The following is a 72,089-nucleotide window of genomic DNA, read 5'->3' on the forward strand; positions in this document are numbered from 1 at the left end:
ACCATTGACTCTCAGCTCTAAGATGTCAATGGCAACATCCAAAAGGCTGGATTCATTGTGAACATCACTTCACATTGTATATCAAATTGAATTGGTCAGTTGTTACATTGGTTCCAATTACTGAAAATTGCTCAGAAAAATCGAAAATCATTTATGGAGACTCCTGAAAACCAATCAATCAGCTTCTCCAGAAGTACTTGTGAGGAATAATACATTCTCATGGAATTCAAGCCAATGAAAGTGGCTAAGGGCCATCACAGTTTAACATTAAAACCAAACTGTTGCTCAGAGGATTGTTTTATAAATGTGTGCCTTTCAGATTTATGTACTTCAAAATCTGGTTATATTATTCCTGATTTCCTCTCTCCCACCTTCTATTCTCAGGATCTATCAGCTCCTAAGCCTTGCTCCTGAAGTGGATCAGGGACATCACATTTTAACATTGCAGCTGTGGTTGAAGCATCCAAACCTGCTAATGATGCTATCCCTGGGATTTATGGATGATGTTGGCGGATAATGCCAACATTAGTGGGACCGAGGCTAACAGGAGTCCAACTGTTTCCTTATTTTACAGAGAAGCAGGAATGTCCAAAAATTCATTTTGTCCTTTATCAATCATTCTGTCAAAAAACTGAAGTTTCTGTGTATTGTGCCTTAGAAATGTTCCACTTTATAGAAAATAACATCTCAAAAGTAAATCCTGCTTTATTCGATATAAAATGCTTTGGACTTTGTTAACTTCCCATTTTGAACTACCATATGTCCTCTATTTTGAGCCTTTTTTTGTATTTCAGCCAGAATTAGCCCAGCTCAGTAATGACAGAGCAAAGGAAGAGGAAACTAGCCTTTGCTGTGGTTTCACAAGAGAAACGTCAAAAATTGCATCATTACGGAGAGACTCTGTTCATTGGTGTTTCTGCACTGGGAACTTTACTGCTTGGTCTTCAGATGTTTTCAATAGAATTGTTGACCCCATAAGGTAAGGAAATCTGACTGAAATCATAATTCTTTATAAAGAAATAACTTAAATGTGGTTTGAGTAACTGATTAAATTGGTCAAAGATCTTGTGCTTCCTGAACATTTACTCTTTCAAGTCAATTTTTACAATACAGTTTCTGGTTAGACTGAACAAGGGCATCTCGTGCTTATCATTCCACCATCTTCAAATGACACAAGGTAGGACATCTCTGACAAACAAATGTTTGCATTCTGCAGTTTTACAGACTTCACTCATTTCTGCTTATTGCTGGGTTGAGGTAATTTTTTATTTGGTTTTTAATTGGTTTTGCCATCTTTGTGTTGCCAAGTCGCATTTTGGCTCTATAGCAGACTTTAGTTCACATTCAAACATCTACCTCTTGTCCAGTCAGCTGTGTGACTAACCCATGATGTCTGGTTTTTTTTCCATAAGCATCTTGGAATGAATTAAGAGATAAAAATCATAAAATACTATATATGAGAAGACAGAATTAAAATGGACAACAGATAATCTTTTCTGTGAGCTTGGCAAACTTTCCTTATTTTCCTCAACTCCTCCAACGTACATGAAACAGTGAAAAGTTAAGATTGTAGTTGTCTTAAGTATTTGTGTGAAGTTTGTTTCCTTCTCTGTTGGCTCAGAAATAACAGCAATGGCACTTAGCAGCTTGATGTTGTCACACTGAGTTATCAAAGGTCCTTGATTCCAGCACAGTGTGTGAGATAGTCTGGTATTTCTACACTTTCAAAATCTCTTCTGAGCTGGAGCAACATATCAGAACCACCACTGTTCAAGTTTTATGTTTGAACACATATAATCAGAAGGACTGTATAGTCATTTGGATCCTAAGAAGTTTGGGAAGCAATAAATTGATCAGCATGTCTAACTGCTGCTCGGTTTGGTCACCCAATTAACATGGAGCAATAGATGAATATTTACTGTTTCAGTTTTAGATGAAACGCTATTTTTGACGTGTGAAGACTACTAAAGGATGTAACTGTTTTTAACCAAAACTGTGATATTGTGATAACCATCTCCTGCATCACATTAGTGCCATAATTGAAGCCAGGGATCATAGAGAAACCAATGGTGATTTTGGGCAATGTTAAAAAGGTGTCAAAAAGTAAATAGTTTAACTTGAGCTTCATATTTTGTGTGATATTTAATATGTGTAATTTCACAACAAAAGTCAATAGATACACATAGCATTCAGACAAGATGTTCAAAATAGAAGCTTCCCCCCAAAGCATTAATCTGGGTCTTTTGTTTATGAGCCCAGCAATATTACCACAACACCCTGTCTTCCACCTGGATGATAAAGACTGTTTGATCATGGGGAAACTGCCATCGTGCAATAACAAAGCCAGTGGGAAGACTGTCACCTTATCAGATGCAGCTCTGGATACAGGAGTTGTAAAGGCAGTGATTAATCATCTTGACAGGAAGTGTCAGAAAGCTCATCCAAACGTACAGTGAGAGCTGGCAGCAAGCTGTCAGGTGCAGGGAGTCTGGGTAGAATGAGGAAAAAGTTGAATGACCTTACACAAGTGTTTCTCACGCTGAATGTCTGCCCCACATGAGCTTCACCCAAATCACACATCAATCCCATAGTAGCACCTGTTCATCTCTGACAGGTAGACGGGTCAATGGGCGAATAAAATATTTTGTGGAGTGATCTTTTCCAACTTCACTTTTTGGTGATTCTTTTCATGGTCAGTTATGATACTTCTCTATTCTTGCCAATTCAATTTGTTTACTTTTAGTTGGAAAGTTTGTGAGGCTGGTGATAAGAGACAGACTACACACATTCCTTCACAGACTAGGATGAACAAAGTTTTAATTTTTCAGGAAAAGGCAGAGTCCCATGGGTAATGAAGTTGATTGCACAATTTATATTTCTAAATTAAAATGATGAGCTGAGAAAAGGATGCTTGTTTGAAGAGCCAGTGCAGACATGAGGGACCGAATGGCCTGCATCTGCACTCTGATAATTCTGTGATCATTCAGCAAGCTGTTTCTCCACAGTTTGGTGACTTCACTCTCTGAAGGATTAAACAAGTTGAAGAAATATATGTCAGTTTCATATCAGAGGTGTTCCGATCTGTCTTAAACTCAGTCCCGACATGTGTATTTCTTACAGGGGAAGGAAATGGATCTGAAATGAGTCTAAATTTCTTCCACAGCACGATGCTGACTGGTTTGCGACTCAATGTCTTTGTTCTTCTACTTTCACCTGTTTTCACAGAAAGTAAGTGGCATATTTTCATTAATTTACATGTTTACTGATCTGGAGGAAAGTAAAAACCCAATCCTTCAATCGTGACAGACAAGAAAGAGAGTTAGATTAAATGATTATTTCTGTCCCCCTCTCCTGTCTATAACACGATTGTTTTTTGCGTTGACTTTCCTTATTTCCTTTCCATTTTGCAAGAAGGAAACAGGTGTCTCTCAAAACCTAATTTTGGAAACTTAATTAAAATAACTTTCAGCAGATTGTTGAGTGTTTCAACAAAGTGTGGTTTATTGGTGTATCCAAAATCCAGGGGAATGTTTTGTGACACACACAACACACACCCTTTATCCAAGCAAGGTTGGAATGTGGAAGAAATTAAGTTACCGATTATAAAATACTGAAAATAAAATCCAGTATGGCAAAACTGTTTTGTAAATGTTAGCATCCAGCAAGTCAATGTCCTATAGTGGGTCCTTCAGTAGGCTTTGCCTAGTTTAGAACTCAGAGACAACCAAATTGCTGATGATGTTGTGGTAAGCTGGGAATTGATTCACTTCACAGGGGAACACGGGCTTGTTTTCTGACATCAGACTGCTGTGTGATATTGAGATCAGGAGCAGGCAGCTATCAGAGCCTAGAGCTACTCATGCTGAAGAACAGGTGTTAAATCTGTTTGGCTAAAGTTGATTTGAACAAGCCAGTAGCTCCAGTTTCAGAATTCTTGGTTTTATCCATTCGGCTGACAAGCTGTTATGTATCCTAGTCAAAACCTGTAATGTTTCGGGATGGATAAATATCAAGTCATTTGGAACAATTCAGTCAAGAATGATTGATGTTGTGCCCCGCTCTGTGTGGTCAATCTGCAGACCTTAAATACAAACTGATGTTTGTGATTCATCTTAGCTCTATCTGTCACGTGCTAATTTTATTATTTAACATTTAACATGTGCTGCATCTTTAACAAATTAGTGCCTCGCTTTTCAATATTTACATTGCTGCTCATGAACCAGGACATTTAGAGACTGTGGCTGAATACAACTCTATTTCATTTCTGCAAAATCCTCAAAGACTTCACGGATGTGCAGACTTGAGTTTCTCAATGTGTTCAAGTCAATCTCATCCAGCAGCGTAATCATGCATAAACGCAATGATAAATATCCTTTTGTGGGGCTCCTTCCAGTCTACCTGTATCTGGACCAAAAGATCCAGAGATGAGTCGTAAAATGTCCAAACAATTTGATTGAAAATTTCAACAACTTTCTTCATTTTGAAGTTAACCACATTGTTAGAAAAGACAGATTATCATGTGAATGGCAAGAAATTAGGAAAGGATGGTATACAATGGTGTCCTTGGTGTCCTTGTATAACAGTCACTGAATTTAAGATTGGGAAGCAGTAAACAGGGAAAAAGGCAAGGGCCCTGCTGACTTTAATAGCAAAAGGATTCACATACAGGAGCAGGGATAATTTGCTGTGAATGTACAGTGCCTTAATAAGACCACACCTGGAGTATTATGTGCAGTTTTGATCTCCTCATCTAAGGAAGGATGTTCTGGCTATGAAGAGATTGCAACAAAGGTTTAGCGGACTGATTCCTGGTGCTGATGTATGATTTAAGGTCAGATGTGAGAAATTTAAAATAGACCTATGAGGCAATTCTTTTTATAAAGAGGGTGTTTTGATGTGGAATGAACTACCTGAGAAAGTGATGGATATGGGTACAATTACTATTATTAAAAAACATTTAGATAGATACATGAATAGGAAAGATATGGAGGGATATGGGCCAGGAGCAGGCAGGCAGGACTAGTTTAATTTGGATTATGTTTGGCATGGACTGGTTGGACCAAAGTGTCTGTTTCAGTGCTGTATGACTCTATGACTCTCAAAGAGAGATTGGATCAATTAAGACTATGTTCACTGGAGTTTATAAAAGTAATGCGGGTGCTCGTTGAAACATATACAATTCCAAGAGGACAAGACAGGGTAAATTCAGGTAGGATACACACAAAGATCAGTGAGTCCAGAAGAGTCACAGTCAAAGGATACGGGGAAGGGAATTTATGATTGAGATGAGGAGAAACTTCTTCATCAGAGGGTAGTGAGCCTGTGGAATTCTCTCACACTGAAAGCAGTTGAGGCCATAGCACCAGATGTTTACAAAATGGAATTAGACATAGTCCTTAAGATTAAAGAGTCCAAGTGTTTGGGAAGAAGGCGGGAACAGGGAGGTGGATGGTCAGCTAAGATTATATGGATGTGGCAGGGCAGAATAAAAAGGCTGAATGGCCAACTTCTGCTCCTCTTTCCTATGTTTCTATCTGTCTTTAATGAGAAAGTGGGATTTAATCTCTGCAAGGGCTGTTTTCATATTCCTCCTGGCTGTTTTGTCATTGATTAATGTATCTGATGCAGGGAGATTGGTGAGGACGATGTTAAATATGTTTCTCCCTTTGTTACTTCCATCATCACGGCCCCGGGCACAGTTTAGCAGCTTTCCCTTTTCAGACTTGGCCAGCTCAGTTGGGAATACTACAACTGAGACACTTTTTATGGTGGAGAGTGAATTTCCCCACCCTGAGTATGTTTGATGAGAAGGGGAGGATTACAGATGCTGGAGAGTCAGAGTTGTAAAGTGTGGCTCTAGAAAAGCAGAGCAGGCCAGACAACTTCCGTGGAGCAGGAGAATCAATGTTTTGGGCGTAAGCCCTTCATCAGGAATGTTGGGGCTTGGGGGAGGAAGGGATGGGGATGGGGCTGAGAGACATATAGGAGGCAGTGGAGGGCTGGGGGGTTAGCTGGGAATATGATACGTTGATGAAGGTGGAGGGTAATGGTGATATGTTGAAGGTTGAAAGGAAGATGGACAAGTAGGACAGTTCAAGATTTGAAGGGTTTGGTCTGGAATAAGATGGGGGTAGGGGAAATGAGGCAACTGGTGAATTCGACGGTGATGCCATGTCGTTGGAGGGTCCCAATTTTGAAGATGGGGTGCTCTTCCTCCAGGCACCGGGTGGCTAGAATTTGCCAGTGGAGGAGGCCCAGTACTTGCATGTTCTTTGCGGAGTTGGAGGGACAGTTGAAGTGGTTGGCCACAGAACCGTGGGGTTGTTTGGTGCATGTGTCCCAGAGATGTTCTCTGAAACATTCCATGAGTTAGCACCCTGTCTCCCCAGTGTAGAGGAAACCACATCAAGAGCAATGGACACAGTTGGTGATTTGTGTGGAAGTACAGATAAATCTCTGTCAGATATGGAGGATCCTTTGGGACCTTGGATGGAAGTGAGGGGGGAGGTGAGGGTACAGGGTTTGCACCTCTTACCGTGGCAAGGGGAGGTGCTGGGAGTGGAGGGTGGGTTGGTGGGGGGGGGGGGGCGGTGGACCTGAAGAGGGAGTCATGGAGGGAATGGTCTCTGCAGAATGCTGATAGGGGAGGGAAATATATCTCTAGTGATTGGGTCTGTGGTGGTGGAAATGGCAGAGGATGATAAACTGTGTCTGGAGGTTGGTGGAGTGGACCGTGAGAAGCAGCTGGGTTCTGTCCTGTTGTGATTGAAGGGATGGGATTCAAGGGTGGAGGTGCGAGACATGGAGAAAATGTACTGGAGGGCATTGTGGTCTTGAAGTGGGTTGCCATCTGGGGGATGTTTTGGAGTTGATTTGCTCCTCCTGGGAGCAGATACGCCAGAGGCAGAAGAATTGTGAATAAGGGGGAGCGTTTTTACAGGATTGGCTGTTGGAGGAGGTGTAGTACGGGTAGCTGTCAGAGTCGATGGATTTGAAGTAGATGTCCGTGGTGAGTCGGTTGCCAGAAATATAGATGGAGAGGTCAAAGAAGGGTAGGGAAGTGTCCAACATGGTTCAGGTGAACTTGATGTCAAGGTGGAAACTGTTAGTGAAGTTGATGAACTGTTCAACCTCCTCATGGGAGCCTGAGGTGGCAACATTACAGTAATGAATGTACCAGAGGGAAAGGTGGAGAATACTGCCAGTGTAACTGTGGGATATGTACTGTTTCACGTACCTGATGAAGAAGCACCATAGCTGGGGCCCATGCAGGTGCCATGGCTATCCCTTTGCTCTGAAGGATGTGGGACGATTTGATGGAGAAGTTGTTGAAGGTGAGGACCAGTTCAGCCGATCAAATGAGTATGTTGATGGAAGGGTACAGGCTGGGTCAGCAGGAGAAGAAGAAACAGAGTACTTGGAAGCCTTTGCCATAACAAATGGATGTGTGCAGGGATTGGATGTCCAGGGTGAAGATGGGGTGTTGGCTACCGGGGAAACAAAAGTCATGGAGGAGATGGAGGGTGTGGGTGGTATCCTGAATATGTGTGGCAAGTCCCTGGACCAAAGGGCACAGGACACTGTCAAGATATGAGAAAGTAAGTTCAGTGAAACAGGAGCAGGAGAACACAATGTGTGTTGATCGGGTTTGTGTCAGATTTGTGAATTTTGGGTAAAAGGAAGGAGTTGTATTACTTCGATTACTTACAGTGTGAATGGGGCAGTCAGGTTTGTCTGATATCTTGTCATCATGATTGAGTCCTCCCCCAGCTGAGCAGGGGCGTGGGGTGAGAGGTGATAGTCAGTCTGAGTTTCATTACCCATGCTGACCTGATACCATGTGAGTTCATGGGGTCAAGAGTCATTGTTCTGGACTTCCAGGACAACTCCCTCTTGATACTGTTTTACTGCAACACCATCTCTCATGAGACTGTCAAAATGGTCAGATGGTGGTGGTATCTGGAATATTGTCTGTAAGTTGAGAATGACTATGTCAGACTCAACACATTGCAACTGAAATGGGAGGATTGCGCGGTCTTTCTCTCATCTCACTCTCCACAGATCGCTACATAAGTGTAAAAATAGTTTATCCAAGTCTTGATACCTGACACCTTTTCCATAAAAGACATCACGCTACATAGTCTTAGGTTTCCTGCTTTCTGTCTCCATTGCTTCTTGAGAGGTGAGGACATGTTTGTTTCATTCCAGTCTAATGGAAACTTTCCTGCATTGAGGGAACTTTGGGAAATTAACACCAATGCATTGATGACCTCATCAGCAACCTCTTTGAAAAGCTGAGGATGAAATCCAGCTCGATCCAAAACCTGTCAACCTACACCTCCACCAGTTTGTTCAATACCTCTTCAGTTGTCATTGCAATAGTTCACAGCTCCTCTTTCCTTTCCACTGTCTAAGTGATAGCTATTATTAGAATGTTTTTTGTATCCTCTAAATTGACAAAAGAAAAAAAATAATCAATCATTTAATCTGCGATTGCCTTATTGTCCACAATTTACTCTCCATTCTGACTCTATTAAGGACCAACAGTCACTTTACTTAAACTTGCCTTTAAATATTTCTGGAATCTCTTGATACCCATTGTTCAATACCGAGCTAGCTTCCTCTTGTACTCTAATGTTTCCTCCTCGTTAACCTTTTTGTCATTTTCTGCTGTTCATTTTCTAATCTGCCATTTATGTTTGTACATTCCGGTGTTTTTTTTTCCTTAAGTTAAATACTTTCCCTAACATATTTAATGAAGCACAAATGATTGGTCCTCCACTTAGAATGTTTCTTTATCATAACATTATCATTATTCTGAGTATTCTGAAATATCCTGAACTGATCAAAAAGTTAAAATTCTAAATTGGAGCAAAGCCAATTTTGATGTTACTCGACAGGAACTTTCAAATATTGTTTGGGTTAGGCTATTTGCAGGTAAAGGGATGGTTGGGAAGAGGGGGGCTTTTAGGAATGATATAACAAGAGTTCAGAGATGTTCCTGTTAGTGTGAAGGGCAAGGCTGTTCACGTTAGGGAATGCTGGATGACTAGAGAAATTGAGGCTTTGGTCAAGAAAAAGAAGGAGGCAAATATCAGGGAGAGATAGCTGGGATCGAGTGAAAGCATAGAGGATTATAAGCAGAGCATGAGTACACTTAACGGGGAAATCAGAAGGGCAAAAAGGGACATGAGATTACTTTGGTAAATAGAGTTAAGGAGAACTCAAACAGATTCTATCACTACATTAAAGGAAAAAGCATAACTGGGGGGAGATTAGGGCCTCATAAAGATCAACATTGCCATCTACGTGTGGAATCACAGGAGACCAGGGAGGTAGGAAGCAAATTCTTTGATCAATATTTACTGTAGAGATAGACATTGAAGCTAGGGAATTTGGAGAAATAAATTGTGATATTGTGAAAGGAATTCATATTACAGAAGAGGAGATGTGTAACGATAAGTAAATCCCCAGGATCTGATCAGGTATTTCCCAGAACTTTGTGGGAAGCGAGGAAAGACATTGCTTGGCCACTTGCTGAGTTATGTGTGTTATCAACAGCCATGAGTGAGGTGCCAGAAGACTGGAGGTTGGCTAACGTGGTTCCATTATTTTAAAAATGTGACAATGGAAAGCCAAAGAACTACAGAATGGTAAGCCTTACCTTATGGTGCATAAGTTGTCGGAGGGGATTCTGAGGGACTGGATTTGCATATAGTCGGAAAAGTCTCAACTGATTAGGAATACTCATCATGGCTTTGTGTGTGGGAAATCATGTCTCACTAACATGATTGAGGTTTTTGAAGATGTGACAAAGAATATTGATGAAGACAAGCAGGAGACATTATCCACCTGGACTTCAGACATATGCTTTTGTCACACCCTGAGATCCACACAGTGCCAAGTGCTGCGATATGCACACTCCTGAACTCTCTCTCCAACAGTATTGCCTCATGCTACTTCAGAGCTGCCCTGCCTCCTAGTTCCACATCATTCTCCAGTTCACTCAGTGTTCTATCAAGAAATATTTCCTGTTCTTTTCAGGCATTAGGGAATGGAAACTGGAACAACTCAGAGATACTCGCACCCATCTGGAAGCTTCCTCTCCTCCCCTTCTTTCTGAATCCACTCTTTCTTTTAACCTTACCTCTTGTTTCAGAAGAGTCACGGATTCAAAACATGAACCCTGCTTTCTCTTCACTGACTTTCCCAGATCTGCTCATTTTTCCCAGTTATTTCTCATTTTTAAATCAAATATCGCTGTGTGCTACTTTTTTCCACCAATGTTGGACTTTGTTTAGCCAGTGCTCATGTCGTTACACGTAAAGGAAACATTTCTTGGACCTTCTCATGTAACTGCTGTTTCCTTGCCTCACTTGGCCTTTCTGTGACTATTGGAGAAGCTACAATTTACTCCTGCCAAATCATTCCCTTGGAGTAAGTCAACTCTGTCCATGGATGAACTATGGTCAACCCCAGCAGTTACTGTTCCAGACATTAGGTCACACTCAAGCTTCTCTCTATATAAAGGATTCTCAAACACAAAGCAAAAATAGTTTCAATCAGTTTTCCAAGACAATTTGTTGCAGATTCAAATTCATCAGATTAACTCTTTCAGTTTTGACTAATCTGTAGACTCTTTGCTGTGGACTGTGGAGACAATTTATTGAGCCAGTTACAAATCTGCTGACACGAACTTGCCACAAATTTGAAAGCCTAATATTTTTCAGTTTGACTACTTTGCAGGACAAGATCTCTTGGTTTGGAAACTAAATAATTGAGAAGATGTTGATGTGCAGGTGTTGGACTGGGGTGGACAGAGTTAAAAATCACACAACACCAGATTATCGTCCAACAGGTGTACCTGCATTTGGAAGCACTAGCTTTCACAGCACTGCTCCTTCATCAGGTTGCTGTGCAGCAAGATCCTAAGACACAGAATTTATAGCAAAGTCTTACAGTCTCATGCAACACAACTGATATATTGAACAAACCTAGATTGCTGTTAAGTCTTTCATCTATTAGAATGGGTTACGGGATTTGATTCATTAATATGTAAATCCCAGAAGTATTTTATGTCACATTCTCGCGATAAGTTAAGGTTTTAAAAAAAAAGGTACCATCTCAGCTCAGACAATGCATTAAAAGTGTCAGGTTAGAGTCTGTCTGTATCCCAATCTTGAATCAGATTGGTTCTATTTCCAAAGGCAGTCAATCCATGTAATATTGACTTAAAAGAAATTCCGGGATTTACATATTAATGAACTGAAACCTGCAACCCATTCTAAATGATGAAAGACTAAACAGCAATCTAGGTTTGTACAGTATATCATCTCAGTTCCATGACACTGAAATCTTTTGCTATAAATTCTATGTCTTAGGGTCCTGTTCCATAGCTACCTGATGAAAGAGCAGCACTCCAAAAGCTAGATCTTCCAAATTAACCTGTTGGTCTATAACCTGGTGTGTGATTTTTAAGTGAACAATTGATTTGAGTGATTTGCTGAATTGGTTTGATATCCTTCTGAGTTGTTTCTGAACTCAATCCTGTTCTTTCCTGAACTTCATTTTTGTCAGAAAAGTCTTGTTCAATCTAAATTCTTCTGAATAGAAAACAAAGCTAATGGCCTTCATTATCTGATACTATCTGTCATAAACCCAACAGTATTATCCCTTTACTCCACAGAGTCACCTCTTTCTGAAAAAAAATGAATTCAGGTCATTGATCTTTCAGGATTCTCTGATCTTGATTATTATTTTAGAAGAAATATATCACCTGACTGCTTCAAATCATTGTGAATGTGTAGGGAACTAAATAATGGAGGAGATCTGAGTTCATTATAATCCACTTGTTCAGACATGTTGTAACACACCTCTGAGCAGGTGGGGCTTGAACTCAGACCTTGCCTCTTGCCTCAACCTCTCATCACTAGAGCCTTTGGTACCAGGCTCCCACTCTTGATGAGCTTGCAGTAGAGGAGGCTTTTTTTTCCTGTGTTTGTCAAAGTCCCATCTCCAATGCAATCATTGTTCCCTTGACAGTAACTCCCCATTCCATCCAGACCTTTTATTTGCAGTTCTCCTTCACATATTTGCAGATAATGATTTGAATGTGTCCGGTAAATGATCAGAGTGAACTTCAGACTTAAGATGTGACTGAAGTCGCCAATGGTCAACAGGAAGTTTCTGAATGTATTGAAACAGGTTGTCACCTTTCACCAAAAAGGACTTGCTTCTGAAGATGATTCACTGGGAGTGAGTTTAGAGATTGTATTTGCCTCTATTGCATTAAAGACTGGGGGAGAGTGCACCCAGGAAATGCTTATTTGCCTGCCAACTCAGAAACACTATTACAGGGAAAACAAATTGGAAACCTGTTGTCGGTGCATTTTTACAAATTTCTCTCCCACTCAAATAAATTGATGATATTAATCGTGACATAAATTAGATGAAACCATTGTGATTTTATATTTAACGCTACTATTGTTCCTCTTTCTAACAGGAAACCCAAATTATATTTATTTTGTGGATGGACAAGATGATATTTCATTAAAAGGACCAGACAATCCTAGAGAGGATACTTTTGTCTGGGAATGGGAACCACACTCAGGGCAAGAAAAACAGCAGCTGATTACTTTTCAGAAAACAAGCTCAAGTTGGTTCAATGTAGAAAGGAGTGAATACTATAAAGACAATAACTTGCACTGGTCGCTGTACTACAATCACCATTCCCTTGATCTGAGACTTAAAAAGCCCAAATTTGAGCTTGCAGGATTATACACCCTGTTTCAGACACAGCCGAATAAAGTCATCCTGAAAAAGTACAACATCTTTGGGATCAAAGGTGAGTGAAATATCATTTGGAAAGATTCAATAAACTGACTGTCTGTAAATAATTGGACATGTGATAATGGGATTGTATGAGCTTTAGTCATGCAGTGCACAAAGTGCATGAAACACAAGGGGAAACATTCTGTTCATTATTCCTTTTGAAATTGTCAAAATGAGCAAAAGTATCTTGACAATTTCAACATTAGCAACAACTGGATCAATCTATATAACAGTGAGTTTGTATAACAAATGTGTGTTCTGACAGTTCAGTGAGAAACCGTCACGTGAAACCAATCTAAAAGATGTTACTGTGTAGTTTTCTTTCAGGACCCAAAAGGGCCTGGGCCTTTGTTGTTTGGGCCTCTTATTGTTGTTTGGCTTAGTGGCAGTTTTATCGATTTGTGTGGAGGTTTTCTCACTTTCAGACCAAGTGTGATCTTTTGCTGTATCTTACTCAACTCATCAAAATAAGTACCTCACTCATGCTATGAAGCACCCCTCTGCCCTGATTCTAAACCATTCCTATCACCTTCCCTTGCTGAATGAACTCACCACACACCAGATATCTGCCAAATGCCTGCATACATCGCGACTATCCCACAGTTGAATGATGGCATAAAGGTGGGGATGTCCAGAGGAGGCTTGTCCTTTTCCTGGGGAACGTGCTGAGGAGGTCATGGTATCAGAGCCTGGCAGCATGGTCGAGGTTGCTACCCAGAACTCTGCTGTATCCACAGACAAGAATGGCCAGCAGTACTACAAAAAGGTCAATGGCCCTCTCTGCTCAGCCAAGGTAAGTGCCACCATCTTCTCTCTGCTCCTCATACGTAAACTCTACTCCTGCCCCCAACTCCAAACACGGCCCATGCCCTGTCACTCTCATTATTGCATACAACCTCCCCCACCCCATTACACATTCAGTGGCAACCCCTTCCCAAGTGTCATTCACTCCCTCTTACCCTTACACCTTTGCACTCACTGATCAAGGGTGGATGTCTGTGTGTCTAGGGGAAGCAGGCACACTTTGCAGTAGTTTATTACTGTGTCCACTCCAAGATCCTGTGTGATCCCTGGCCTTTCAGGGAATGATAGTCTTTCCAAGCCCAGTTTTATCAGTGGTGCATTGATCCTGCACAAGAGAGGCAGGGACGTCATGTGAAAATCACCCTCTCACAAGATTTATATATTCCTTGCATATGTAATGAGCTGACATCTACATAACTGTGTGAGAAAACTTGCTCCACCCCAAGCTGAAAAAATGCTCACTTCTTGCATGGCCCCAAACTTGATCTCCAAATTAGAACATTATGTTCAGTATGTCCTTATTTTAATTGTTGTTACATTGAGGTGAATTGGACCTTCTCTCCCAGATCAATGATCTAACACTGCCTCATCCAGGTCAGACTTCATACACTAGGACCAGTGATCAGAGCCCCGTCCCAGAGTATCACATGGCTCACGGGGTTGAGGCACCAGAGTGTTTGGAATTTGGGAGCTAATGGATGCTACTGTTTACAAAGACTCTTTTGAAGATCTAATCATTACTGGCCATTTGTCAAGTGGAACTGCATGTGAGGGAGAGCAGTTTTAGAACAAGCCTCTCCTGAAGGGCCATTCATCATGGAGGCAAATACTTGGAACCATGCTCAGAAGCATTTTGGGAGGCCACTGATTGAAGTTTCCAGTGGGGCTGTGATGACCCTGATGTCTTGTGGATCATTGTGCAGGAACCCAGCGCCTATGTAGACTTGTTTATTCAGCACCGAATGGAACGTGAGCCTTCTCAATGTCTTATGATGTTGTGCTACCTTTCAATCACTTCACTGTCAATGGTGGTCTTGACATCCCCAAATACCATCCAAATGACGGAACCATATTCTGACCCGACATCCTCCAACAAGTTCATAGATAAAGTGTATTATTACCTCTGCTCTCTCTCTCACGGTTAGAGCAGGACTCAAGTTGTTTGTCTTATTCTCCTAGTAAGATGCTCTGTGTGTAATTTGTTCTTAATTGTTTCTGCAGAAAGGAGCAAGTGCTCAGGAAGGGCACATGAGCAAGTCAGTTCGATCCTTGTCACTGAATTGTACCTGGCACTGATTACATTAATCATTCCTTCTGTGTTTTCCACAGTTGAATCAAGCGCTCAGAACTCTTACCCCAGGGTGGGCAGCGATGTTACCCTCAACTGTGCTATCTCCAAACTCTCGGATACAGTCTGTCTCCAATGGAAACGGAGAGATTTATCTCGGCAGAATGATGGGAAAACCGATCAGATTCGAGTGAATAACACAGTCTATCTGATGGTCAAACACGTTACCGTGGAGGATCAGAAGCTGTATGTGTGTGAAGTACAGGAAAATGGATCCATGGTTCTCAAAGTGAAACAAGATATTTCCGTTTCTGAGTGTAAGTGCAGTTTCCTCATTGTGAATATTAAAGTATTACTGTTATGAAACTGTTACATATAATGTGATCACATGAAGCTGTACCTTCAACTGAGAACTCCAAGAACCCAAACTTGCAGCAAACACCTAACTCCATGTCTCACAGATTCATATTGTATTTCTGTTTTTCTTCAAACCACATTTGTTGTTTATAATTTATATTATAGACTTATTTGTTGAAGTCCAGATATTTTGGTTTCCATCTCACTTTAAGGTGATAGGGAATAAGAAACATAAACATGCCCCTTGCTCCCATTACTATCTGTTTACAGCTGGTGAAATGCTGGCATATTCAGTCATCTCTATTTTTAGATTACTGACTGACAATGTGGAAACAGGACCTTTGGCCCAACAAGTCCACACCGACCCGCCAAAGCGCAACCCACCCAGACCCATGGGTCCTTCACCTAACACTACGGGCAATTAAGCATAGCCAATTCACCTAACCTGCACATTTTTGTACTGTGGGAGGAAACCGGTGCACCTGGAGGAAACCCACGCAGACACAGGGAGAATGTGCAAACTCCACACAGTTAGTCGCCTGAGACGGGAAATGAACCTGGGTCTCTGGCGCTGTGAGGCAGCAGTGCTAACCACTGTGCCACCGTGCTGCCCTCCATTTCTTCTCCATTTCATACAAATTTAGGTCAAGGTGAAATTGCCATAATCCTACTCACTCATTCGAAAGAGATGACTGCAAATTCTTAACCTGAGTGTCACCATGTTTTAAATTCAGGGTTGAGTTGAGAAGATGGAGATTTTGTGGTAACCTCAGCCAATGCAGGAACTGTACCTTCTAGGTTTGTATCCCTGTGCAATGTATATCAGCTGGTCAACCAGCTGAGCTAACCAGCCTCCATTATAAATGCTTACTGTCTACTCCAAAATACTACATTGAGCTTTTATCCTCTTCTTCACTCAAAGCCCACCCTCAGCTTCTGCCATATCCATCTGTCCACATTCCCTACTCTATATACACAACATTGGTCTCATGGTCATCATTGCACTCGTAATTCCTGATCTTGATTTGAATTCAAATTTCACCATTTACTATGGTAAGATTTGAATCCGGTTCATTATTTAAGTTCATTATTTCACTATTAAGTCTAGTGATATTACCACTCAACCATCATCTGCCCAATCTTTCCCTTTTAACCCCTAACTCTTGTCACTCCTTCTCCTTAGCTATCCAGCCAGAATGCCAAAATGTGCACTTGTGATAATTGTCTTACGAGAATGGAGTAATTAATTAATATATTTGCCTCCATTACTGCATTGAGTCCTCTGTATCTGTGACAGCATGAGCTTGAAATCAGGACTCACTGTGAAGGCACGAGTCCATACGATCTTGTTGGAATATGATGGATTGAATCCTGTTGTTGTGCTGGCAATGTAACAACTGAGGATAGATGAACATGGCTCTACATGCACTGGGCTCCTGACTGTTCGCGTCCCATTCCATTGGCAGAAAAATACACATTGTAATTCTGTCCCCCAAAACTAAATGCCCTCTGACTTTGGCTGTAACTCTTTTCAACTTGATAGAGAATTGAGAAGTTCATTTGAAGAACACATGGGGAGATTGAGATAGTTCTTTGGGCTAATTGAGTACCTCCTGCTTCCACCCACCCAATTTCCTCAATTCAGCTCCTCCTTCATTTTGCGTCCCTGCATTCCTCTAACCATTATTGTGGAAGCCATCATTGTCACAGCTGATGTCCCCAAACTGGCCAAAGCCCCTCTCTGTCAATGTGTTACAAACCCCATGCTGAGCCTTAACTTTCCCTGATCGAGGCAAATTGCTCAAAAGCCCACATGGTTTCAAACCATATCTTACAACTCCTAGCCTACAACACTCTCCCAGTGACCATTTCCTCCATGCCATCCAACACTCCCATACATGAATTGCCCTCTGTAGAGGCAATGCCCTGGATGGCACAAGCAGCATGGTGGCTCAGTGGTTAGCACTGCTCCTCACAGCACCAGAGACCTGGGTTCAATTCCTGCCTCAGATGACTATCTGTGTGAAGTTTGCACTTACTGCAGACCATGAACCAAACTTTGGATGGGATAATGCACACCTCCTTGACAAAGTTCAAAATACACAAGGACAATAGTCTGAAAGTCCTCAAATTGCTAGGGAGATAGCACCCTAAGGGATTTTGACCAATCAGAGAAAGGTACCCCCCCATAAATCGAATGGAGGGATATGGTAAAGTCCTGCAACTCCAACCACACGTAATTTTTCCACCTTGTTTATTGATAAACTTGTTACTGAACCTATCAGCAGCCAATGTGAGTGAGAAACAGCTTGTGGTTTGAGGCATGGTGAGCAGCGAGGACATTCAGTACAGGCAGTAAGGAAGATGACAAAGGAGCCTTTTCTGAGAGGCCAAGAGCTGACAGCTGAGATCCTGGGGTTGGAGGCTGAGGGGGTGAGAGATGGAATATGTGGACGGTGGAGTTTTCCAAAATCTGACTTGAGGCAGAACAGAGGTTTAGCCTTTTGCTGAGGCTGGAAGGGGCTTTCTCCAGATCTTGGAATTCTATCTGCTAGATCTGGGATGACGAAACTGTCAGAGGATGGCAAAAGTTGAGCACATCAATCAGTGGACAGGATTGGTTGAAGGCTGTGGAGAGCAGGTTTGTGATAACAGGCACAGGAGGGCAGGTCTGAGGTATCAGACAGAGGAGGGCAGGCTTGTGGGAGACAGGCAGTGGATGGTCAGATTGTGGCATTCGGGCAGCGGGAATGTTGTTCATAGCATCAAGCGGTTGAGGAGAAGGTTGGAGTGCAACCAAAGGAGGGTAAGGTTTTAGGACGGGCTCCAGGCTGCAATATGCGGTTGCGCTTTGAATGAAATGCCAATAAACACCTCGACATCTGCAGGTGAGATAGTAAACCCACCACCCATGGAGTGAGAACTTCATCGCTGAAATTTAGCTCAATGGTGAGAATCTGGTGATTTTACCTGCTACTCAATTAATTCCACCCTGTCTGATAATTCTCTCACCATTTCCGAGACAGGCATATCCTATTGCACCTTCCAGCAATCCCAATATCACAGTTTAACTGCAGCTACCACTCACAGCAGGAATATATGTTGTTGCTCAGTGTCAGGAATTTGATGTTTTAGAACAAACAGCAAAGAACAGAACAGCACAGGAACAGGCCCCTCAGCCCACTGAGGCTATACTGATACAGGATGCCTTTCACTGCGAAAAACCTTTTGCCTCTATTCAGTCTAAACCCCCTGTTCTCTTCCTGTTCATATATCTGTGAAGATGCGTCTTAAATCCCAATATCATTCAAAGAGAAACATCATATTAAAGTGAGAAAAGATTTCCCATTTCTACATATCGATCTCACATAAATTCACTATGTTTAAGTAGTTGTTTTGAGAAAAATATGATGATATACTGTTTTGATGATCAACACAAATATTTTAATGCAGTAATAATCAATGATTATTTTGCCTTTTTCCTGTTCTTGCACAAACATAATGTCCTAGCATGTGGTTCTCTGTCTCTCTTTTCTAGATTTATATGGAGAGAATTACATCCTTTATCGCTCAGGCACAGATCACAATGAACTCAATCTGGTTTGTCATTATGCTGGTTCTAATTTTGAAACTGCTGAGTGGAGGTGGAGGTCAGATCCTCAACATCAGGACAACATCATAACATCTGCTTCGAGATCTCAAGCCATCAATATAAATCACATTCACTTTGGGAATCGACTGGTCCCCACATCATCAACGTTTAATGGTACAAACTTCAGTGTGAGGATTGTCCCTGTCCTGTTTGAAGATGCAGGAGTTTATACATGTTCCCTGGAATCATATAAAATGGTGACCATTACAGTAATCACAGTTAAAGGTAGGGGACAGAATGTTGATGCTGCTTTCAATGATCAAGCAATTGTTTAAAATCTAAATGATTTTCTGGTTTACACAGTCACAGCGGAACCCTCTGATGCAGAGACTGAGGAAGACTCCATTACCCTGACCTGCTCTGTCTCTGATGTCACTGAATCAATCAGACTTGTTTGGATCAATAGTGATGATAAAATTGTTAAAGAAAAGGCATTGACTGAGACGAATAGGGAAGAGAAATCATTGAGACTGATTATTCGGAGAGCTGACAGAGTCAAAGGGAAGTGGACATGTATTTTGTTTCATCAAAACATGCCTCAGATTTCAGTCCCGTACTATATGGAACACAGTGGTAAGTGATTCAGGGCTTGGTCTTATACATATAATCCAAAGGAAATATTGTTACTACTTATTGCTCTACTACTTACTACTTACTACTGACTGGCAGCAGTAACCCATCCTTTATATCTTGTGTGTGACCTCTACAATGGTGCAGTCTATCAGAAATTTTCCCTGAGATAACACTTTACTGTCTGCGTGACAAATTGTATAATCAGTCATTTATCACATTCAGGTGAATTGGAAAATGGATGACCATTTGTCAGAGAGTGTTCAATGTTCATACCTAATGTTTCATCAAGTTTGCAGTGAAAGCTGACAATCTGCATGAGAAGGTAAAATCGTAAGCGAAGATTACATTTGAACCAGTTTACGTATGCAAATCTTGAGAGATGAACAAATATCCTTCTCTTTAACTCATAGTGTCAGAATCATGTGTAAGAAGGGGAGAGGATATTGGAAAATAGGCAGAGATCACACTGATTTTAAACAAAATAGTTCAGAAGTGTATTTAATCGTTATCAAGCATCATAACAGAGGCATAGAAAGGAGGTCTGATGACTAGGCAAGTGCTTGAGGAGAGGTTCCAGTGACCTAGACTGACCGTGGAATGGTCAGGACAGATTGCCCTTTGGTAATGGACTGAAATTTTCTCAAATGGTCCCCTAACCGTATGGAGAGTGACAAAGTCTAACTTGATTTTTTTTCTCTGTCCTGCTCACACATAGAACAGAGGCCTCTCAGAGCAGATATCAATTTTTCTGGAGAAAACATTTAACAGGTGAATTATTAAAAGCGTGCCTTGTGTCCAAGTGTTGGTTTTACTTCTTTTCGCAAAATCTCCTAAAATCTTTATCTCTCTTTGACAACTCTCTCCTATTGTCTTGCCTTTCTTCATTTCTCCAATTAAATGTGCTCTGTTTTCCTAAATCCCCACCCCAACCCATCACTACCTCTGGACCTTCCTGCTTTCCTGCCACTACCCTGACTTTATGATCTGGGGAGATTACGGCTCGGGTCCTTCTCTGCATCCCTTGGCAATATCTGGAGGTCTTATTGAGACACTCACATTTCCCCATTATGAAGAAACACACCAAATGTCCCATTCTTCTCTCCTTTCGAGCTTCCTGTCCAATACTGTACTTGGTCTTTATCTCATCAATTTGCTTCCTATCCGAATGACTTATCCACTGTTGATCAATGCAATCTCCCATTGTCTCAGCTCCTACTACCATGAAATAGATCTCCATTAAAAGTATCCATGCACTTGTGAAAATAAGCCTTGTAATTGTGGAGCTTATTGTAGATAATTGGATCAATATCATGGCCTTCACAGAAACCTGGTTGAGGTTTCTGTCCATATTGCTTCCTTTCCATATTGCTGCAGGATCATTTCCAAAACCATCACAATTTTTAGGTTATCAAGTTATTTCAATAGCACTTGAAGTGTCATAACATTCAAGGCTATGGAGCAAGTGCTGGAAAGTGTGACTAATGTAGATTTAGAGTCATTTTTTGTTGGTGCAGACCTGATCAGCCAAAGGGCCTCTTCTACACTGTATGATTCCCTGATTCTGAATCCTTTATGGCCCCAAATGAGACCAGTCAGACCACTGAGTTGTAGATTTAATCACCATATTCTGGCTTGAATTGCATCCTTTCTCCTCTGGTACATTTTCCTCTGTTGCATATCCCACTTTGTTCCATCCCCCATCCATTTCAACTATCGTCCTTGTTCTTTACTGCCCACCAATCAAATTGTTCTCACTGAGATGTATTTAGTGCTGTCCTCTCTCAGCTTTGCACCAAATCATTTCTTATCCTTGGGGGATTTCAACTTCTGTCTGAGCTCAGCATGTTCTTGGATCAGTTTCCCACTATTCACCCATTTTTCACATTCTCTTTCCCTACCATATAAGCTCTCCAGTTCATACTAACCACCAGTCTCTTGATATCATTTCATGCAGTATCACTATTCCCATCAAAGCAATCAGGTGAGGCTGTCTCTGAACACCATTCCCCATCAATCTCTATCTATGTTGCCGTCTGTTTCTGATATTATAAATACATGCGTCTGAGCACTGCTTGCGTGTGCAGACTGTGAGCTGTTGAGGAATGCAGCAGTTCTGGGAAGGGGAGCACTACAAATTAAGAAAACAATACATTCACTGAACAAAGTAATTTGTCATGACAGGTGCCACAGCTGCAGAATGTGGAAGCTTCTGGATCCTACTCAATCCATGTGAAGCCACAACTGTAGGGTTTGTAGCTAATGGAACCTCGGCCTGTATTGAATGAGCTGGAAAGGGTCAACTTTATTGCTGATCTCTTGTTGCCCATGAGAAGGTTGTGAGTATTTGCCTTCCTGACCCTCTGCAGTTCATTTAGTGTAGGCAGACCCACAATGCCTTTAGGGAGGTAAATACTAGTAAGTACCTGCTCCCAGAATGTGTCACCAAATTCTATGTTGAAATGTTGAAATTGGCCTTCCCCAAATTTAGACACTCAACTTCTGCATTATTCTTATCTCCTTCTTTATCAAAATAGCTGAACAGATGGGGATATCCCGTCAACAAGTGTCACAAATCTAGTCACTATTTTATTCTAAAAGCTGTTCCATGGCTCAAGGATACTCTGTCCTTGATTTTTTTCTGATGAATAATAAACTAGACTGGGCTTCGATCAGTTTGGTTTGGTACAGACATGAAAAGGATTTGGAGAGGCCTTTTGTTTATTTGTAACAGATTAGACTTCAGTTCAAAGTGGCCATGTTTTAGAAGTGAGCTGTATAATGAAAGGGGATTGGTCAGCTCTCTAGCCAGGCAGTTTTAGTTGAGTCTTGAACTGATTGGAAGTTCAGCAGGGAGCTATTTGGGAACTCTCTCTTTTGCAGCTTGCTTATTTAAAGGGAGCTTGCTTATTAAGACTGTTGTATAGATTCGGATTAGCATAATTAAATAGTTCTGTCGAGGTTCTTCATTCTGTTATTTGTGTTTCATTGCGTAACTTTGTGAATTCATTTTTATTTGTTTTGAAATCTAGTAGTTAATCTAGATAACTTAATCAGTGTAATTTTCACTGTATACTTACTGAAACAAATTGCAAATCCTGATCTGAGCTGCCTGCTTAAGAGTGTTTTGAATGGTCAGGCCTAGTCCATAACAGATTGGGGGCTTTTTACAGGATTTTAAACAGCAAGTGATAGGTGCTAATGGGTGTTTTTGGGTGTTGGTTTCGTTGGGTCCACCAAGCTTGGGATAGAAATGGCTCTTTCAGTCGCCAAAAGTTTTCTGGATGTGGATGGTGTGACTTTGGAGGTTTTGCAAGAATTAAATAGACCAAGTTGCAAGAATTAGCAAACAAGCTGGGTGTACAAGATGATTCGGGGTTTAGATAAAGTTGACCATGAGAACCTTTTTCCACGTATGGAGTCAGCTATTACGAGGGGCCATAGCTTTAAATTAAGGGGTGGTAGGAATAGGACAGATGTTAGGGGTAGATTCTTTACTCAGCGAGTCGTGAGTTCATGGAATGCCCTGCCAGTTGCAGTGGTGGACTCTCCCTCTTTATGGGCATTTAAACGGGCATTGGATAGGCATATGGAGGATAGTGGGCCAGTGTAGGTTAGGTGGGCTTGGATCGGCGCAACATCGAGGGCCAAAGGGCCTGTACTGTGCTGTGTTTTTCTATGTTATATGTTCTACGGGTTTGAAACTGGTTGCTTCTGTGAGGAAAAGAGAAATAATTAAAGCAATAGCTCAGCATTTAAACTTGGTGGAGAAATCATCAAAATCTATAGAGATGGCAAGAATTCAAGTGCAAATGAAGCAACTTGAGTTAGAGGTGAGAGATAAGGAAAGGGCAGAAGAAATACAACAGTTCAAGTTAGGACTTAAAGCAAAATAGAGGGAAAAAGAGAGAGCAGCAGAAGAAAGGAAATCAGAGTGAGCAGAGAAAGAAAAAGAGAAAGCTTTTAACCTTCAAAAACTGACACTTTAACAGGAAAGACAGCTTAAAAACCTGCAGATAAAGGCTGAGGGTAGGCTTAGTGGTGAAGAGAGTGAGGAGGAGCAAGCCTTTGGTAATCAGAAGCCCAGTGAAAAACTGTTTAGGTTTGTTCAAGCATTGCCTAAGTTTGATAGAAGGATGTGGAAGCCTTTTTCATCTTATTTGAAAAGGCAGATAAACAAATACAGTGGCCAGTGGCAATGGTGTTTTGTTGATCGAAACAAAACTTGCAGGTAGGGCTAGTGAGGTATTCACATCCCTATCAGAGGAGGGACCTGGAGAGTATGAGGAGATGAAGGAAGCCATTGTAGGTGCATATGAGCTTGGACCCAAAGCTTATAGACAATGTTTCAGGAATCTAAGGAGGGACCCCGGTCAAATCTAACTTGAGTTTGAAAGGATCAAACAGAGTAATGAATAAGAGCTTTAAAAATCAGGCAAACCCTATGATGCCCTTAAAGAAGTAATTATTTTGGAGGAATTCAAAAATTCACTGCCTGAAGAAGTGCAATCTCATGTGGAAGAGCAGAGAGTTAAAACAGCAAGGTTAGCAGCTGAAGTGGCTAATGATTATGAGCTAGTCCATAAAACACAGTTTGGCTTCCAGAATCAATTTCAGTTCATGAGGGATAGAAATTGGGGCAAAGAGACATCCTCATGTGGAAAGGAAAAGGTAGATCTCAACGAATATGATAAGGACAGCTTAGCACAGGGTAAAACAAAAACCCTTCACAGGGAGAAAGAAATTAAAATGCTCTGGTATTTTCATTGTAATAAACTGAGCCACACAAAATCACAGTGTTGGTGGGCTAGGAGGAAGCCAGATGTAGAGAAACCAGACAAGTCTGGAAGTTTTGTTGGATTAGTAACAAAAAGTACAAGGGAAATTAGACAACTGCCTCAGAGTGTACAAGATGATCGGAGGTTGATTAAGGAGGAAGTGCCAGATCTGCTGAAAAAATGTCCATGCAAGGATAAAGTTTACTCACATAGGCCAGGAGCAGTAGGTAAGGAGGTTACAATATTATGGGACACAGGGTCCTCTCAGTCTCTAAAGCTGAACGATGAGGAGATATGCACTCCTGAGGGACTATTGCCAGAAAAAGTGATGGTAACAGGAATTCATGGTGCGACAAGAAGTGCTCAGTTATGGAAAGTGAGGCTAGAGAGTCCAGAGTAAAGTGGAGAATTAGTAGGGGGAGTACTGGACAAACTCTCAGCTCCTGGAATACAATTTGTCCTTGCAAATGATATAGCCGATTCACCAGGAGGCATGATGCCTAATCTAGGTGAAAAGTCAGTGATGACACAGGCAAATGAAGACATGGAGAATGTTTATCCAGGAATTTTCCCTGACTGTGTGGTCACAAGATTACAGAGGCACAAGCTGAAGCAGGAGAGATCAAAAGCTACAGATAAGGAAGCTGACATAGTGTTACCTGAAACATTTTTTTAATCAAGTAAGTGGAACAGAGAGGAGCAAATAGGTAAACATGCCAGTTACTTTTGCTCGGCCACATTCAGTTCCCAGAGGCCGAGCCCTTATACAACAAATCGGCCTCCTCACTGAGTTCAGCTCACCATGGAGGTTCAGTCCATGCACGGGAATTGAGGCAAGACAGGTAAGAAGTTCATTCCAAACAGCTGACCGTGGAACAAAGAATAAGTCTCACCCCAACTTCCACTCCCATATCTTCTCCAAACTATCAAAGCTGCTGGTTGCAACTAGCCAGCTGAAAAGCTCGTTTCCCAAGGAAAAGGAATGAAACCAGTTCTGCCACTGGCTGTAGTCAAAGTCAGTTCCTCAGAAAGAGAAAACAAAACGGCCCTGCCAAAAGACAAATGGCCCCACCATATCCCGGCTGTGGCCAGCTAGCTCAAGATCCAGGAACCCAGCGCAAACTGGGTATGGTCAGCCAGGTCAATGGCCAGCCAGCTCAAGAGCCAGGAGCTCAGGTCACACTGGCTGTGGGCAGCCAACTCAAAGGCCAGTTCCTCACAAAGAAATAAAACCACAAACAACTCCCCACCCCACCACCCTCCACATCCGACAGGGTCACTGACGGTGGTCAGCCAGCTCAACATCCAGTTCCCCACAAACAAATAAGACCAAAAACAAAAACCTACAGCAGTACAGTGGCAGTCGCCAACCAGCTCGAAATCAGTCTTTAAGTGTGGAGATACTAAAACTCCTGTTTATCTTTGTTTTTCTCTTTTTTTATGTCAGTCACCTGAACAGAGGAGATTAATCTTCTGGTTAGTTTTGTGTTCAAAACTTCAACACTACTGTCAAACTACGGTAGAACTTATTTTTCCCTGGCACCCATGTCGTGTATGTGTAGGTGTAGGTGTAGGACACAGTGAAGAAGTGCAGAAAACTTTATTTGCATTCTACCATCAGAAAGAAGAAAAAACAGCTGAGTGGCTAGTGACAAGCTGTGCCCATTTCATCAAGGGCAATGCCAAAGTGAATGAAAAAGTGAAGAGAGAGTCAGGATTAAATCCAAATAGAATTGGAGGGGAGCTCCTGGTTATTGTTATTTGCCCACAAATGAGGCGATTCTAATCTTCTGGTTTTATATATATTTTTAAAGTAAATCCCCACACTACCGCCAAATAGCAGCAATGCTTATTTCTCCCCAGCACCCATGTCGTGTGTGTGTAAGTGTAAGACACAGTGAAGAACAATGAGGGCATAAATCTTTACTCATATTCTACCACCAGGAAGAAGAGAAACACCCGAGTGGCCAGTGACAAGTAGTGCCCTCCCCATCAAAGGCTTAAGTGATAGAAAAAAAAGTGAAGGGAAGGTTAGAGAATGAATCAACATAGAATTGGAGCGGATCCCCTGGTTATACTTTTTCCTTTTATTTACAGGAGCACACCTAGACAGTGCAGATTGCCAGCCAGCAAGCTCAGAGTCTGTCTCCAGAACTGTGGAGATTCTAAAACCCTGTTGAAAAATATTTTTTCTCATGCTTTTGTATACACTGCCATACTACTGTCAAACAGTGGCAGCGCTTATTTTTCCCCAATGCCCGTGTCATGTGAGCAGGTAGTGGATACAATGAAGAACAATGAGGGCATAAATCTTTATTCCTACTCCACCGCCAGGAGGAAAAGAAACACCTGAGTGTCCAGTGACAAGCAGTGGCCTTTTCAGCAAAGGGCATTGCCTAAGTGATCAAAGAAGGGAAGGGGAGGGTCAGGATTAAATCAAAACAGAATCAGAGGGGATCTCCTGGATATATTGGTCAGCCAAGGCTTTCCTCGTTGTCTCAGATTAACTCAAGAACCTCTTAGTCAATGGGATCAACCTGGTTGCAATTACTACACATAATGACTTCAAAACTTACAAAGTTACAGTCACTATCCACAAAATGCTTGCTCTCTGACACTTAAGCCACTTGACTGGCTGAATCCCCTCTGATTAGATCTAGAACCCCTCCATCTCTCATGGGATATCGATGAAGTGGCAACAAAACATGCATATTGCATTAAAAAAAATTAAATACATCTTGAACACAAAGACCTTTGCTCTGCGAGCTACAAAGTCTTTTACTCTTGTGTGTTTGTGTTGTGTCATATCTGAGTCATACATAAGAACTTATTGGAGACAAATTTTCCAGTTTTCAATATTACACCAGTAAACATTGAAATTTATTGTCTCATGTTATCTATTTTAATTTTCCCTTCCAGGATACCTCAATGAAAGGCATTTTCTCCATCAGGAAGAGTACTTTTTATTGAAAGGACCAGACAATCCTGGAAATGGCTCCATTATCTGGGAATGGAAGCCACATTCAGGCCGACAAACTACAAAACAATTGGGAACTTTTCACAGAGAAGGTCAGCAGTGGGCTGTAAAATGGAGTGATGATTACAATGATACACCAGACATTTCTCAGACAATACATCAGCAGTGTGGTACCCTCAACTTGTTAATCAGAAATCCCAGCTTTGAACTTGCTGGATTGTTTACCTGGACTCAAACACAGCCCAGTAAGAAAATCCTGAAACAGATTGAACTATTTGTGATCAAAGGTGAGTAGCAAGAAGTGGAAAAGTTTGAACAAAATTATTTTCTGCTAATCCACGTAAATTCATAGATCATTGGAATCCATTCCTATTGAGTGATGGCACAAATAGGAATTGGAAACTCAATCCCTCTACTGTTGTGGTGGGAATCTTGGTTGAGACTGGGTCGATTATCTTATTAAAGCGAAGTTGCTGGCGTTCAAGGTCTTCGAACGGGAAGAACTTATTCATGTGCTATACAGTATCTACACGTACACCAAACATTTTTGCATCCCTTTTTGGGATCCTTTCCTCCTGGTTGTCATATGATCTCTTACATCATCACTGACATTTTCAAGTCTATAGACTTTGCATCCACCTGTATAAAAGAAGTGTTTTTTTAGTTTCCAGAGCCCATTGAAGGTAACTGCTTATTAACATTTCTTAGCACATACACTTTGCATGAGATCAAATCTGTTAGATCTCTCTCCAAAGTCTCGTCATTAACATGATTTTTTAATCACTGCTGCTGTAGCTTACTACCTCCATATTCAAATTAACCCTTTCCATTACAATTTCAGAGCAAACTGACATCAAATTTGCAAACTATCTAACTCAATGTTAAAGTTTCCATGAAGAGAGAGATGGCACCAGCAGTTAGGGAATGGAGTTTGGTACAAGGATTACGAATAAAATGGTCTCATACTACCAAATATTTAACCACCTAAACTAGAATGACTATCTGAATAAAAAAGAGAATGGTCACTAAAAAGGTCATTAAAATAAGTGGATGGATTGAGGATAAGTAACTGTGATTCTCATTTTCAGCTTTTGTTTCCAATCTTTTCTTTACTTTCATATAATTTAAGAGAAATTTGCCATGGAGAGAAATAGAACTGCAGATATCAGTACGGTGTTCACAGTGAACACTGATGATGGTGACTTTGGTCTTTCGATTATGTAACTGCAGCAAATTGCATCTTATCTAAAACTAGAGGTTACATCAACATTGTGACAACACAGAAGCAAACGTGAGAGAAAGTGGAGAGATTGATCAGAGTATCGTGAATAGACATATGGAAGCTGACCAAATGTATAGAATCTTCCACATCTCAAGGTACTGAGCTTTGGTAACTGAGGGCCTCAAATTAATTCCGCAGAGGCAGGTGCCCCATAACTTAGTCACCCTTTATTTCCATGTGAGGAGTCCTTGACACTCATCAATCTCCCTCACAGCCTGGTCTCAAAGTGAAGAAACTGCCCAAGTGTTCAGGAATGTGGAGGTTCGATACATTAGTCAGGTGAAATGTAGAGTAATAGAGTCGGGTCTGGGTGAGTTACTCTTTTGACTTGTTGTGACAAATGGCCTGTTTTCACACTGTAGGGATTCCATGAATCTACAATTTCTAACACTCCTATTGTCATCTGTCACCAAGGGCTCACTGATTGGACTGGATTAACTGCCTCAATCAGGGAACTCATACTCTTTAATACACTTAGTTGACCTCATTACAATCACGTAAGTGAATCATTCAGGATGAGTTAAGGGTCTCATTCCACTCCTGCTGGGTTTAACTCAAGGAGAGGGCCTGTCACCAAGCAGTATTCATCACGGTTGTCAATCATTTGGCAGGTGCTGAACCTGAGACTGGGTGGGGCTCCATCAATCAATAGCAGTCAGTAGCAATGATCAAGGGAATGGTCAACAGGTCGGAGGGTATTTGCTGGAAGAACATCCTTACACTCTTGCCATGACCATCCTGAACCAGATCGGAGGGTGCTTTCTGGAAGAACGCCCTTACACCATCCTGCTACCCCAATCCTAGAAAAGCACCCACTCTCGCTGGGCTGGACTTCCATCCCCTATGTCTTGATTTCAGGTGAAGACAGGATAATGGCCACACCAATGCCTGGTTGGAAGTGGTTCAAAAACCATCTTGGGTTTCGAACTAGCTCCATGGAGAGCTGGCAAAACCCTCAAAACCTCAAGTAATTTCAAGCCATGTCTTTGGTTAATGTTGACCAGAAACTGTAGGCAGAAAAGGAATAGGGAATGCCAAGGGAAATAATCTGTGAACAAAAGCTTGGAAATGTGAATGTCCAGTGTGAAACATGGCTGGTCAGCATCTGAGTCTATCTGTTGAAGAGTAAGATCTTGCAAGCAGCTTTCTGAGATGTATAATCATCATGTCTCTGTTTTTACAGTTGAGGTCGATTCACAGAGGCCTGTAATGGGCAGTGATATCACCCTCAGTTGCACCATCTCCAAACTCTCAGATACTGTCAGTCTTCACTGGAAACAGAGAAACTCTTCTCAGGAAAACAGGAGGATCAACACTGATGAGATCCGATTGAATAACACGGTCCATCTCATCATTAGAAATGCTGGAGCTGAAGATCAGAATTTATATACATGGGAAGTTCAAGAAAATAACTCCAATATTCTCACTGGAAACACAAACATTGATGTGGATCAGAGTAAGTCCATAACTACCGTAAATAGATGGTCAATAGACACTTAGATAAAACCATTCCCCACAAAATAGAGACACATGTATATTGGAGCCAGTATGGTACTGATTATATTGATGGACTCCACCTGATTTGAAAGACCTCTCCAGATTTAACCAAGCATTCAAAACTGAGAAGGCCTATTGTCAGTGGCGCAATGCCTCTGGTGAAGAGGTGTGTTACCTTTTTATGTACACTTGGCCCCAGGAATTTGTAGGTAAAAACAGTGACTGCAGATGCTGGAAACCAGATTTTGGATTAGTGGTGCTGGAAGATCACAGCAGTTCAGGCAGCATCCGAGAGGCAGCAAAATTGACATTACGGGCTAAAGCCCTTCATCAGGAATAAAAGCAGATAGCCTGAAGTGTGGAGAGATAAGCTAGAGGAGGGTGGGAGTGGGAAGAAAGTAGCATGGAGTACAATAGGTGAGTGGGGGATGGGATGAAGGTGATAGTTCAGGGAGGATGGTGGAGTGGATAGGTGGAAAAGAAGATAGGCAGGTAGGACAAGTCATGGGGACAGTGCTGAGCTGGAAGTTTGGAACTAGGGTGAGTTGGGGGAAGGGGAAATGAGGAAACTGTTGAAGTCCGCATTGATGCCCAGGAGTTGAAGTGGGAGGTGGAAGATGAGGCGTTCTTCCTCCAGGCGTCTGGTGGTGAGGGAGCGGCGGTGAAGGAGGCCCAGGACCTCCATGTCCTCGGCAGAGTGGGAAGGGGAGTTGAAATGTTGGGCCACAGGGCGGTGTGGTTGATTGGTGCGGGTGTCCTGGAGATGTTCCCTAAAGCGCTCTGCTAGGAGGCGCCCAGTCTCCCCAGTGTAGAGGAGACTGCATCGGGAGCAACGAATGCTACAAATGATGTTAGTGGATGGGTAGGTAAAAATTTGATGGATGTGGAAGGCTCCTTTAGGATCTTGGATGGAGGTGAGGGAGGAGGTGTGGGCGCAGGATTTGCAATTCCTGCGGAGGCAGTGGAAGGTGCCAGGATGGGCGGGTGGGTTGTAGGGGGGGCGTGGACTTGACCAGGTAGTCACAGAGGGAACGGTCTTTGCAGAAGGTGGAAAGGGGTGGGGAGGGAAATATATCCCTGGTGGTGGGGTCTGTTTGGAGGTGGCGGAAATGTTGGCAGATGATTTGGTTTATGCGAAGGTTGGTAGGGTGGAAGGTGAGCACCAGGGGCGTTCTGTCCTTGTTTCAGTTGGAGGGGTGGGGTCTGAGGGCAGAGGTGCGATATGTGGACGAGATGCATTGGAGGGCATCTTTAACCATGTGGGAAGGGAAATTGCGGTCTCTGAAGAAGGAGGCCATCTGGTCTGTTCTGTGGTGGAACTGGTCCTCCTGGGAGCAGATACGGCAGAGGCGGAGGAATTGAGAATACGGGATGGCATTTTTGCAAGATGTAGGGTGGGAAGACGTGTAATCCAGGTAACTGTGGGAGTTAGTAATAAAGGCAGAGAGCCTGAAGCGCAGGAATATGTCATCATTATCTCTGAGCAGCCATCCTTGAAAAGCATTTATCCCTGACAATGAAGCAGGAATGTGAGAGTTATGAAGACTGTAGACGTGATGGATATCGGTTTTCAGGACACCTCTTCAGATTCATTAGAAGTAGTAACAATGATCCCAGATGAATTGGACCCTGACCAAGTGTAAACCTTTCCTGAGAATGAATTCAGCTACATTATAAAATGGTGCTCTTAGTGTGGCATGTGGAATACCAAGCAACTTGCGACATTTGTCAGTGTTTAATAGGACATTTCTTCAAGTGACATTGCAGCTGGTGGTGTTCCCACATATCTGCTATCCTTGCCCTGCTTGAAGGAAGTCTTCAAAGGTTTGGAAAGTGCTGTTTAAGGTCTTTGGTGAATTTCTGCAATGTATCTTGTAGATAATATACACTGCTGCTACGGAGTGTTGTCAGTTGAAGGAATGGATGCTCATGCATATGGTGCTAATCAGCGGGCTACTTTGACCTGGATGGTGTCAAGCTTCTTGAGCATTGATGGAGCCGTACCCATCCAGGCAAGTGGGGAGTGTTCCATCATACTCCTAGCCCGTGCCTGGTAGATGGTGGACAGGCTTTGGGGAATCAGGTGTTGAGTAAGTTGCTGCAGCATTCCTCGCCTGACAGTCAGTATGTCAGTATACCTTCAAGAAACACAAAATGTCAACATAATTTTCAGGGATATGCCTTCATGACATACTTCTAACCTTCCTTATCCCTTCATGATATCATCACAGTATTACAGCATGTAATCTGATCAAGGGCTAGTAGGATGTTGGTAAGGATGTAGCCAGGTTAGATTAAGGAAGTAGTTTCGTGTTCGTCGGTTGGGGACTGTAGTGTTCATGGTTGCAGGGGGTGATTTGAGTTTCCCAGCCTCAAACCAAATGTTAAACTGTCTAATATTTCCTGCTCAGTGTCAATGCCTATCATTTGGTATCTCTGTGTGATTAGGACCAGCTGATCAACTACTTGTCTTAAACAAATTAACTCCTCCTTGTTCTTCTACTGGCTAAAAGTCTGAGGCTAATCCAAGCTTGACTTCACTCTTTGATGTAGCAAACTTTGATGGACCTTTCTATGTTTCTATTGGTCTATGAAATAAAATCCCATTGAGATAATAAGCATCCAAGAGAATGATTAAGAGACATTTCTTGATGATTCATTGCTGAAGCAGTTCAACTAATTCAGATCCAAAGAAAAGACATATTGGACTTGGGTTCGTTAATGCCATTTTTCTCTTCAAAGATGTTGCCAGAGTTACTCCAGAACTTTGTACTTTTACTTCAGATCTCCAGCATCTGCAACATTTTGCTTTTATTTAACTCATTAAATATTGCCTCCAGGCCTTGTGGAAAGGATGTCACTTGGACAGGGAGACTATGTTAAGGGAAGATAGACCTTGTACCACAACCCATTACTTAATTCAAAAATAGCCTAGGTGAATAGCCAGTGTATTCAGATCTTAATCAATCTCATTAGCCCAGTAATGTTCTCCCAGATGACATAAGGCAAGAGGATGGTACTCGGCCTCATTGAATTTCCGCCCCTGTGTTTCCCAGTGACTGTAACAGTCTAACACGTTGTCTTCTGATTCTCTTTGTTGCAGATTTACATGATAAAAAATTCACACTTTATCGGTCAGTCACAGATCACAGTGGACTCGAACTGGTTTGTGAAGTTGATTCTACGATAACAAAAACTAAATGGACCTGGTCTTCACATTCAAAGAATGAAGGCCAAGAAATAGCTTCCACTTACAAATCAAAGCCTGTCAACATAAACAGGGCCTACTTTGGGAGTCGATTGGTCCCTCCAGTGAGTAATGTCACTGACAGGTTTTTCAGTGTGCGGATTGTGCCTGTCCTGTTTGAAGATGCAGGAGTTTACAGATGTTTTCAGGGATCAAATATTCATTTGACCATTCACCTGATCACAGTTAAAGGTAGGGGATAAAATGTTGATGATGTTTTCATTGATCAAGTCATTGTTTAAAATCTAAATGATTTTCTTGTTTACACAGTCACAGTGGAACCCTCTGATGCAGTGACTGAGGGAGGCTCTGTTACCCTGACCTGCTCTGTCTCTGATGTCACTGAATCCATGAGACTTGCTTGGATTGATAGCGGTGGTAAAATTGTTGCAACAAAAACATTCAACGAACAGAAGCAGGAAGGGGATAATTTACAGCTGATTATTCAGGAATTTGACAGAGACAGAAGGAATTGGACATGTACTTTGTTTCATCAAAGCATACCCAAGGTTTTAATTCCTTATTATCTGGAGTTTAACAGTAAGTGTCTCAGATTTTATTTTTAAGAAAGGTTTGGCTTCTTCTTTTAAGATTAGATTTCCTACAGTATGGAAACAGGCCCTTCAGCCCAAGAAGTCCACACTGACGTTCTGAAGAGTAAACTACACAGACCAATTCCCCTACCCTATGTTTACCCCTGACTAATGCACCTAACACTTTCGGCAACTTAGCATGGTCAATTCACCTGGCCAGCACAACTTTGGATTGTGAGAGGAAACCAGAGTACCCAGAAGAAACCTGTGCAGACATAGAGAAAATGTGCAAACTCCGCCTAAGGCAGGATTCAAACCCAGGTCCCTGGTGCTATGAGGCAGCAGTGCTAACCACTGAGCCACCATGCCACCCCCAATGATAACATCTTACTTCACATGTTCTTTTACATTTCACATTACTGAGATAAATTGCTTAGCTCTGCAAAGGAATATCATGTTAAGTTATAGAGGAAAGCTGAAGATGAATATTTGGAGCCCATTACACTTCTGTATGGTGACTACTAAATATTAAGTTGCCACTGTCCATTTTGATACATATTTCTTGCAATAGTTTGGAACTCAGTTGACATCCTTGCATCCATTATGTTCTGTTGGATAGTGATAAAAACAACAACATTATTCTATCTCTACCGCTTATTTATACTTTATTCATAACTCTCCAATATCACTTCTAGAACTGGAGGCAGTTAGCAGGGATTGGTTGATTGGTAAGTGTTTGGTATATAATGGTTGCTTGAGAAACGATTCACTGTTGGTAGCAATTAAATGGTTGAAAAATGATTGAAAATGGTTGAAATTGAATGATTAGATAATTGACAGGTGAATAATTGGTGGAGGAATGACGTGTCGCATGAGGAATAATTGGATAAGTAAGGATATATGTTAGCTGTCCATCCTACTTGAAGACAAGCAAAATATTATGAAAGCTGGACATCTGGAGAAGAGTGATACTGGACTGGAAATGTTTACCCTGCCTCTTTCTCTCTAGATGCTGCCAAACCCACTGAGTTTCACCAGTATTCTCTGTGCTGATCCATCCTACTTTAGGGGCCGAGTATTAGCAGGAAGGCAGGACTTCAGATAAAGTGGTCATGAAATTCCACAGTTGCCTTTTCCACTGACCAAAACTGATGACCACATACCCTCCCAACTTACTCATCTCCTGGTCTCTTCCCTTCTTCTTCTTTGGATAAGGATTCTGTCCCAACACTGGCCAGCACTCCAAAAGATACTCTTGGAATCATCGAGCTGCCAGACAATCATAACACTGGATGTTGGGATACCCACCCCACACTGGTACTGACAGCCAATTGATAACTTAAAACACATCCAATAGCTATGGGGCAACTGGCTGAGTGGGGGCAATTTTTCAATAAACTTTTCAATGTCAGAATGAGAAAGACCAAAAACATTGGCCCCACATATCAGGATTTATGCAATCTCAGACTGCAGAGCAAGGAAGTGAGCAAAAATAACTTGCTTTCTGTTTGATTTACAAATATAACTTTTTTCTTATCCCTGCAAGCTGTACTTTGAAGTTCCCTATTCTGGAGTAGGTTTGCCTTCGAATTGCAGCCGGCAGTGGAGGTTGGAGTCTGACTGCACAGGATTCCCAACTCTCTGACATATTCTTTTCACTGTGTAGTGTATAGTATAGCAGTTATGTCAGTGGACTGCGAACTTAAAGGCCCAGTCTATTGCTCTGTGTTTTTATTTCAAAACCCACTGGAGCAATTGCACAAAATTAATTTTAGTCAAAAAGTCTGGAATGTAAAAATCATTTCCATAATGATGACCATGAAACTATCATTGATTGTATAAAATTCCTATCTGCTTCATTAATGTCCTTTATGAAACTCCAGACACTCATTAACCTTTAGCTGCCCTCCGATATGGCCAAGAACAAAACTCTCATTTCAAGTGAAAAAGCAACAAGTGCTGACATTGATAGTGATGCCCACATCCCACGAGTGGATAAAATATTTGTGCTAAAGCAGAGAGTGCTGGAAAAATTCAGCAGGTCGAGCAGCATGTGTGGAGAGAAAGCCGAGTTAAAGGTCCAGTGACTCATCACAGAACAGAAATATTTATACCATTTTCTGCTAACCTGAATAGTAATGAGCATAGGAGGCCAGTCTCTGTTTAAACGTAGTCATCCGCAATTTCTGTGAGCTCTTGATTTCTGATCAACATCATATATGTCTTTAGTCACAAAATCCTTTAGCAGAATATTCCTCATAGGTTGAGCACAGATTTATTTTTAACAAGTAATCTTGAACAAGAGGGTTACTTTTTGTACCTTTTAAATGCCTAAATCTATCCCTTTCTCTTTTGCTGAAATGCCTAAATCTATCCCTTTCTCTTTTGCTGACCTACCTTTTGTGTATTAAGACAGTTGGGTATATCCCTGTAGGTATCAACTGAAAGTCCCCTTCAACTTGTTACAATGTGGTGAGAGCGCATGGATTGAATTATTCCTGCTGTATCCCTTCACCTTCCCAGTGTAATGTTTATCTGCCCTTGTGCCATTCCTTTCTGAAAGATGAACCAATATAGTTATGTCTGGATCCTGTGAAGTCCATGATGTGTTAAGACTTCAGATGGGATACTCCCCAAATAGTTGTGCTCCAAGGTGAGGAAGAGGAACCTGGCTCCCCTTTGTATTCAGCCTCTTTCTCAGTTAATCAGAATAATGTTCATGTAAAAATCAACCTCTCCCTCTTACATACCTTTTTCCAAATGTATTTCAGTTTTAAAAGGAGCCAAATTAATAATTCTTTCTTGAGTTGAATAAACAGTGAGTTTATTTGCCATCAAATATGAGAAAAGACATAAAGTATCATGCACACACACAGATTGAAAATGTGAATGAAGGGGTAACAGTTTAATGGATATATGAATTGGTGTCTTGGTTCCATGAACAGTAGACGGTAAAACATTGCAGCCCTTGGATTCTGTCGGTAAGAGTGATGTTGTGCTAAATCCCCTTGATTTCATGTTTCTTGAATGTGCAGTTAACTGACAGGATTTTGTCCAAATTACTTTTTGATGATTTGGAGATGCCGGTGTTGGAGTGGGGTGTACAAAGTTAAAAATCACAGAAAACCAATTTATAGCCCAACAGGTTTAATTGGAACCACCTGATGAAGGAGCAGCACTCCAAAAGCTAGTGCTTCCAATTAAAATTGTTGGAGTATAACCTGGTTTTGTGTGATTTTTACTTTTTGATGATAGCATCATTAGCTTGTCTGACTTCTGCCATTCACAGGTGTGTCTAATGGTTGTCCTTAAATTGTGAGCTTCTAGCACATAATTCCACACGAGCACATCAGCTCACTAACACACACAGACCAGTTTGGTTTCAACCACTTTCTTTTGTGCATTTCTGGAAGAGTATATAATTATCAGCGGATAGTTTTCTTCTGTGAAAGGTTTATAAAAATCTGTCTGGTTCACACATAGCCTGTAAGGAAGGAAATCAGTCATCCTTACTGGGTTTGGTGCACATGTGACTTCAGATCCACGTGATGTTGTTAACTCTTAACTGCTCTTTGAATATTTAGGAATGGGCAATGAATGCTGGCCAGGCCAGTGATGTCCACATCCCATGAATGAGCAAAGTCCTGATGGGACCTTCAGGTATGACATTCCATGCCTCCCATTCGGGCATTCCATATAATCACCGAAATTATATCAATAGTCACTGTTGACTGTAAAGTCACTGATAATCCAGACTGCAAGCATCTGGAATTCCCTACATCTGGCAACTGATTCAAAAAGAGGAATTCTGAATCCTTGGGATCTTGATAACATGGATTTTACTGGTTTCAGCTATTAGAAGGGAATAATGCTTCAGATGCTTTAATAAAGCTGATTAGGACTTGTCCAATTGATAAAAACAGAATTGCTTGTCACAGTCAGAAGATTGGTATTTATGAGCAGTGCTGGCCTCTTGTTTTTAAGACACACATTCATCTTGTGGCAGCAATGATTTGAGCTTGCCCAGCTGGTTTCTCATGTAACCAGCAGATGCATAGTACTGGTGCATGGGGAGATTACAAAGGTATCCTCCTTTAAAAAAACATTTAAAATTAAATTTTCATATGTCCATTGGTAACCTGGGGTTATGAACCATTTTTCTGACAATATTTGTTGTGAGGTATATCATAGTCATAAACGCAAACAATGTCTTTCTACTCGAATAGCATCATGGAGCTAATATTGAGGCAATATTATCAGAGATTATTGGTTCCAGTCAGTGTTATGGTCAGGTACAATTTTTTGACTTGTCCAATTTCATGTTTGTTCTTTCTCTTTTGTTTTCTCTCATGTCAGGCTTGTGATAGTGTAGCTGAGTGATAGTGAACTTTTACATCTTTATCTATTTTTATTTCAATTTATTTTCCACTATTAACAAGTCAAGATATATTCCATTGAGTTCGGTTCTCATTCAAATTGTCATAATTCAAAGATAAGACCAGACAATGAGAGTTATTCACTTACAGCTGCAGTGCTTCCCCTAGATTATAGCAGATCCTTTGTTTATTGGTCATCTGCCTACATCTCCTTTGAAGAAGGAATCATCAGATTTCAATGATTTCATTCTTTTCCTGTCCCTAACTGAAGGAGTTGTAGACAGTTGAGCTGCAATATTCCACCCTCGCTATGTGAAGTCAGTTGACCTCTCGTCTGTATGGCTGAATGATTATATCAGGCAGAATTTTCATCTACTTTGTCATTCAGGGAGTTTACTTTGGTTTCTTCATGTTTAAACAGTAACCTGTGAAGTCTGTTCTTCTCCTTCTGACAGAACCTTCTGCTTTTCGCCACACCAATGTCATTATATATGGGAGTCTGGCTCTTCTTCTCATCATTCTCCTGATAGTGGTGCTGAGCCTGAGGAAGTGCATGGAAACACGTAAGCGAGGTAAATTCCTGCAAACAATTTCTGGTCTTGTACTCTGACAGAAATGTTAGACATATTTACAAAACTCAAGATTGACCATTACATCTTGTTTCTAAGATTTAATCATTTGGGTTTATTTGTAGCATTCCACAGTCAACCCTGACTCAGTTTTATCTCCAAGTCAACTAACACTTTGATTTTAAGATCCTATTTGTATTGTTAAATCATATTGTGGCCCTGCCCTCCTTGTCTCCTTAATCTCCTCAAATTGCACATTCCTTCAAGATATCTGAGTCACTCTAATTCAGGCCTCTGTATATTCCCAATTATGGGATGACTCACAATGAGGAAATTCCTGGATTTTTAACAAGCAACTTTGGAAGAGCAGTGATATGTTTTCAAGTAGGATAGAGAGTAGCTTGGAGAGAAACTTCTGTCTGGTGGTGTTCTCATGTATGTGCTATCTTGTCCAGCTAGACAGAATTGGTCTTGGGTTTGGAAGGTACTATCTGAGGTCCTTAGGTAAATTTCTGCAGTGCATCTTGTACATGGTAAACACTGCTGCTTTTGAGCTTCAGTGCTGGAAGGAGTGAATGTTTGTGGATGTGGTGCAAATTAAACAGACTGCTTTGTACTGGATGGTGTCAATCTTCTTGAATGTTGTCAGAGGTGCACCTATCCAGGCAATTGGTGAGTATTCCATCACACTCCTAATTTGTGCCTTGTAAATGATGGGCAAGCTTTGGTGAGTCAGGACGTGTGTCATCATCATATTCCTAGCCTCGAGCATATTCTTGCAACCACTGTCTTTACGTAGCCAACCAGTTGTTTTTCTGATCAATGGTAAACTCCCACCCCCCCCCAACCAGGCTGTTGATAGTTGGAAATTCAGTGATGGTAGCACCATTGAATGTCAAGAGGTGATGGTTAGATTGTGATGGGTCCTTGGTGATGGTCATTGCCTTGCCTTTGTGCGGTGCAAACATTACTTGCCACTTGTCAACCCAAGTGGATATTGTCCAGATTGTTGCATTTGAACACGGATTGCTTCAGTGCATGAGGAGTCATGAATGGTGCCGAACATTGTCTACTCAGTGAATATCCCCATTTTTGACCTTTTGATGGAGGAAATGTCATTGATGAAGCAGCTGAAAATGGATGAGTTCAGGACAGGACTCTTGAGAAACTCCAGAAGAGATGTCCCAGCACTGAGAATGACTGAGCTTCAACAACCACCATCATCAACCTGTGTGTCAGGTATGATACCAACCAGTGAAGAGTTTGCATCCAACGTGCACTCGTTCCAGTTTTGCTCAGGGTCCTTGAGGTCATACTCTGTCCAATGCAGCCTTGATGTCAAGGGCTATCACTCACCCCTGGAATTCAGCTCATCTGTCCATGTTTGAACCAACATTGTAATGAGGTCAGAAGCTGAGTGTGCCTGGCAGAACCCAAATTGAGCATCACTGAGCAGGTGCTGCTTGATAGCACAGTTGATAACACTTTCCACCACTTTACTGATGATTGAGAGTAGAGGGGTAGTCATTAATTGGGCTGGATTTGTTCTGCATTTTGTGTAGGGAATACCTGGGCAATTATCCTCATTATTGGGTAGACACCAGTGTTGTAACAGTATTAGAAGAGCTTGGCAAGAGGAGCAGAAAGTTCTGGAGCATAAGTCTTGAGTATGAGATTAGATTACCTACAGTGTGGAAACATGCCATTTGGCCCAATAAGTCCACACCAACCCTCTGAAGAGTAACCCATCCAGCACCATTCTCCTACATTTACCCATAACTAATGTACCTAACACTATGGGCAATTTAGTATGGTCAATTCACCTAACCTGCACATCTTTGGACTGTGGGAGGAACCCAGAGGAAACCCACGTAGACACGGGGGGAATGTGCAAGCTCCACACAGACAGTCACCCAGGTGGGAATCAAACCTGGGTCCCTGGTGTTGTAAGGCAACAGTGCTAACCACTGAACTACTGTGCTGCTCCCAACATTGCTGGACTGTTGTCATGTCTAATTGCCTCTGTGGTATCCCGTGCCTCCAACTGTTCCTTGATGTTCCATGAAGTTTCTACTCTGGTTACATCTGGCCTTCACTCCACTGCCTACTGAAGCCTTTTAATGGGCCTCACCTTACCAGTAATGGCTTTCCGATGAAAGACTGAACATAGAGGAAAGCCAAAAACATCCCTTCAGAGAGTGCAAGATCTTTTGTTGTAAATGTATTAAATATTTGATCATAAGACCCAGTGTTCATTCATCTGCAGGCCCTACTGACAAACCACCTCCCGTCTTAAGCCTGACTTGTGGTAAGTCATCCCTCTGTACCTCATCTATCGTCCCTCTCCCTCAGGCAGTTGGCAATTTGGTGCATTGGTGACCCTATCCAGGTAGCATTGTCAAGCTATCCATGGCTGCTAACAACTGATTGCCTGGCAGCATTCATTCAGAAATGGGATTTCTGTCCCTGAGCTCCTTGATTCCATGGAAAGTGAGCAACTCCCCAGTTCTATAGTTAGCAGCCCAATTGGGCTCACCTCAACTATCCAATTAATGGATGAGACCCTTATTGCCTACATTACAGCTGGTCAATACCTCCCACTGTGGCGCAAGAGTCACACTTTGATTTATAATATTCCTTTAAAGTATCGATATTGATACACATTATTATGTTTTCTGTTGTAGGGTTATATAAGCAGACCTATTATTAATTCTTGGGACAAGGACATCTCTGACATTCTAGTGCGATTGACGTGATGGTGGTGAACTGTCATTGTCAACCATTTCAGTCCATGTGGTTTTGTTACCATGTGGCTTAGATTCATGAACTGACAGCTAGATTCGGGGATAGAAAACATTCCCTGTCTTCTCACGAAAAGACGAAGTGAGAAATCAGTGAACTACAAGGCATTGAGCCTAACATCAGTCATTGGGAAAATGCTGGAATCTGATTTGTACGCAGTCTTATTAACACACTTTGTAAAGCATTGCAAGTCCAGCAAGCAATGAGAAAGATGAGAACCTGTTGGTCTTTATTCCAAGGGAATTGGAGGGAAGAAATAAAGAAGTCTAGCTAAAACTTTACAGGTTTTTGTGAGAACCCACCTGGAAAACTGTGCGCAGTTTTCAATCCCTACATTTAAGAAAGGACACTCTAATGGAGAGTTAAATGTGTCTGCAACTCTTGTTTATCAAGGTGGTAGAGATTCCATGTTTGATAAGTTGCTGTCAATGGAATCTTTGCAATTTGCTATAATGTGTCTTGCAGACAGTACGATTGTTAGCACTATGCTGACATTAACTCATTTCTTTACATATTACAATGAACATTCAGGAAGAAAGCTAAATGTGTTTTAAGACGTGAACTCTTTTTATGAACAGGGTCAGAAAGTCAAAGATCGAAACCCTTGCAACAAGAGGAAAATGTAGAAGATTCATCTCAAATTTATTCAAATATTAATGATGTTCAGCAAATGCAAGGTAACATTTAAACAATAGGAATTCTAGTACTGTGATGAATCATCACAGTGATGCTTCTTCTGGACTGTAGGTTTTAGTTGGAGTTAAAAATAAATTCAAGCACAGAAATGTTCTCCATTCATTGGGTCACATCCAAAAATCCTCTGGCACAGTTTTTTTTTAAGTTAACTGTCCAAATAACTTCTCATATTTGTTGTTGTGTCTTTATAATCTTCATAATTGGGTACTCTCTAAAGCCTTGGTTGTAGGCTCCTATGGAATTTAACCCACTCCAGGATTCTAATTAACAGCTCACCTCAACAACATCTAGGAATAAGATAAGTGCTGGTGGGAACCTTTAGGAGTAATTTGTTTATTTTTGAGATTGTGTTTTGGGGGAGGGTTTTCTGTCAATCTAATTTAACTTTCTCCAACAGCGTTAGCAAATCTCCCCCATGAGGATGTTAGTCCTTGTCAAGCTAAGATGCCGACTGAAGTAAAAACAGAAAGTGTTGGAGACACTCAGTAGATCTGACAGTGTCTATGGAGAGAGAAACAGAGTTAATGTTTCAAGTCCAATGATACTCCACACTGTCTACTGAATTGCCTAATCAGCTACTTTGAGTATTACCCAGATTCTACAATGAAGTTCAAACTATAAACATTGCCCGATGATAGTCTACCCTTGGTTAAATCCCATTCATATTTTGCTGCAGATCCTAAGTAATGGCCTGTTGATTACACAAAATACATGGATGCCAGAAATCTTAAATAAAAAAGTGAAAATGTTTGAGAAGCTCAAAAGGTTTGGCAGTATCTGTTAAGAGAGAAACAGTTTCAAGTTCACTGACCCTCTTTTGGAACATTTTTGGTTTGGTTAATAGCCGTTCTTTGATGCCCTGACACTGCCTTGTCGCTGTGTGTTTTTTCACTTCCTGAGGCATAAGCTATCAACCATTAAAGGCCCACACAACATTTGTCACACATGTTCTCACATTCTCAAAACCACTCAAGACAAGTGAGTCTGAATGATCCAGAACAACATAAGGGTATTGTTTAGACTTTTTTTTCCTGTCACTCTGATTCCATATGCTGGATGATTCAAATATATCTCAATATTGTAGAAGTAGCTGAATACAACTACTTTAAAAAATTAAGTCAAACTGAAGATTTTTTTTTCAGCTTATTTTTAAGCTTACTTTTTTTTCAGCTTATTTTTCAGCAGGTACCGAGCTACCAGGACTTGGAACAAGTAACTTTTCTGACTATGCAACTGACGGTAAAATGGCAAAAATAGACAGTAAGTAATTGAATCATAATATGTGGCTCTATTTGTTTCAGCATTATTAAAAAGAAAACATCAGATTTTTTGTATTAAGTTTGTTTCTAGTTAGTACTTTGAGCAGGACGTAGTTCAGACTTGCAATGATAAAGACCGAGTTATTTTCACACTATTTAGCAATATATGACCTTGTAAAGCTGTTGCAATGTAAGCATCTTCAAACCCATCACACAAACTTCGATTCACTAATATTGATCATTGTGTGTATCATTTATTTGCCATAGAAGGTCTGTTAAAGATTATGTAGAATAATAGTCCAATGAAGCTACCTTTTGGACCAAGCAGTATATTGATATATGGTTGATTAAAGAAGCTATTAATGAGTGCTTTGGGACAAAGTGGTGTCATGGTACTGTCACAGTGCCACTGAATCCTGTAACTCCAGGTTAATGTTCTGAGGGCATGAGTTCAATTCCCACCATAGTAAATGGTAATGCTTGAATTTATTTTAAAAAGTGAGTCTAACAGAGACAATGGCACCACTGGGGCCACTGAATCACTAATGACCTTCAGGATTCCCAGTAATGTGATTGACTCTAAACTTCCCTCTGGGCAATTAAGAAATGCTGGTCTAGTCAGTAATGCCTACATCCTCTGGATGATGTTTTTTTTAAATTACCTGTAGATTTTAATGACTTGCTCAACATTTCCAAAGAAGGGTGAGAGTCTCATTACACTCCCCTCTTCATCTCTCTCAACACCCTCCAGAGATGGAAAGTTTCCCTGAAGAAAGGACAAATAATTTGCAAATGAATTTCAGTGTCAATTATGTGCAGTGTTATATTTCTAAAAGATTACATATTATTTGGGACAGGGTTAAGGTAAGTGAGTTAATCCACCTGGGTGAAGCACAGAAATTCAACTGGATGATGTTATGAACACAATGACACTTGCCAGCGATCTAACAAACATACACCCAAATTCATATCCTCTTGACTTTTAAAACTGTACTAGCACCCTTCATATGTCTAACCTTTCAAAACCTTTCATAATTTTAAAGACATCCCTTATGTACCTCCACGTGGCATGGTGGCACAGTGGTTAACACTGCTGCCTTACAGTGCCATGAGATCCAGGTTCAACTCCCACCTCAGGCAACTGTGTCTGTGGAGTTTGCATGTTCTCCCCGTATCTGCATGGGTTTCCTCTGGGTGCTCCAGTTTCCTCCCACAGTCCAAAAATGTGCAGGTTAGGTGAATTGGCCGTGCTAAATTGCCTGTAGTGTTAGGTGAAGGGGTAAATGTGGTGGAATGGGTCTGGGTGGGTTGGTCTTCGGAGGGGCGGTGTGGACTTGTTGGGCCGAAGGCCTGTTTCCATACTGTAAGTAATCTAATCACTCCAGCCAACATTCCTGTTTTAGGGGGAAAGCAATGACCTCTTATTTCTAATGTCATCCTTGTAAATCTCATTTCACTCTCCTCAGTGTTTTTATATACAGACAGAATTATGCAAAGTTCCTCAAGTATGGAGTTCAGTGTAACCTTGTATGATTAGGCTGCAAGTGCCTAATAGTTCTTTAGGGTCTGATCAAAGTGAATATAAGAAGACATGTGCACTTTCATACAAAGCAGCTTAACAAAATTTAGATAAATGCAAACTAATGAGTCAGTCTTGAACTACTTCAGGCATAATCAACACATGAGCCTCACTGCCCACTGCCATTGGGGACTCCTCCGTGACAGCTGGCATTTGGAGATCTACCTCAGTTTCCATACCACCAAATCTTGAACCCAGTCCAACAAGAAAACTCACGCTCACATAAACCAGCTGTCTGATGGTGAGAAACCCTTCCCCGAGAGGGACAAGATCCCTGATATTAATGCTCTTCTGCTATGGAGTCTATCACTGTTTCATAGTACTTTCAGCATTTCTACAGGCATTCCATTGTGCATAAAATGAGTTGAATACATCTCCAGGTGGCTTCATGTGGTATGCACAAGTGGATGATTCCCACCGACGCTCAAGGTTACGTATTTGCCTGTAATCAAAACAGGATATTTTTTGCATGAGGCCTGATTTTCATATATACTTCCATTTTACTTCAATTGTTCATTGTTATATTCAATTGATACTTCATAATTAACCCTTAATGGTCTGGTTTGACAATATCATTTTTTAGCTCAGCATGGCACACCACTATACATTTCAATTCTCCCCATTTAGAAAAGGATGATGCTTCCTTTCTGCAAGCCCTCATGAACCATGTTAGCATTGCATTTAGCTTCACTGAGTTGAATTTTACTGTCCTGGACCAGCGTATTTGGCAGGTATGGCTCATAAAATAACACAGTTGGAGTGGATCGTGCTTTGGTGTCCATCTTTGATTTTGACAAAATCATAAGTCTTTCATTTACTGCCATCTTCAATTCTTTTTATTGTACACGGGTATCTATGGTGAGTTTGAGTCAAAAATTAATGTATATTTGAAAATTACAAATTAGTTCCCTAAACTGCTTCTCTCCCATCCCCCAATTACAATTTCTTAACCTACCTTCACCACCTCTCTTCTCTTGCTATGTAGATTGTTTGGATTTTAGATCTCCAATTGTAAATGAAATGAATTCATTCACACATTCAATATAAAATTTTACAATATTGTGGTGACTTTAAACTAAATCTATCGCATGTTCAGTTCCGCAAATAGAGATGAAAATTCTTTATTTCTTTCTTATACTGTGCAGGCATAGAAAAAGAAGACATTCATTATGGTTCGATCAATTTTCAAAAAACTGCACCAGGTAGTAAAACTTTTTTTTGGTTTTCATTTTTACCTTCTTTAAGGTGAGGAACATTGACATTGGAGAGTAAACCATATTAAACAATGTCAACCTATCATCACCTACTGTTTGCATCAAGCAATCCCAGAGTAAATCTGGTCATGTTCTCATACTTCAGGATACTGGATGTGTGTCAGAGTGAGACTTACTGGGGAACTTCTTCTCTCTGGGGCTGAAATATCACACTAGACGTGTGAGCGCAGCAATTCAGTACTGAGACATGTTGCTGTCTTTCAGTGGAGACACTGTCCCAAGGTGCTGTAGCTCTTGAGTGTACATGCCTAGCCCTCATTTGGTGCCTACAGAGGGTTCTCGCTACAGTCTTAGGTAATGCATATCCTTCCAGCAATACTAGAAGTAGATAACAATGATCATTATCACATTGAAATGTTCTAGGGTTGTAAAATGCACAATATAAATGTGATTTCTTCCTTTTGGACGCCAGCCTTTGGCCCATTTGAGCAGGCATCAAGTGGCCTCTAAGCACAGTCCCCCGTTAATATTGAATTGTAGAAAGAATTGCAGTGTAGGTCTGAACATGACAGGAATTACATGAAGACTGCAGAACTGGAAACAACACATAACAAAGCATCTCAACAACCAGACACAGATGACAATGGTACTGAACTGTCAACCTGAAGGTTATGAGTTCCAGTTTTATCATGTCAGATGTTTTCTTATCAATCTGTTCAGCGATGTTATTACACAGCCTGGAACTTGAACCTGGGTCTATCAGCTCAGAGGTAGCCACTTTTCCATATAGCCTTTAATCCAATTGTGTTATAGAGGGAAGTTGAACTGCACAATGTCTACATGAGTGCCAGAGAACCTGCGGCTAATAGTATTTTTTTAATTAACCATTAGAGAATGATGTGTGCAGATCTGGCCTCCAAATTTGAGGAAAGATATTCTGGCTATTGAGGGAGTGCAGCGTAGGTTCACAAGGTCAATTCCTGGAATGGCAGGACTACCTTATGCTGAAAGATTGGAGCGAGTGGGCTTGTATATCCTTGAGTTTAGAAGACTGAGAGGGGATCTGATTGAGACGTATATGATTATTAAAGGTTTGGACACTCTGGAGGCAGGAAACATGTTTCTGCTGATGGATGAGTCCCGAACCAGAGGACACAGCTTAAAAATAAGGGGTAGGCCATTTAGGACAGAGATGAGGAGAAACTCCTTCACCCAGAGAGTGGTGGGTGTGTGGAATGTTCTGCCCCAGAAGGCAGTGGAGACCCAGTCTCTGGATTCGTTTAAGAAAGAGTTGGATAGAGCTCTCAAAGATAGTGGAATCAAGAGTTATGGAGATAAGGCAGGAACAGGATACTGATTGAGGATGATCAGCCATGATCATAATGAATGGTGGTGCAGGCTCGAAGGGCAGAATGGCCTACTCCTGCACCTATTGTCTATTGTCTATTCTCTATTGATGTTACTTTGTGGCTTCAATCGTGTGTTAACAAACCATGTGGTTACCTTTTGATACTCTCCGAAGCATATTATTGCTCCAGTTTATAGTGATCTTCTCAGTGCCCATGGAGATGACCACTAAATGTGAGACCAATGAAAGTCAGTCATTTCCTGAGAATAACCACATAAAATATCCTAGGTTTGTGTTTGGTCATTATGGCATCCTTCCATAAATGATGGTAAATCATGGTAAATATAAGCATCATTGTACATTTAATTAATCGTATTGGTTATACCTTTTCAACTGGAAAAAATTTGACCAAGAAATTTCTGTAATTTAAGGAGCACATACTTAGAGATATCTCAGATACATCTAAGAATAATATGGGATTTTAGCTTTCCAAATATATACTGGGGCTGCCATTGTGTAAAGAGTTTGGATGGTGAGGAATTTGTTAAGTGTTTTTGAGAAATTTTCTTTATCAATATGTAGATGCAGTTTCTAGACAAGGAGTAAAAGTTGATCTTCTCTTGGGAAATAAGGCAGGACAAATGACTGAAGCATTTGTGAGGGAATACTTTAGTACGAGTGATCACAATTCTGTAAGTTTTAAAATAGTATTAAAGAGATTAGGCCTTGTATAAAAGTTAAAGTTCTTAATTAGAGTAAGACAAATTTTGACGGTATGAGACAGAAACTTTCAAATGTTGATTGGGGTTGTTGGTTTGCAGATAAAGGGATGACTGGCAAGCGGAAAGCCTTCAAAAGTGAGATAACATGAGTTCAGAGACATTATGTTCTTGTTACAATGAAGAGTAAAGTGGGTATGAGTAGGGAACAATGGATAAAAGCTCTGATTGGAACCTCATTATCCCTAATCAGTTTTTGCTTCTCCAGAGACATGTAAATCCTATCTCTCAGAATCCCCTCCAACAACTTACTCACCACTGATGTGCTTCTGAGCCTCTATAAAGCACTGGTCAGACCACTTTTGGAGTACTGTGTGCAGTTTTGGGTCTCATATCACAGAAAAGATGTACTGCCCTGGAGAATGTTCAGAGGAGGTTCACAAGAATGGTCCCAGGAATGAACAGCTTAACATATGAAGAATGTTTGAGGACTTTTTTGGGTTTATACTCGATGGAGTTTAGAAGGATAAGGGGGGATCTCATTGAAACATATAGAATACTGAATGGCCTGGACAGAGTAGATGTTGGGAAGATATTTACATTTGCAGGAGAGACTAGGACCCAAGCCTTGGAGTAAAGGGAAGTCATTTTAGAATGGAGATAAGGGAAAACTTCTTCAGCCAGAAAGTGGTGAATCTATGGAATTCATTGCCACAGAAGGCTGTGGAGGCTAGGTCATTGCGTATATTTAAGACTAAAATAGATAAGTTCTTGAGTATCAAGGGGATCAAGGGTTATAGGGAGAAAAATGAGAGAATGGGGTTGAGAAATTTATCAGTCTTGAAGGAATGGCAGAGCAGACTCAATGAGCTGAATGGCCTAATTTTGGCTCCTATGTCTTATGGTCTTATTGGCTTATTCATAAGTCAATAGTTCCCACGCTTCTCTTAGCATTAGCCATCCTCCGTGGCTGTAGATGACACAAATATCTCTGGGTAATGGTAGAGAACAATAGATAAATAAAGATATTGAGGCTCTGCTTGAAGAAGAATAAGAAAGAAGCATGTGTTAGATATAAACAACAGAGATCAAGGGAATATCTTCAAGAGTAAAGGTGATGTTGGGGCATTCTTTAGATAGAAATCAAGAGGGCAAAAATGGGACCTGATTTGGTCTTGGCAGATCAGGTTAAGGATAATCCAAGGAGACTTTGCAAGTTGGAAAAGAGCAAAAGAGCAACTAGGAAGAGAATAGGGCTCCTTAAAGATCAACAAGGCTGTCTATGTGTGGAACCACAAGATATGGGAAAGCTACTAAGTAAATACTTTGCCTCAATTTTAACTGTGAAGAAAGAAATGGAGGCTAGGGAACTTGGGGAAATAAGTATTGAAGTCACAAACAGTCCACATTACAGAGAGGGGTGCTGGAGGTCTTAAATATTGTAAAGATGGATATATCTCCAGGACCTGATCTAATGTACCCCGGGACGTTATCAGAAGTTAGGAAAGGAACTGTGGGGCCCCACCAGAGATATTTGTGTCATCTACAGCCATGCGTGAGGTGCAAGAGGACTGGAGGAAGGCTAATGCTGTGTCTTCATTTAAGAAAGGCTTTAAGGAGAATCCTGGGAACTATAGACCTATGAGTCTGATACCAGTAGTGGGTAAGTTGTTGGAGGGGATTCTGAAACATAGAATTCACATGCTTCTGGAGAGACGAGGACTGATTAGGGATAGTGAGCATGTTTTTTGAAGACATAATCAAAAAAATTGAGGGCACTGCAACAGATATTTTCTACATGGACTGTAGTAAAGCCTTTAATAAGGTTCCACATGGCAAACTGATAAGTAAAGTTAGATTACATAGGGTTCAGAGAGAGCTTGTCAATTAGATACACAATTGACGTGATGGTGAGAAACAGAGGGTGATAGTGGAGGACTGGTTTTCAGACTGGAGGCCTGTGACCAGCAGTGTTCTGCTATTAGAGATCAGTGTTGTTTCTACTGTTGTTTGTCATTTATATAAACAATTTGCATGAGAACTTAGGAGTCACGTTCAGTAGGTTTGTGAATGAAAACAAAATTAGTGGTTTGGTCAACAGTGAGAAAGGTTATCTCAGATTACAAAGGGATCTTGATCAACTGGACCAATGGGGTCCAGTGTGGCAGATGGAGCTTAATTTGGATAAATGTGAGATATTGCATTTTGCTAAAGTGACCAAGGCCAGGACTTACACAGATAATGGTAGACCCCTGGGTAATGTTGTCAAACAGAGACCTAGAGGTTTAGATACATAGTATTTGCAAGTTTTTACATGGTGAAGAAAAAAATATGCTTGCTTTCATTGAGTATAGGAATTGGGATGTCATGTCACTCTTTTGAAGTGCTGTATATATACTGTAGTTCTGGTCACCCTGTTATAGGAAGGATATTATTAAATTGGAGAGGATTCAGAAAAGATTTACTAAGATGTTGCTGGGATTGGATGGTTTGAGTTACAGAGAGAGAATAGATCAGCTGGGACTCTTTTCACTGGGTTGTAGGAGGTTGAGAGGTGAGCTTATCGAGGTTTATAAAATACTGAGAGACCAAAATAAGATGAATAGCAAAGATTTTCTCCCTTGGGTCAGAACTAGGAGGTATATTTTTAAGGTGAGAGAGGAAAGATGTAAAAGGGACCTGAGGCCCAACATTTTCACACACAGAGAGTGGTTTGTGTGTCGAATTAACTGTCAGAGGAAGTGATAGATGCAAGTACAGTTACAACATTTAAAAGACATTTGAACACGTACATGATTAGGAAAGGTTTAGAGGGACATGGGCCAAATAGAGGCAAAAGGGACTAGTTTGAGGAAGGGTCATTTGACCCAAATATTGACTCTGATTTCTGTCCATAGACACAGCCAGACCCGCTGAGCTTTTCCAGGAATTTCTGTTTTTGTTTGGAACTAGTTGAGTTTGGCAACCCTGGTCTGCATGGACAAGTTGAACCTAGAACCTGTTTCCTTGCTTTATGACTCTATTACTCATTAACAAGCATCCTTGTATGTTGGCCTTATGTTTCAATAGAAATATGACTTCTTTACTTTCTCTAACGGTTCATTAAAAGAACATGCAGTTCTGTCAGCAGCTGAGTGAACCAGTAAAGAGTCATGCAATCTTCTACAATGATGGAAGGAACAATTTTTTTTTGATATCCCTGTGGTGCATTTTCCAAATGTCATTCTTAGAATGGATGTGGGTCATACAGATCAAACCCCTGAGGTCACTGTTGATTAATGGCATTTTGATCTATTGGCAACATGAGTAAAAAGCAATAAGTTGAAGAGGTTTAGATTTCATGTTGTCACTTCTTTTCATCCCAATCTGCCGATACTATTCTTGTAATGTTTTTAATTATTCCAGGGAGCAAACAGGGAACAGAGGGAACACGGAGCGGCAAACAATCTTCAGAAGTTGTAAGTACAAAGATTCTTGAGTGTCAAAATATATTCCAAAATCTTAGCATCTATTGTTTGTAAAATTCCTGTCTGATGTAAAAATAAATTGAATGAATAATCTATTATAATAAACAGCCAATTTCTCTTTCTTTCAGGAATTGGGTGCTTCAAATGAAGATGATTCCATTATTATCTATGCACAAATAACAAAAGTGCAAGATCAATAAACTTTAGAAGTCACATGAGATGCATGGACTTAGATATGGAAAATGGAACATTTCTTTTCAGGAACTGATTTTCTTACTTCTCAGTGATTGAAGTTTTCTTTTTGTGTATACACTCTGATTTTACACAATCATCACATCACAGATTTTAAACAGTAAAATTGCTTGCAATAGAAATCATTTACTATTATATAATTTCACTTTGATTTCAACAACTCAAGCAAATGCCAGGCAGGAAAAAGCTTTGTTAGAAAAATAAATAAAAATATATTTTAAAAATACATGGTTTTTCTGTGAACTCAAGTAATGCTTCAGAATTATAGAAACAAACAGTGGTGACTCAATGATGCAATATAACAATTAATCATTATCTAGTTGGGTTACTATTGAATATTCATTCTTTCATAGCTACCAACACTAAACAGATTATTCACCTGTTGTAGGCTATGAAAGTTTCACAAATCAAAAGTCTTGAACGTGTTTGTCAAGTTTTGAGAAGATTTGTAGCTCAGGTTGAGGTTCTGGATGTAGGTTTGCTCGGTGAGTTAGAAGGTTCATTTTCAGAAGTTTTGTCACCATACTCAGTAACATCTTCAGTGAGCCTCCAAACGAAGCCATTCTTTGTCTGGAGGGTCACTGAAGATGTTGCCTAGTAAGGTGGCGAAATGTCTGAAAACGAACCTTCCAGCTCAGCGAGCAAACCTACATCCAGTTTGTCATGTATGTATTTTTACACACGACAAGCTTTTCTCAGGTATTCTGACAAATTTGTCATCACTTAAATGCCTTCCAAAGGATTCGTCCCCATATTGTTGTTTGAAGGATCATTGAAGCTTTCAACCACAAGTAATGGTTCTGAGACATTGTGCTGTTGCCTCCTGCCACACTGGAGTTAACATAACTCTACCATTAGACAATTCTCCAGATCCATATGAGTCAATTGTAGATTATCAAACTCCAACATAACATTGAGAAGTAGCACAGATTTATCCATCCCCTACTATTCCATTTCCCACAGAAATATCTCAGGTGGGAATGGGAGAATTAGGGGATGTTTTTACAATCTCTGTTAATACCATGAAAGGCATGAATTTCCAGTTAATAGTCAAAGGAAAGATATAACGGAATATCACATTTTGATATATTTACTATGACAGCTCCATAAAATGTGAGCTCTGTATTTATTGTAAGAAAAATGATACTTTATTTTTCTTTAAATTGAACTAAAATAGCTATTATGAACCATGTGATTTTCAAGTTTTAAAAACTTCCAACAGTTTTAGAAACTTCCAACAGTATTATTGCAAAACTTAAATATAAAGCTAAAGAAGTATCCTTACAGAATTTCACACCTTTCACTGTATGGACATTACAGTCAACAAACATAAAATAATAGTAAAGGATATGCCTCCCAGCAAGAACTGGTAACACAGAAAGATATCAAAGCTGCTAATGTCTGCAAAGGTATGTTATTTGCCCTTCTTTATTACCCTCTTCATCAGGAAGAGCTTATGCTCGAAATGTTGATTCTCCTGCTCCTCGAATGCTGCCTGACTGGCTGTGCTTTTCCAGCACTGCACTCTTCAACTTCATTTTTTTATGTCCTAACATCACTGATGCCTAATTCCTGAGCTATGAAGAAAGAGGGAACTTGCTTTTAATGTAATTTCACAACAGATCATGTAATTTCCTTTATACGTTACAGCTGAGAATTTCAGTTAGTTGCATTTGTATCTGTTGCCAGGATTTTTGCTGTTCACTCTCAGGAGTTTGGCATTTCGTACAAAATAGGACTACTTACTGTAAATATGATTTGTAAAGGATTGACATTAGTGCTTTTGAACAGCGCAATGTGATTTATTCTCTATTTTGGATATTTCACTCTTTAAAACCGAATGGGACATCAGCTAATCATTTTCATGTTCTGTCTCATATTGCATGAAACTCCGAACAGGGGATTTCCTGTAACACAACAGTTGCCTTTTTTTGCTGAGCTGGTGGTGGCTTTGTTAATGTAACAGTTCCCTTTTGGGACTTCTGTCATCTCCAGCTCTATCCTGGGTTAATCTAAAACACTCCAGGCTAGCTCCCCTCAAGCTCTCCTCTCTGTAAATTTAAGGACATTGAAATCTCTGCGGCTTATGAACTAGCATGCAGTAAATTCTGTTCACCTATATTCACTGACCTCCATCAGCTCCCAGTTATGAAACACTTTTGTTTTAAAATTCTTGTTGAGCCTTTGAAATATAAAGATTGCAAATGTTTCATGGAGTGATATAAAGAAAAGACGAAGAAGCAAAACTTTTTACCAAAATAAAAAGATATCTTGTTACAAAATAAGATATTAGAGCAGTGAACGAAAAGTTGATCAAAGAAATGGGCATACAGGAACGTTTCAAATTGAGAAACAGAAATAGAAACAGAAAGATGGAAAATTTTAAGGAGGGAATTCCAGAGTCTCGGATATTGGCAACTGTAGACCAAAGATCAGCTGGCCACTGAATTCCATGACAAAGTAATGACCCTTATTGAGCAAAATATCTCTCAAACTATTAGGAACTGGAAGAGTCACAAAATAAAATGTATGAGGAGAAAATGAACCATAATGCATGAACTTGATTGGCAGTCTTTAGTCAATTACTGTTCCTACATTTGAATCAGCTTCTCAATGAATAAATACAAGATAAAGAACCCCAACAGCACTTCAAGGATTTGTTAATTTCAAATTGAGTTTTTAAAGCACAGCAATTACACTTTACATTTTTATATCGTCGCTCTTAGTATGACAGATTTCCCATTCTTAGCCCAAAGAGTATGAGGTGGTACGATATCTGTCTTTAGAAGTCAGTCTCTGACCTATTGAGATCAGCACAATACCTCGAGAAAATCGAGGTTTGTAGCATTCATTTTTCTTTGGACAGCACGATGCTTCTTAAACTATGAAAATGAAATTCACAGCACACTTCTGGCACAAGGTTTACCAAACACCATTTTGCTAAAAGTATTAGTGCACTCACACCTCATGTCTGCGGGCAGCAAATATGAAATATGTTAATCATGGTGCCAATCAACAGATGAAATTAACTTGAAACCAGCACTGTCATGGTCTCTTACACCACCCCCACGCCCCCACCACCAAAGCTGAATATGCATTCAATAGTAGGAAGGATGCCATCCCCACTCCTCACACCTTACTGACACCACAACGGTCACCACTCATATCCCTATTGTGCTGTAAGCAGAGATCAACTAATTATATCTACATGTTGCATTATTTATTTTCCTGTTGCTGCAATTCTATGTCCATTGTGTGTTTTGCTATACATGTTGTGGGGTAGGTTAGCTCAGTCAATTAGGTGGGCACAATGTTGTGTAGAATACCACCAAGAGCATGGATTAAATTGCTGTACCAGCTGTATTAGTTCATGGAACACTGTCTCCTTACCTCGCTCCATGCTTGAAATAGAATGGTGCCCTTCAAGCAAAATAATCACTTGTCTCTCTTTGTTAGATGGACAGATGCCTAGGGTACCTCTGTACTGATTACTTGATTAATTACCTGCATGTATGTTAATTGTATCCACAATCTATAAGGTCCAGACATGTCTGGTGTTTAAAAATTTTGATAATTTAATACCACTTTAGACAAACCAATTGTTTCTAAATATGAAAGGCCTTGTATAGCTTTGTCTTGGAATTGTCTATGTCCAGGAGAATGAAGAGAGGTCACACTGAGTAGGACAAAGTGCTAGAAGAAGGAGGAGGGGGAGAACAGGTTGTTTTTATTTATTCATTTGTGGGATGTGGGTGTCGCTGACTGGCGTTCTTACCAGTAGACCGTACCCACAGACTGTCTTTGAGAAGCAGATCTGCTGGGAATAAATTGATCATTCACTGTGATGCTGCACTCACCTACATTTCTTGTCAATGGTATGTTTTCTAATGTACCAGACACTTGGATGTGCACACACATCAGCCATTTTCTGTCACCTTTCCAACAACGTCCATACGTAAATCCAAAGTGGTGGTGCAGTTAGACTGAATGATGCCTCTACAAGTGTCATCTAACAAAGAGGAGATGGTACCATTTCCCCTGTGGACTAGAGGAGATTCTCCTACATTGGATGTTTTGAACAGGCCACTGGCACTGACCTATGCTGCACTTCAATCCAGGCCACCTGGTTCTGATGGGAACCTGGACTAGAACATCCAGTGAGATAGTGATGAAGCTTGGAGCCTGTTTCTCTCTGAGTCAGAAGTATCTCCAGGAGAGGAAGGGTATCTAAACCAGCATAACCTACCTGATGCTGCAGGCTTGCAGTGAGTGAAGAGTATAGCATTTAAAGATGGTACCCTGTCCTTTGATGCTGGAAATCAGAGTCTAGATTAGAGTGGTGTTGGAAAAGCACAGCAGGTCATGCAGCATCCGAGGAGCTGGTAAATCGACGTTTCGGGCAAAAGCCCTTCATCAGGAATAGAGGCAGGATGCCTGCAGAGTGGAGACATAAATGAGAGGTGGTTGGGGGTGGGAGAAAGTAGCATAGAGTACAATAAGTGAATGGGGGTGGGGAGGGAGGTGATAGGTCAGAGAGGAGGGTGGAGTGGATAGGTGGAAAGGAAGATAGGCAGGTATGACAGGTCATGAGGGTAGTGCTGAGCTAGAGGGCTGGAGCTGGGGTGAGGTGGGGGATGGGGAAATCATCCCCACCCCCATTCACCCATTGTACTCTTTGCTACCTTCCCCCACCCTCCTCTCTGATCTATCACCTCCATCCCCACCCCCATTCACCTATTGTATTCTATGCTAAATTTTCCCCACCACCACCCCCGCTCATTTATCTCTTCCCTCTGCAGGCACACTGCCTCTATTCTCGATTAAGGGCTTTTGCCCGAAATGTCGATTTTCCTGCGTCTCGGATGCTGCCTGACCTGCTGTGCCTTTCCAGCATCACTCGAATCTGGACTCTGCTTTCCAACATCTGCAGTCCTTGTTTTTATCTAGTTGATTTTAACCCTACTGCGAATCCTCTTGCAAGGATGCCTACCTTGAAGAAGTTTTCTTCCTCTCTCTACAAGAATCTCAGTGAGTCTCTTTCTCACTGCAACCCCCAGGTCATCTCCTCTGCCCTGAAGCTCTTCAACCATGTCGTGAAACAGACTCACTCCTCATTTCCCCTTCCCCCACCTCACCTCAGCTCCAGCCTTCCAGCTCAGCACTGCCCTCATGACCTGCCTATCTTCCTTTCCACCTATCCACTCCTCCCTCCTCTCTGACCTATCACCTTCATCCCCACCTCCCATTCACCATTGTACTTTATGCTACTTTCTCCCCACCCCCAACCCCCTCTCATTTATCTCTCCATTCTGCAGGCACCCTGCCTTTATTCCTGATTAAGGGCTTTTTCCCGAAACATCAATTATCCTGCTCCTCGGATGCTGCCTGACCTGCTGTGCTTTTCCAGTACCACTATAATCTAGACGGTGTCCTTTGATGCTAGATGGTCCCAGAAGGAAAATGTACCTCCTGACAAACAATCCCAAAGGATTGTCCTACGGTTCAATCCTGCAGCAATTCACTTGTATAAGTAATGAGCCGAAAACAGTGAGATCGTGAAAGAAGACTTAACACTTGCCGAAGTAGATGTGGCAACCTACAGTATACCCAATGTCACATCGAGGGCCTGATCTAGAAGATTTTGCTGTGTGTGGGTAAGTGAAAATTATGATGACGTATTCTCCAACTGTATTTCAATAATAACTAATAGCAATTATTATCTGCTTTTTACTTTAATTATTTTTGTTTTTAAGTGGGGATTTTCCAAATGGATGCTGGATGTGACATGAATTACACAAGGTTCATCACATGTTTTCTGACCAGCTCACTGCAAAGTTTGAAACTTTGTGAAACAGACTTTAGCTGCAATCATCACAGGAAGTGGCGGAACTTTTTTTAACTGAAGAACCTTAATTCATTTTGAAGGACCCTGTTGGAATGAGGCAATAATTTTGCAAGTTGTTTAATTTCACTTGTTTACCAGTGCTGAAGTGCTAACCATATTGAGGAAATATTATATTGTTTTATTTCAGGTGGTTCTCTGATATTATTCTCTGTGTTTTTATTATAAGCATGTTTTATTATGCGTATATGTTTTCTATCGGAAAATAGACTGAATCTCTGAAACCAGTTGCTGTTTTCTCTTCAGCATACTGTCATGTGTTTTAATGCTAAGTTTCTTAGCATTTTCACTTAGACCATTGTTGTCTCTATCAAGTGCAGGTGGACAGCAGCGATTCAAAAGGACAGCTCGCCACCATCTTCTCAAGGGCAACTGGGATGGGCAATAAATACTGGCCCAGCCAGTGGCATACTCATTCCATTAATGAAGAAAAAAATTACCACTGTTTATTATAAAATACAGTTGAATCACTTTTGAGGCTGTTGCGGCACAATGGTAGTGTCCCTACCTCTGAGCTAGGAGGCTTAGGTTCAAGTTCCTCCTACTCCAGTATATGTAATAATATCTCTGAACAGGCTGATTCAAAAATATCTGCAGTGGTAGTGACAGGGATTATTTCCAGATCTAGGCTCCTTTTCACAGGTTGCAGGAGTTTGCATTGCATGGTGGGTCAGTGGTTAGCACTGCTACCTCACAGCACCAGGGACCCTGGTTCAATTCCAGCCTCGGGCGACTGTCTGTGTGGGGGTTGCACATTCTCCCTGCGTCTGCATGGGTTTCTTCTGAGTGCTCCTGTTTCCTCCCACAAACCAAAGATGTGCAGGTTTGGTGAATTAGGCATGCTAAATTGCCCACAGTGTTCAGGGATGTGTTAGTTAGGTGTAAATGTAGAGTAATAGGGTAGTAGGATGGTTTTGGGTGGGATACTCTTCAGAGGGTCAGTGTTGACTTTTTGGACCAAATGGCCTGTTTCCACACTGTCAGGATTCTATTGAATTCTAAATTACAACAATGGAACAGTTTAATAAAATAAAAAATTGTGGACCAATTGTCCATTGGTCTTCCACTGCATTTCACAACAAATGTCAGCATAGGACAACTTAATGTATTTGAATTGCATTAAGTGTCAACATCACAGATAAGGCAGAGTAGCTGGAATTCAGAAGCTGCAAGTCAGGCCCCAGAATGAATGGGACAACATTCAAATTTCAATTGAGTGATTTCCTGTAAATAATTTTGCATGATTATTGAGAAATTGCCAGGATCAAATGTGAATCTTAAATCACCCAGTGCAGAGTTCATGTCTCATTAAACATATCACATTAAGTCAAAAATCACATGACACTGGGTTACAGTCCAACAGGTTTATTTAAAAACACCAGCTTTCAGAGCTTTGTTCCAAAGGCTTGTGTGTTCAAATAAACCCGTCAGACCACAACCAGGTGTCGTGTGAGTTTTGACTTTGTCCACCCTAGTCCAACACTGGCACCTCCACATCCTGTCACATTAAAACAAAGTAGGGGAAAGATTTTCTTCAGCACTTCTCTTTCAATGGTTCTGCAACAAGAAAATTCATTTTGACAATTTAAACAACAATCGTAAACAGAGGAATTAACTCCACAGATTGTATGGTGGCTTATAAAGTGGCACATTCTCTGAACGCTGTCACTAAACCTGGTGGTTCAATGGTTGGCACTGATGTCTTACTGTGCCAGGAACAGGTTCGATTCCACCATTGGGCATCAGTCTGTTTGGAGTTTGCACATTCTCCCCGTGTCTGTGTGGGTTTCCTCCAGATATTCTGGTTTCCTACCACAGTCCAGAGATTGGCAGGTTAGATGGATTGGCCATGCTAACCTGCTCTGTATTGTCCAGGGATGTGCAGTCTAAATGGGTTAGCCATGGGAAATGCAGGGTGACAGGGATAGAGTGGGTGTGCGTGCCATGCTCTTCAGAGGACTTGATGGGCCAAATGGCCTGCTTCCATACTGTCAGGATTCTATGATTCTATGAAACTTCACTGTAGTAATAAGCCTCAGTGCTATGACACAGATTGGCCATTACCTGCTCTTGACTGTTGTGCAGTGAAAATGTTTGTTGTGTCACTCAGTTCATGTCACAACTTATAAAGTCTCTGTTGAATATTTGATTGTCACTTGCAATGTGGAAGGTGGAACTTTTTCTTCAACGTGTACAAAATGTGAGGCTTACTGGAATTCAACTATTGTTGCATGTTTAGACCAAACATGGCATTGTGGTTGAGAAGCTGCCAAAACCCAAACTGACCATCAAAGCATATTATACTGACTAAATACTGCTTTATGGTCATACTGGATATAAACGATCCCAGAGGCAAACTTAGCTTGGTGGATCTTTTCTTTTGTTGCAGTTTAGTTACCTAGATAGTTAGTTACTGGACATATTCATACCAGGCTGCCCAATGTTCTGTTAACAAAATAATACAAGATAATTACACAAAATAAAGAAAGTTTTATGTACATGACAGTTTTGAAAGTTCTTAACACAATGAGCAAAAACAAAGGTTCAACCCTTTTCCTCAGAAGTATCCATTATATGGATCCTATCCAAACTGAAGGTTAGCTGCAAAATTTCTGACTCTTTCAGTGAGATGGCCTAGAGACTCATTTCCTATTCTCAAAACCTGTATTCCCACAAACCAAACTCAGCTTCTGCTGATTTGACCACATTTTTCTGGCTGTATTACCTCAATTTTGAAAACATTTTTGAATGAACTCCCCAAATAGCCACTTAACTAAAGTTACTTTTTTTTGGAAGTTTTACTTTTTTTAACTTACTGTTCCAAATAACTTTCCAGCATAAAAAAAACAAGCTTCACAAAGCCACACTAATTTACTAGCAGAAAGTGAGAATTGCAGATGCTGGAGATCAGAGTCGAGAGTGTAGTGCTGGAAAAGCATAGCAGGTCAGGCAGCATCCGAGGAGCGGGAGAATCAACGTTTCAGGCATAAGCCCTTCATCAGGAATGAGGTTTGTGGACAAGGGTCTGAGAGATAAATGGGTGGGGAGGGTGGGGTTGGGAGGAAGGTGGATGAGTGTGAGGGAGAAGGTAATAGGTCAGGGGGGTGGCGTGGATAGGTGGGAAAGGTGATGAACAGGTCAGGAGGGCAATTCTGAGTTGGAGGCTTAGGACTGAATAATATGGGGGGGAGGGGAAATGAAAAAACTGTTGAAATCCACATTTATCCCGTGTGGTTGCAGAGTTCCAAGGCAGAATATAAGACGTTCTTCCTCTAGGCGTCAGATGATAACGGTTTGGCAATGGAGGACGCCCAGGACCTGCACATCCTTGATGGAGTGGGAGGTGGAGTTGAAGAGTTCAGCCATGGGATGGTGGAGTTGGCTGGTGCGGGTGTCTCAGAGATGTTCTCTGAAACTAAACTAATTTACTTCAACTTTAAAACCCAAATTCCCAAATGATGATAGTATGTTATTTAGCTTGATCTGGCAGCTGATGACCCTTTGATCACTTTGCTGATGAATGTGAATGTATTGATAGAGCAAGGATAAATTGGACCAGATTTGCCAGAGTTCCATGATTGACAGTAAAGGAACAGTCTAACTATCTCCCCATGACATTCAGCGGCATTATCATTGTTGAAGCCCGACAATCAACATCTTCAGGTTTATCATTGACTGGAAACTGAACTGGACTAGCCACCTATATACTGTACCACAAGGGCAGAAGTAAGGAATCCTGCAGCAGGTCACATCTTAATTCTCCAAAGCCTGTCCCCACCTACAATGCGCAAGTCAACTTGCGCTCAAGATGCTTGACAACATTGAGAGTTGATTGATGCCACATAAGTGCTAGTATTGATGCTGTTTTGGAACAGCTTGGCTAGGGGCATGGCAAGTTCTGGCCTCTTCAGTGCTATTGCCAATGTGCTGTCAGGGCCTGTCATTTTTGCAGTTCTCCATATCATATAGAGTGAATCAAATTGGCTAAAATCTGATATCTTTGATGCTGGGGAAATGTGGAGACCTTATGGGGATATGTTTAACTGACTGAGCTTGTTTATACTGGTGGTTAGAAGTATGAGCATGATTTAATTGAAGCATATAAGATGCTAAATAGGCTTGAAAAGATAAATGTGGCAAATATGTTTTCTCTTATTTTGGAATCCAGAACTAGGAGGCACTGATCTAAAATTAAAGGTCATCCTTTCAGGACAGAGATGAGGAGAATTTTATTCGCTCAGAGGATTGGGTGACTTTAACTGAGTAATTTTAATATTTTAAGAGTCATAGAGTCATATAGCATGGAAACAGACCTTTCGGTCAAACTCATCCATGCTGATCAGTTATCCTAAACTGAAGAAATCTCATTTGCCTGCATTTGGCCTATATCCCTCTAAACCTTTCATGTTCAAATACCTGTCCAAGTCTTTTTTAAATGTTGTAATCATACCTGCTTCTACCACTTCCTCTGGCTGCTTGTTCCATACATGCAGCACCCTCTGTGTGAAAAAGTTGCCCCCAGGTCCCTTTTAAATCTTCCCCCTCTCATCGTAAACCTATGCCTTCTAGCTTTGGACCCTTCTGCCCTGGGAAACAGAACCTTGGCTATTCACCTTATCTCTGCCCTTCATGATTTTATGACCCTTACCTGCTGTGCTGCAGGGAAAGAAGTCCCAGCCTATCCCGCCTTTCCTTATAAATCCAATTCTCTAGACTTGATAACATCCTTGTAAATCTTTTGTGCCTCCTTTCCTGTTTAATAACATATTTTCTATAGTAGAATGACCAGAAATGTACACAGTAGTCCAAATATGGCCTTACCAATGTCTTATGCAGCTGTGACATGGCATCCCAACTCCTGAACTAAATACTTTGACCAATGAAGGCAAGCATGTCAAACACCTTCTTTACCACCCTGTCTACCTATGCTGCCATTTTCAAGGAATTATATACCTGTACCTGTAGATCTGTCTGTTCAACAACACGAAACCCACTTATAGGTTACATGTTTAGTTCACTTGTAGTTTCAACTTTTAGAATGGAACTGCAGATAGCTTCTTCCTGTAGCCTTTATACATCTGCTTGAAGGTACTCAGCTTTAAGTAACCTATTCGTGGTTTTATCCAAACACTTCTGATCTGGGACTAACAATATTTCTTCACTCTAAGATAACCTAATTCGCTATATATCCTTCCCTGCTCAGGAGCATTGGTCTGTAGAGTCACCCCATTCCAAGGACTTCACAGGACTGCACGACCCAAGTAAAAACTGAAGCCCAAAAGTCTCCATCTCTAAGCTATGTATGTTTCCCTTAAGCTTAAAATGAAACAAGTTCCACAAGTCTCTAATAAACCTTGAGGCTACATTATTTCCTGTTCTGGGTCACAAAATTAGCTAACATAAACAGAAGTCCAATAGAAATCCATTCACTCTAAAACCAGGCCTCAAGAGTGTTTTAAAATAAAACACCATAATACTAAAAATGCCCATTATTTATTATTTATTAATTTCAGTCCCCGAGAAACCCAAAGTGAGTGACTAGTTGAAGAAAAACTCATTGATACTGTTAATGCACTATACTTAGTTTTTTAAGAATCCTCATTTCCCTCTTAACAGCAGAGCTCACTTGGGGCGAGAGTTGTCTTTTCAATCTACTCTGAAAATCAGAGTACTGCATAAGAATTTCCTGTTGTTCCTGCTTTGGTAGTTTATTCAGTTGCCTGCGATGGCCCAGTCCTATTTTCTCAAGTGGTGCCTGAGATATTCTGCCTGCACCTCAGCAGCCTCATGCCACAACAAGTGAAGACGTAGCACCACTACTCATAGAAATAGCAGAGAATTCTTCATCTTTTCACTTCCAGCATTGTCTTCAGAACTTCATCGTTCTTCTCATGCATTGCATTCATCCATAAATGCTCAGATAAAATACAGATTGAGAATTCCACTTTTTACATTCCTTCTCAAGATGCTGTGAGCCCTTGAGATTTCCCCTTCAAATCAATTTTTACTTGATTGGTCTCCATTGCTGCCATGTTCAAATCTTCATATGAGCCACAGATCAAAGATCAGTTGTCATCAGATATTCCACTAATATGTTGGTCTTGCAAAAAAGTCGCAATGGAGCATATTTTTCCGATATGTCCTCTAAGAGAGTAAACGATGCTGCTGGAGATTAGTCTCTCAATCACCTGAGATTTGTATGGATAGGGCAAATGGACTAAATGCTTTATATGTTTGTAGTTAAATGTTAAGAACACTGTAAAAAAAAATTAGAAAATATAACTTTACTCTGGGTATTGTTTTATGGTCAGGTCTTCATTGATTTTCTTCTCTTTCTTTCTGAAAATACTCCAGTTATTTCAGCATAATATTGGCACCTGAGATTTTAATTAAAAATATCATTACAGTAAAGTGCCAAGAGCAGAGAATCTCGAATACTTAATTAATTAATTGGTTTAATTATGATCGTGATGGTAGGATGTGTGATGTGTTGCTGCTGCAGCAAGTGGAAGCTGATGGATTCCAAAGTGATCCAGAGTGAGCACATCTGTATTCAGTGTTTGCAACTTGTGCAACTTTAGATCTGGGTTGAGCAGCTGGAATCTGAGCTGCAGACATTGTATCACAAGAGGGAAGGGAAAAGTTACCTGGACATTTTGCTCCAGAGCACATTCATACTGCTTAGATTCAAAATTGTTCTGTGATCAGGAATGGGGTGTTTGCCTGCAGGTGAAACAGGTATGAGGACCGAAGGAGTTATGTTTTGAGGATCTTTGGTTTCTGTAGTTGTCCAACAATTATGAGACCCTTTGCAAACTGTGCAAACAAAAGTGAGGACTACAGGAAGAATAAACTGACTGATCACAACATTGTGGAATAGCAAACCTTGTTTTAACCAGCACTGTATGAACTGTGCTGGTTAAAACAACAATTATGAACCTCAAATAATATAAGGTTTACTGTAATATTCTGTCCAATTATCATAGTTTTTTAAACAAAAGTATTTACCTTGTAAAAAATACTTGTTTAATCAAATGGTCGCATAAAATATCACACTTGATTCAATTTTGAGTCAATTTCTCTTCAAAAGCACCAACTATTGCAATGTTGGAGTAGTCAGTTGATGGTGTGAGTTAGAAGGCTGTCTTGCTGGTAAGTTTTATTTAAGGCAATGCTGCATTATTAGATTACTTACAGTGTGGAAACAGGCCCTTCGGCCCAACAAATCTATACCAACCCTCCAAAGAGCAACCCACCCAGACCCATTCCCCTACACCTAACACTACGGGCAATTTAGCATGGCCAATTCACCTAATCTGCACATTTTTGGATTGTGGGAGGAAACTGGAGCACCCAGAGGAAACCCACGCAGGCACGGGAAGAATGTGCAAACTCCACACAGATAGTTGCCTGAGGTGGGAATTGAACCCGAGCCTCTGGCGTTGTGAGGCAGCAGTGCTAACTACTGTGCCACCGTGCCGCCCACAATTATGTACCACAAATAATATAATGTAATAAATCATTATTATTTAATGATTTATGCTGTAAAGAAATAATAACAGTGATTTGTTTAGCCCCTATAGCCAGCAACTAAATCAGAAAGTAGAATTGCAACCTAATAATCACAGGAATATTATCCGAGCCATGGGCAGATTGACAGAGAGTAAATAAAGTAGTTAAGTTAAATATTTGGCTCAAAAGTTGTTGTGGGTGGAATAGGTTTCAGTTCATGACCCATTGGCCTCAGTTCTGGGTAGAAGGGACCTGCTCCGGTTAGACAGCCTTCACTTGGACCATGGTGCCACTGTTGTCATGGTGTATCAAATATTTCAAGCGTAGAGAGGGCTTCAAACTCATTAGAGTGGGGAAGGTTTGGGAGGGGAAATGTAGGTGTATAGAGCAAGGGGATATGGCAGCATTGCAGGGCATCTGTTTGAATAATTATATCCAGAGTTAGACAGGAAAGGACAGTATGTAGAAACTTAGGAAAAACATTACAGATATGTGGCTACAAGAAGATCAAAGCTGAGTGCTTAATATTGAGGGGTAAGTGAATTTTAGAAAGAATAGGTTGGAATTTAAGGGAGTTATGGTAGTTTTGTTAGTACTGGATGGACTATGCAAAATAGCAAGAAATGATCTTCGATCAGAAGGTGTAAAATCAGTTTGGTTGCAGGTAAGAAATTATAATGGAGGAAGTAGTCTATAGACCCCATGACTGCACTATGTGGCAGTTCAGAAAATAAATCAGGAGATAATGAAGGCATATGTAAAAGGAAATACATTAATCATGATTGGGAAAGTCAGATTGGCAGAGGTAGCCATGAAAAAGAATTCATAGAGCATATCTGGGGCAGTTTGATTTAGATCCAGTCAGGGATCTGATGATGTTAATGAGACAGATTTAAAAATAATAGGGTGGCTTAGTAGTTAGCACTGCTACCTCAAGTGCCAGGGTTCAATTCCACCCTCAGGTAACTGAGTATGTAGAGTTTGCAATTTTCCCTGTGAGTGTTTGGGTTTCTATTGGGTGCTCTGGTTTCCTCCCATTCCTGAAGAAGGGCTTATGCCTGAAACGTCGATTCTCCTACTCCTTGGATGCTGCCTGACCTGCTGCGCTTTTCCAGCAACACATTTTTCAGCTCTTTCCTCCCACAGTCCAAAGATATACAGGTTAGTTGGATTGGCCATGCTAAATAACACATAGTGTCCAGGGATGTGCAGGCTAGGTGGGTGTGCCAGGGATGTGTCAGTCTATGTGGGATGCTCTTTGGAAGGTCAGTGTTGACTCAATGGGCCATTTGGCCTGCTCCACACTATAGGCATTCAATAAAAAAGACCGCAGAGACAAAACAACTCCGAGGAAATAGTGACTATTGCATAGTAGAATATAGAATTCATTTTGAGAGGGGAAATCTTGGCTTAGAGCAGAGGTGTTGAGCCTAAATAAAGTCAGAGTTCGTTGGAGTGGACTGGGAAAGGAGTATAGCAGCAAATACAGATGAACAACAATAACAGGCATTTTTTTTTAAAAGTTCATGGTTCAAACAAAGATAAATCCCAGTAAGGAAAAATAATACTCAGAAGGGGGTAAGTCAACTGACTGGGCAAGTAAAAGATAACATTACATTTAAAGAAAATAAACACATCTTGTGACAAATATTAGTGCTAAGCCAGAAGATTGTGAAATTCTGAAAACCCCACAAAAAATGACAAAAAATAGTTAAGGAGGGAGAAAATATACTTTAAGGGCAAATTTACAAGAAATATCAAGATAGGCACCAAGAATATTTTTAATGACGAGAGGGGCCAAAGTGAATAAAGTTCCTTAGAGTGTAAGGCTAGGACAGTACAGGGCGAAGATAGAATAATAATGGCGACCCAGAAAATAGCAGAGGTTTGAAACAAATGCTTATAATACTTATTATAAAAATACCACCTAATGAAGGAGCAAAATGAGGAGAAAAAATAAATACAATAAGTGTTTCTAGATAAAATGTACTTGGGACTCTAATAGGGCTAATAATCCACCGGGATCTGATAGGATGCTTCCTTGGTGACTAAAGGAAAAAAGATAGTGGATACACTGACCATAATCTTCTGAGGATCCTTAGATTATGGAAAACAGCCACTCAATTGGAAAAGTTCCAATGTAAACCTTTATTCTTAAGGGAACGTGACAATAAACAAGTAACTATAGACCAGATAGCTTAACATTTATTGTTGGGTAAACGTTACAAAGGATGTAGTAGCAAAACATTTAGAAATGATAATATAATCAAGCAAAGTCAGCATGGGGAAATCATACCTAGGATTCTTTGAGGATGAACAAGCATGGATAAATGGTGGAAGGAGTTAACATAATATATTTGGAATTCCAGAAAATGTTTGATAAGAGATTATACATGAGTATACATAATAAAATAAGAGGTGTTGGAGATACTGTATTAGCATGGATAAAGGCTGGCTAATTAATAGAAGATGGCAAGTTTCGATAAGGGTGGCATTTTCTGGATGACAACATGTAACTAGTGGAGCACCGGGGCTACATCATTTACAATATATATTAATGACATCGATGAGGATAATGCATGTACTACAGTTTGCAGATGATGCAAAAATAGATGGGAAGGCAAGTGGTGAAGATGACACAAAGAGTCTGCAAAGGGAAACAAGCAGGTTAAACAAGAGTGCAAAACGTGGCAGATGGAGTATTGTGTTAGAGGAGGTGAAGATAAGCACTTTGACAGGAAGAACAGAGGAGCTGAATATTGTTTAAATAGAGAAAGACTGCAGAAAGCTGCAGTACTGAAGGGATAGGAGTTCTCATGCATAAATCAGTAAAAACTAACATACACATTCAGCCGGTAATAGAGAAGGCAAATCGAAATTTGGTCTTTATTTTGAAGGGAATGGAATGCAAAAATAGCGAAGTGTGGCAAAAACTAAACAAGGCTGTAGTCAGACCGCACCAAGAATATTGTGAACAGTTTTAGTTCCCTTTTATAAAGAAAAATGAACTGGTATTGGAGGCAGTCCAGAGGATTTTCCAGTTCCTGTTTTGCATAGACTGTCTTATGAGGCTAGGTTGAGTAGACTCGTGGGAGTTGAGAAGAATGAGTGTTGATCTTATTGAAACATGTAAGTTTCCTAAGAAGCTTCACAAGGTCAAGGCAGAGAAACTCTTTCCCTTTGTGGTAGAGTCCGTGACCAAAGGATAAATTCTCAGAATAAAAGGCCACCCAATTAGGACAGAGGTGAGGAGGAATTTCTTCTTTCAGATAGGAGTGAACCTGAAGAAGTTTTCAGAAGAAGGTTGTCAAGGCTATGTCATTAAGTGTAGTCCACACTGAAATAGAGTTTTATCAGTAAGGGAATGAAGGATGATGGGACAAAGACACGAAAGTGGAGATAAGGATTATCAGAAAAACTTAGCAGGTCTGGCAGCCCTATTTGTTGGGAGAAAGAGTGTTAACATTTTCTCCCCATGGAGGCTGCCAGATATTCTGAGTTTCTCTAGCAATTTCTGTTTTTGTTTCAGGTCTCCAGCATCTCTTGTTCTTTATTTTATTCTCAGGATTATCAAGTCAGCTTTGACCAAGCAGCTTTGATGGTCCAAATGGCTACTTCTGTCCTATGTCTTAAAGCCATATAGTTATGGAACATGTGCAAAAGTAGTTAAGTCACAGCAACACCAGGCCAAGTGGATCTGAAGCTTAGGTTTGTAAAACGCCAAATAAGATGACCCCTCTCACCCCGCCCTGTATATAGATATATTCAATAATGTCTGTTGATGTTCATCCACAAATGTGTAAATCTCATCCGACAAGGTCTCCTAAATGACATGCAATAGCAATGAAATTGGATATGAATTAAACCAGGGCAAGTCACAGCATGATAGAATCTCCACAGTGCAGAAAGAAGAAGTATGAACCATCAAATTTACATTTGCTGAATGTTGTACAATACGTCAATGGTTAATTATATTGCCTGGAACAGAACTGAAACAGCCTTCAGATGTTGGAAATCTGAACTAAAAATAGAAATTTCATGAGTAATGGGGTGGCGTCAAAACAGAGAAAAAAGTACTAACGTTTCAAGTTATTTTTTTTCAGAACTGCATATCAGATAGGAATTGTGATTACAAGCAATGCAATCTCAATTATTTTGCAACCCACCATATCCATTTTAATCCCCATATACTTTAGTGAGGTTTGGTGAGAGATAAATATTGAGCACAACTGAGCTTTGGTCAATGTTGTCTCCTGTCCTCTCGTAATAGATATTAGCTGTTTTCTTTTGCAGTTTTTGCTTTCAGGGACTGCTGATTCATTTAGTACTTCTGCTACAACTGGAAAAAGGCCAGTGATCTGAAAGTGGAGACTGGAAATCAGCAGCCAGGTCTATGGCCTGGATATTCCAAGAGCCAGACACTCATTGGAGCAAAGAAGACTGGAGTTACACATTAGGACATGTGGAATCTCTGCTGCAGCAGACTCCATGGGAATGACTTGGGAAACTGAAAATTCCAATGGGCCATTCCCCTGTGGCTGAAACCCAATGGGATAAAAGAACATCAATTCTGGAGAATTTGAAGGGTTTGACTTCTGATAAACTAGTTTAGGGGAAAATGTTTGACAATTAAAAATCTGGTTGAGCTCCTGGGTAATTATTAGGCAGACCTGTCAGCTTACAACACAGCACATACCACTTCTCCTTTCCCCAACCCTATTCCCCTGAAGCCCTTATATCTCCTTGACCCTTAACAGCAACTTCACCCTAGACAGAACTCCCAAAACCCAAAACAGGCTCCCCCCACCCGTCCCAACCCATGGGCCCTGACAACGCTACTGCTTACATTAGCCTATCACTGGCCACGTCCCCACCCTCCATCAGATGGCAGTAACATAGTACCCTCCAACCCCTCCTTTGCACTCCCCTGGTTCTAAAATTCCCCACTTGCCTGTCTTGCTGTGACAGACAACCAAATGCACCCAAACACACAGCCACTCTTTGCCACCAGCATGCCAATACTTACTAGGTAATCTATTCATGTGCTGGCACCCCTTGTAGCTGGATGAAAGTGAGGACTGCAGATGCTGGAGATCAGAGTCAAGGTTAGAGTGGTGCCCTCGGATGCTGTCTGACCTGCTGTGCTTTTCCAGCAGCACTCTAATCTTGACCCCTCATAGCTGGAACCTAGCCATCTTGGCACCTTACCAACCTGGGCCCAGCAGCCTGCTCCCTGACTCCATACTCCTTAACCAAGTTCAAAGCATACACTAAACTTACCATCCCACACTCATACAGCAGCCATCAGTGTCTGGCTGTGCTGCAGGATACTTGAATCTCAGAACCTGACTGCTGCACAAGGAGATGCAGTTTGCCTTGCTCCCAGCTATCCTGCGTGGCAGAGGAACTGTGTTCAGATTAGTTACTCTCCATATTATCAGTGGTGAGCAATCCATCTGTGATTGCCACTTTTCAGAATGTCCAAGTATTTCAGTGCATGCTAAACATTGCATAAGCTCATTTAAAAGGCCTCTTTTTGTAGAATTGGACCAGATTTGAGGAAGTGAAATAAAATGTTTTGATAAGAGAAAATTCAAAAATTATGAATCAGCAACCAAAACAGTGACATCAGTGAGATTTTTTTAACCAGTCATTCAAAATAATATTTCAGGGTAGTCAGCTGAAACCAGCCACATTGCAGAATTTGTATTTCTACTTCTGTGACAAGATAAACCAATCTCTTTATGTCTGGTCACACCCGGTGAAAAAACACTAGTCACACATCCTCATGCATATGTATTACACTCACACATTATACACTTACACACACATATGTTATACAGACACACGATATAATTTACACACACAAGCATACCCACACAGCACGGTGGTACAGTGGTTAGCACTGCTGCCTCACAGTGCCAGAGGCCCGGGTTCAATTCCTGCCTCAGGCGACTCTCTATGTGGAGTTTGCACGTTCTCCCAGTGTCTGCGTGGGTTTGCTCCGGTTTCCTCCCACAGTCCAAAAATGTGCAGGTTAGGTGATTTGGCTACGCTAAAATTGCCCATAGTGTTAGGGGAATGGGTCTGGGTGGGTTATGCTTTGGTGGGTCGGTGTGGACTTGATGGGCCTGTTTCCACACTGCAAGTAATCCAATCACACATACATGTTATATATTTGTCGCATGCCCATAGACATACATTACACACTGACATATATGCATACACACTTATTGTACACTTTCACCCAAACACATACATGCACACACATGTACGTTCACTACATGTGTGAAATTCCATCTTTGTGAAAGACTTGAAAGCCGAATAAGCAACGAGATAATAATTAAAGGCCTGGTTGCTACTTTATCTGCTGCAAATACTTACTTTAAAAAGCTGCAGGGCATTTAGTACTGGTGCTTTTTTTGTTTCATATAGTGTGTTTAAAGATACTTCCTTCTATTGTGAAAGCAATCTACTGCAGGGTCACAATTAAACAGTGTCCCGACAAATGTATTTCTCCAAATATTCCCCTTTTCATGTAAGTAAACAAAAAAAATCATATTCACTATCATCACAGT

The 72,089-nt window shown here is 40.9% G+C and overlaps 1 protein-coding gene across 3 annotated transcripts; it reads left to right on the forward strand.

The window, feature by feature from the left end:
- Nucleotides 1–898: 898 nt before the first annotated feature.
- Nucleotides 899–52,321, forward strand: LOC140491937 (uncharacterized). 3 transcript variants are annotated; one of them, XM_072590413.1, is made up of 18 exons: nucleotides 899–979; nucleotides 1,114–1,177; nucleotides 3,121–3,228; nucleotides 12,503–12,844; nucleotides 14,965–15,240; nucleotides 18,819–19,157; nucleotides 19,236–19,505; nucleotides 27,200–27,544; nucleotides 29,723–29,995; nucleotides 33,140–33,475; nucleotides 33,554–33,823; nucleotides 38,648–38,764; nucleotides 41,028–41,069; nucleotides 42,142–42,240; nucleotides 43,430–43,519; nucleotides 46,243–46,299; nucleotides 51,784–51,836; nucleotides 51,974–52,321. In XM_072590413.1, the coding sequence occupies exons 2-18, from the start codon at nucleotides 1,168–1,170 to the stop codon at nucleotides 52,043–52,045; spliced, it is 3,099 nt and encodes a 1,032-aa protein (XP_072446514.1). In that variant the 5' UTR covers nucleotides 899–979; nucleotides 1,114–1,167; the 3' UTR covers nucleotides 52,046–52,321. The 3 variants fall into 3 exon arrangements, with proteins under 3 accessions (XP_072446514.1, XP_072446516.1, XP_072446515.1); XM_072590415.1 differs by lacking the exon at nucleotides 41,028–41,069; XM_072590414.1 differs by lacking the exon at nucleotides 1,114–1,177 and having other exon boundaries at nucleotides 900–979.
- Nucleotides 52,322–72,089: the final 19,768 nt, after the last annotated feature.

This window comes from Chiloscyllium punctatum, chromosome 20 (genome assembly GCF_047496795.1).
Source record: "Chiloscyllium punctatum isolate Juve2018m chromosome 20, sChiPun1.3, whole genome shotgun sequence".
In the NCBI taxonomy this organism is placed as follows: Eukaryota; Metazoa; Chordata; class Chondrichthyes; order Orectolobiformes; family Hemiscylliidae; genus Chiloscyllium; species Chiloscyllium punctatum.

What these genes read in the sequence shown, in the direction of transcription:
- LOC140491937 (XM_072590413.1), top strand. An exon ending in CATGGAAACACGTAAGCGAG is followed by an intron (nt 38,765 to 41,027) that starts GTAAATTCCTGC and finishes ATTCATCTGCAG; the next exon opens with GCCCTACTGACAAACCACCT. An exon ending in TAAAATGGCAAAAATAGACA is followed by an intron (nt 43,520 to 46,242) that starts GTAAGTAATTGA and finishes TATACTGTGCAG; the next exon opens with GCATAGAAAAAGAAGACATT.